Below are 69,820 nucleotides of genomic sequence, written 5' to 3'. Positions count from 1 at the left end.
GGCTGTCGTTGTGCGCCGAGGCTGCGTGTTGTCCCAAAGCGAAAACCGTGCTGGCAATCCCTTTCTAGGAACTCCTCCCACGGCACCCCAGGTTCAGCTCCGGCCGAACGAAAGGTGACCTCAGGCCTCAAGGTGAAGTTCCAGCGTTTCACGTCAGGGGAGCTGGGTGTGCAGGGGTCTCCGATGAGGCCATACTCCACCACGGAGTGCCTTAACCCTGCGACGCTCCTGGGGACACACAGGGTAGGAGCCCATTCACCAGGTTCGCATGGTGACCTCTCTCCGTGCCGGAACGGCGGCCTCCGGCTTCTGAGGAGCCTTCGCGTAAGCAGGCCCCTGGAGACAGCTCTTCACATTCATAGCTAGGGCAGTGTACTCCTCTCTGGGTTGCCCAGGTTGAGTGGCCCAGTCGTCAGAGAGACTGGCGAAAGCAGCGCTGGGTGGACTCCCTTTGCCAGTCAGTCGAACGGCCTCCTTGACTGAAAGAGAACTGCAGTGCCAAAAGACACCGCGCTGACGACTGGCTCCGGGAAGAGACTCGGGACAGCACTCTCACAGAAGCGAAAGCTAGGCCGTGGGCCCAGCCTGAGGAGCAGTACGTACGTTTGCCACACTTCTTTACACAGCTAGGCGTGAGCCAGAGAGCCTTGGTCACTGAGGCCTACTTAAGGTACTGCCATACTTACCCAGTAGATCCCACGCAGAGGTCCCTGTGCCCAAACTGGCCTCCACGGAAGGGCCCTGTTCCTCCCGTTGTGTTTCCTTGAGGTAATGAGAAACCACTGAGGATACCTGTAGGAGCTCAGGTATGAAGCTGGGCGACCCTGGCCAAACCTGATTCCCCTCCGTGCTAGACGAGACAGTGGCGGGTCCTCAGCTGCCTGAAGCACACTCCTCGCGCGCACCTTCTCTTTGCTGCCGGAAGGCCTCACGTAAGAAGTCTGAGTTGACTCGTGACAGAAGAAGTCTGAGTTGACTCGTGTGAGGCCTGCTGCTCTCCGTTCCTTGCTGGGAGCTTCAGCAGGAGCGCTCTGGAGCTCGCCGGCAGGAGAACTGTGAGTCCCCCCCGCCCCACCCCGGCCTCAAGCAAAAGTCCAGATTTCCCCCGTTAGTAACACCTCGGAGTGCCAGAGGGAGCGGAGGGGCATGCGTTAACGGAATGCTTCAACCGTGGAAGGTATTTCACGAGACACTGTGCACTCACGTTCGTTGTAACAACTGTCAAAGGGCACTCACTGTATGCCTTCCAACTCCTCGGCCGCGTTGGAGCCCCAGGAAGTAAATGCGTTCGTTTGACTAAGCTCCGTGAACGTGCAGCGGTGATGGCGAAGCGCTGCCCTGTTCGCTCGAAAGCTCTCGTTCGTGCGGCCTTCACACGGCCTCAAGGTACGCAGTTCTAAACAGCCTTCCATTCCATGCTGGTGTGCCAAGCCCCCCACCCAACCGCAGGGAGGAATTTGGGCTCTTCTGAGAAACACCAGTGTGCACCACACGTGAAACCAGGGCGTCTCCCCCAGGACGTCGCCGACCGGCAGCCGGATGCCAGAGGTGTACTTCCAGCCGGAAAAAGAGGGAAAAGCACAGCTTTCCCGGGGACAATTCTGGACCCTTGGGACCATCCAGAATCACCAAGGCCTCAACTTTGCACGGCCTGGGGAACGCTCTTCCGCCTGTCCAGCAATCCCCACGTCAAAACCTTTCTCAGCAGAGGCAGGCACTCTCTCCCTTGTACTAGATAGCTCGGCAGAGCCTTCCGAGAAACATGCTGCGTCATTCAGCTTGAACGTGGGACGCGGAGGGGAGAGTACGCTTTCTCCCCGCTTGGAGGCGCCTTGCGCTTGGCTTCAAAGCTGCCTTGAACAGCACTAGCGGCCCGACGTCTCTGCACGGCAGGGCTGTCGTTGTGGGCCGAGGCTGCGTGTTCTCCCAAAGCGAAAACCGTGCTGGCAATCCCTTTCTAGGAACTCCTCCCACGGCACCCCAGGTTCAGCTCCGGCCGAACGAAAGGTGACCTCAGGCCTCAAGGTGAAGTTCCAGCGTTTCACGTCAGGGGAGCTGGGTGTGCAGGGGTCTCCGATGAGGCCATACTCCAACACGGAGTGCCTTAACCCTGCGACGCTCCTGGGGACACACAGGGTAGGAGCCCATTCACCAGGTTCGCATGGTGACCTCTCTCCGTGCCGGAACGGCGGCCTCCGGCTTCTGAGGAACCTTAACGTAAGGAGGCCCCTGGAGACAGTTCTTCACATTCATAGCTAGGGCAGTGTACTCCTCTCTGGGTTGCCCAGGTTGAGTGGCCCAGTCGTCAGAGAGACTGGCGAAAGCAGCGCTGGGCGGGCTCCCTTTGCCAGTCAGTCGAACGGCCTCCTTGACTGAAAGAGAACTGCAGTGCCAAAAGACACCGCGCTGACGACTGGCTCCGGGAAGAGACTCGGGACAGCACTCTCACAGAAGCGAAAGCTAGGCCGTGGGCCCAGCCTCAGGAGCAGTACGTACGTTTGCCACACTTCTTTACACAGCTAGGCGTGAGCCAGAGAGCCTTGGTCACTGAGGCCTACCTAAGGTACTGCCATACTTACCCAGTAGGTCCCACGCAGAGGTCCCTGTGCCCAAACTGGCCTCCACGGAAGGGCCCTGTTCCTCCCGTTGTGTTTCCTTGAGGTAATCAGAAACCACTGAGGATACCTGTAGGAGCTCAGGTATGAAGCTGGGCGACCCTGGCCAAACCTGATTCCCCTCCGTGCTAGACGAGACAGTGGCGGGTCCTCAGCTGCCTGAAGCACACTCCTCGCGCGCACCTTCTCTTTGCTGCCGGAAGGCCTCACGTAAGAAGTCTGAGTTGACTCGTGACAGAAGAAGTCTGAGTTGACTCGTGTGAGGCCTGCTGCTCTCCGTTCCTTGCTGGGAGCTTCAGCAGGAGCGCTCTGGAGCTCGCCGGCAGGAGAACTGTGAGTCCCCCCCGCCCCACCCCGGCCTCAAGCAAAAGTCCAGATTTCCCCCGTTAGTAACACCTCGGAGTGCCAGAGGGAGCGGAGGGGCATGCGTTAACGGAATGCTTCAACCGTGGAAGGTATTTCACGAGACACTGTGCACTCACGTTCGTTGTAACAACTGTCAAAGGGCACTCACTGTATGCCTTCCAACTCCTCGGCCGCGTTGGAGCCCCAGGAAGTAAATGCGTTCGTTTGACTAAGCTCCGTGAACGTGCAGCGGTGATGGCGAAGCGCTGCCCTGTTCGCTCGAAAGCTCTCGTTCGTGCGGCCTTCACACGGCCTCAAGGTACGCAGTTCTAAACAGCCTTCCATTCCATGCTGGTGTGCCAAGCCCCCCACCCACCCGCAGGGAGGAATTTGGGCTCTTCTGAGAAACACCAGTGTGCGCCACACGTGAAACCAGGGCGTCTCCCCCAGGCCGTCGCCGACCGGCAGCCGGATGCCAGAGGTGTACTTCCAGCCGGAAAAAGAGGGAAAAGGACAGCTTTCCCGGGGACAATTCTGGACCCTTGGGACCATCCAGAATCACCAAGGCCTCAACTTTGCACGGCCTGGGGAACGCTCTTCCGCCTGTCCAGCAATCCCCACGTCAAAACCTTTCTCAGCAGAGGCAGGCACTCTCTCCCTTGTACTAGATAGCTCGGCAGAGCCTTCCGAGAAACATGCTGCGTCATTCAGCTCGAACGTGGGACGCGGAGGGGAGAGTACGCTTTCTCCCCGTTTGGAGGCGCCTTGCGCTTGGCTTCAAAGCTGCCTTGAACAGCACTAGCGGCCCGACGTCTCTGCACGGCAGGGCTGTCGTTGTGGGCCGAGGCTGCGTGTTGTCCCAAAGCGAAAACCGTGCTGGCAATCCCTTTCTAGGAACTCCTCCCACGGCACCCCAGGTTCAGCTCCGGCCGAACGAAAGGTGACCTCAGGCCTCAAGGTGAAGTTCCAGCGTTTCACGTCAGGGGAGTTGGGTGTGCAGGGGTCTCCGATGAGGCCATACTCCACCACGGAGTGCCTTAACCCTGCGACGCTCCTGGGGACACACAGGGTAGGAGCCAATTCACAAGTTTCGCATGGTGACATCTCTCCGTGCCGGAACGGCGGCCTCCGGCTTCTGAGGAGCCTTCGCGTAAGCAGGCCCCTGGAGACAGCTCTTCACTTTCATAGCTAGGGCAGTGTACTCCTCTCTGGGTTGCCCAGGTTGAGTGGCCCAGTCGTCAGAGAGACTGACGAAAGCAGCGCTGGGCCGACTCCCTTTGCCAGTCAGTCGAACGGCCTCCTTGACTGAAAGAGAACTGCAGTGCCAAAAGACACCGCGCTGACGACTGGCTCCGGGAAGAGACTCGGGACAGCACTCTCACAGAAGCGAAAGCTAGGCCGTGGGCCCAGCCTGAGGAGCAGTACGTACGTTTGCCACACTTCTTTACACAGCTAGGCGTGAGCCAGAGAGCCTTGGTCACTGAGGCCTACCTAAGGTACTGCCATACTTACCCAGTAGATCCCACGCAGAGGTCCCTGTGCCCAAACTGGCCTCCACGGAAGGGCCCTGTTCCTCCCGTTGTGTTTCCTTGAGGTAATCAGAAACCACTGAGGATACCTGTAGGAGCTCAGGTATGAAGCTGGGCGACGCTGGCCAAACCTGATTCCCCTCCGTGCTAGACGAGACAGTGGCGGGTCCTCAGCTGCCTGAAGCACACTCCTCGCGCGCACCTTCTCTTTGCTGCCGGAAGGCCTCACGTAAGAAGTCTGAGTTGACTCGTGACAGAAGAAGTCTGAGTTGACTCGTGTGAGGCCTGCTGCTCTCCGTTCCTTGCTGGGAGCTTCAGCAGGAGCGCTCTGGAGCTCGCTGGCAGGAGAACTGTGAGTCCCCCCCGCCCCACCCCGGCCTCAAGCAAAAGTCCAGATTTCCCCCGTTAGTAACACCTCGGAGTGCCAGAGGGAGCGGAGGGGCATGCGTTAACGGAATGCTTCAACCGTGGAAGGTATTTCACGAGACACTGTGCACTCACGTTCGTTGTAACAACTGTCAAAGGGCACTCACTGTATGCCTTCCAACTCCTCGGCCGCGTTGGAGCCCCAGGAAGTAAATGCGTTCGTTTGACTAAGCTCCGTGAACGTGCAGCGGTGATGGCGAAGCGCTGCCCTGTTCGCTCGAAAGCTCTCGTTCGTGCGGCCTTCACACGGCCTCAAGGTACGCAGTTCTAAACAGCCTTCCATTCCATGCTGGTGTGCCAAGCCCCCCACCCACCCGCAGGGAGGAATTTGGGCTCTTCTGAGAAACACCAGTGTGCGCCACAAGTGAAACCAGGGCGTCTCCCCCAGGACGTCGCCGACCGGCAGCCGGATGCCAGAGGTGTACTTCCAGCCGGAAAAAGAGGGAAAAGCACAGCTTTCCCGGGGACAATTCTGGACCCTTGGGACCATCCAGAATCACCAAGGCCTCAACTTTGCACGGCCTGGGGAACGCTCTTCCGCCTGTCCAGCAATCCCCACGTCAAAACCTTTCTCAGCAGAGGCAGGCACTCTCTCCCTTGTACTAGATAGCTCGGCAGAGCCTTCCGAGAAACATGCTGCGTCATTCAGCTCGAACGTGGGACGCGGAGGGGAGAGTACGCTTTCTCCCCGTTTGGAGGCGCCTTGCGCTTGGCTTCAAAGCTGCCTTGAACAGCACTAGCGGCCCGACGTCTCTGCACGGCAGGGCTGTCGTTGTGGGCCGAGGCTGCGTGTTGTCCCAAAGCGAAAACCGTGCTGGCAATCCCTTTCTAGGAACTCCTCCCACGGCACCCCAGGTTCAGCTCCGGCCGAACGAAAGGTGACCTCAGGCCTCAAGGTGAAGTTCCAGCGTTTCACGTCAGGGGAGCTGGGTGTGCAGGGGTCTCCGATGAGGCCATACTCCACCACGGAGTGCCTTAACCCTGCGACGCTCCTGGGGACACACAGGGTAGGAGCCCATTCACCAGGTTCGCATGGTGACCTCTCTCCGTGCCGGAACGGCGGCCTCCGGCTTCTGAGGAGCCTTCGCGTAAGCAGGCCCCTGGAGACAGCTCTTCACATTCATAGCTAGGGCAGTGTACTCCTCTCTGGGTTGCCCAGGTTGAGTGGCCCAGTCGTCAGAGAGACTGGCGAAAGCAGCGCTGGGTGGACTCCCTTTGCCAGTCAGTCGAACGGCCTCCTTGACTGAAAGAGAACTGCAGTGCCAAAAGACACCGCGCTGACGACTGGCTCCGGGAAGAGACTCGGGACAGCACTCTCACAGAAGCGAAAGCTAGGCCGTGGGCCCAGCCTGAGGAGCAGTACGTACGTTTGCCACACTTCTTTACACAGCTAGGCGTGAGCCAGAGAGCCTTGGTCACTGAGGCCTACCTAAGGTACTGCCATACTTACCCAGTAGGTCCCACGCAGAGGTCCCTGTGCCCAAACTGGCCTCCACGGAAGGGCCCTGTTCCTCCCGTTGTGTTTCCTTGAGGTAATCAGAAACCACTGAGGATACCTGTAGGAGCTCAGGTATGAAGCTGGGCGACGCTGGCCAAACCTGATTCCCCTCCGTGCTAGACGAGACAGTGGCGGGTCCTCAGCTGCCTGAAGCACACTCCTCGCGCGCACCTTCTCTTTGCTGCCGGAAGGCCTCACGTAAGAAGTCTGAGTTGACTCGTGACAGAAGAAGTCTGAGTTGACTCGTGTGAGGCCTGCTGCTCTCCGTTCCTTGCTGGGAGCTTCAGCAGGAGCGCTCTGGAGCTCGCTGGCAGGAGAACTGTGAGTCCCCCCCGCCCCACCCCGGCCTCAAGCAAAAGTCCAGATTTCCCCCGTTAGTAACACCTCGGAGTGCCAGAGGGAGCGGAGGGGCATGCGTTAACGGAATGCTTCAACCGTGGAAGGTATTTCACGAGACACTGTGCACTCACGTTCGTTGTAACAACTGTCAAAGGGCACTCACTGTATGCCTTCCAACTCCTCGGCCGCGTTGGAGCCCCAGGAAGTAAATGCGTTCGTTTGACTAAGCTCCGTGAACGTGCAGCGGTGATGGCGAAGCGCTGCCCTGTTCGCTCGAAAGCTCTCGTTCGTGCGGCCTTCACACGGCCTCAAGGTACGCAGTTCTAAACAGCCTTCCATTCCATGCTGGTGTGCCAAGCCCCCCACCCACCCGCAGGGAGGAATTTGGGCTCTTCTGAGAAATACCAGTGTGCGCCACAAGTGAAACCAGGGCGTCTCCCCCAGGACGTCGCCGACCGGCAGCCGGATGCCAGAGGTGTACTTCCAGCCGGAAAAAGAGGGAAAAGCACAGCTTTCCCGGGGACAATTCTGGACCCTTGGGACCATCCAGAATCACCAAGGCCTCAACTTTGCACGGCCTGGGGAACGCTCTTCCGCCTGTCCAGCAATCCCCACGTCAAAACCTTTCTCAGCAGAGGCAGGCACTCTCTCCCTTGTACTAGATAGCTCGGCAGAGCCTTCCGAGAAACATGCTGCGTCATTCAGCTCGAACGTGGGACGCGGAGGGGAGAGTACGCTTTCTCCCCGTTTGGAGGCGCCTTGCGCTTGGCTTCAAAGCTGCCTTGAACAGCACTAGCGGCCCGACGTCTCTGCACGGCAGGGCTGTCGTTGTGGGCCGAGGCTGCGTGTTGTCCCAAAGCGAAAACCGTGCTGGCAATCCCTTTCTAGGAACTCCTCCCACGGCACCCCAGGTTCAGCTCCGGCCGAACGAAAGGTGACCTCAGGCCTCAAGGTGAAGTTCCAGCGTTTCACGTCAGGGGAGCTGGGTGTGCAGGGGTCTCCGATGAGGCCATACTCCACCACGGAGTGCCTTAACCCTGCGACGCTCCTGGGGACACACAGGGTAGGAGCCCATTCACCAGGTTCGCATGGTGACCTCTCTCCGTGCCGGAACGGCGGCCTCCGGCTTCTGAGGAGCCTTCGCGTAAGCAGGCCCCTGGAGACAGCTCTTCACATTCATAGCTAGGGCAGTGTACTCCTCTCTGGGTTGCCCAGGTTGAGTGGCCCAGTCGTCAGAGAGACTGGCGAAAGCAGCGCTGGGCGGACTCCCTTTGCCAGTCAGTCGAACGGCCTCCTTGACTGAAAGAGAACTGCAGTGCCAAAAGACACCGCGCTGACGACTGGCTCCGGGAAGAGACTCGGGACAGCACTCTCACAGAAGCGAAAGCTAGGCCGTGGGCCCAGCCTGAGGAGCAGTACGTACGTTTGCCACACTTCTTTACACAGCTAGGCGTGAGCCAGAGAGCCTTGGTCACTGAGGCCTACCTAAGGTACTGCCATACTTACCCAGTAGATCCCACGCAGAGGTCCCTGTGCCCAAACTGGCCTCCACGGAAGGGCCCTGTTCCTCCCGTTGTGTTTCCTTGAGGTAATGAGAAACCACTGAGGATACCTGTAGGAGCTCAGGTATGAAGCTGGGCGACCCTGGCCAAACCTGATTCCCCTCCGTGCTAGACGAGACAGTGGCGGGTCCTCAGCTGCCTGAAGCACACTCCTCGCGCGCACCTTCTCTTTGCTGCCGGAAGGCCTCACGTAAGAAGTCTGAGTTGACTCGTGACAGAAGAAGTCTGAGTTGACTCGTGTGAGGCCTGCTGCTCTCCGTTCCTTGCTGGGAGCTTCAGCAGGAGCGCTCTGGAGCTCGCCGGCAGGAGAACTGTGAGTCCCCCCCGCCCCACCCCGGCCTCAAGCAAAAGTCCAGATTTCCCCCGTTAGTAACACCTCGGAGTGCCAGAGGGAGCGGAGGGGCATGCGTTAACGGAATGCTTCAACCGTGGAAGGTATTTCACGAGACACTGTGCACTCACGTTCGTTGTAACAACTGTCAAAGGGCACTCACTGTATGCCTTCCAACTCCTCGGCCGCGTTGGAGCCCCAGGAAGTAAATGCGTTCGTTTGACTAAGCTCCGTGAACGTGCAGCGGTGATGGCGAAGCGCTGCCCTGTTCGCTCGAAAGCTCTCGTTCGTGCGGCCTTCACACGGCCTCAAGGTACGCAGTTCTAAACAGCCTTCCATTCCATGCTGGTGTGCCAAGCCCCCCACCCAACCGCAGGGAGGAATTTGGGCTCTTCTGAGAAACACCAGTGTGCACCACACGTGAAACCAGGGCGTCTCCCCCAGGCCGTCGCCGACCGGCAGCCGGATGCCAGAGGTGTACTTCCAGCCGGAAAAAGAGGGAAAAGGACAGCTTTCCCGGGGACAATTCTGGACCCTTGGGACCATCCAGAATCACCAAGGCCTCAACTTTGCACGGCCTGGGGAACGCTCTTCCGCCTGTCCAGCAATCCCCACGTCAAAACCTTTCTCAGCAGAGGCAGGCACTCTCTCCCTTGTACTAGATAGCTCGGCAGAGCCTTCCGAGAAACATGCTGCGTCATTCAGCTCGAACGTGGGACGCGGAGGGGAGAGTACGCTTTCTCCCCGTTTGGAGGCGCCTTGCGCTTGGCTTCAAAGCTGCCTTGAACAGCACTAGCGGCCCGACGTCTCTGCACGGCAGGGCTGTCGTTGTGGGCCGAGGCTGCGTGTTGTCCCAAAGCGAAAACCGTGCTGGCAATCCCTTTCTAGGAACTCCTCCCACGGCACCCCAGGTTCAGCTCCGGCCGAACGAAAGGTGACCTCAGGCCTCAAGGTGAAGTTCCAGCGTTTCACGTCAGGGGAGTTGGGTGTGCAGGGGTCTCCGATGAGGCCATACTCCACCACGGAGTGCCTTAACCCTGCGACGCTCCTGGGGACACACAGGGTAGGAGCCAATTCACAAGTTTCGCATGGTGACATCTCTCCGTGCCGGAACGGCGGCCTCCGGCTTCTGAGGAGCCTTCGCGTAAGCAGGCCCCTGGAGACAGCTCTTCACTTTCATAGCTAGGGCAGTGTACTCCTCTCTGGGTTGCCCAGGTTGAGTGGCCCAGTCGTCAGAGAGACTGACGAAAGCAGCGCTGGGCCGACTCCCTTTGCCGGTCAGTCGAACGGCCTCCTTGACTGAAAGAGAACTGCAGTGCCAAAAGACACCGCGCTGACGACTGGCTCCGGGAAGAGACTCGGGACAGCACTCTCACAGAAGCGAAAGCTAGGCCGTGGGCCCAGCCTGAGGAGCAGTACGTACGTTTGCCACACTTCTTTACACAGCTAGGCGTGAGCCAGAGAGCCTTGGTCACTGAGGCCTACCTAAGGTACTGCCATACTTACCCAGTAGATCCCACGCAGAGGTCCCTGTGCCCAAACTGGCCTCCACGGAAGGGCCCTGTTCCTCCCGTTGTGTTTCCTTGAGGTAATCAGAAACCACTGAGGATACCTGTAGGAGCTCAGGTATGAAGCTGGGCGACGCTGGCCAAACCTGATTCCCCTCCGTGCTAGACGAGACAGTGGCGGGTCCTCAGCTGCCTGAAGCACACTCCTCGCGCGCACCTTCTCTTTGCTGCCGGAAGGCCTCACGTAAGAAGTCTGAGTTGACTCGTGACAGAAGAAGTCTGAGTTGACTCGTGTGAGGCCTGCTGCTCTCCGTTCCTTGCTGGGAGCTTCAGCAGGAGCGCTCTGGAGCTCGCCGGCAGGAGAACTGTGAGTCCCCCCCGCCCCACCCCGGCCTCAAGCAAAAGTCCAGATTTCCCCCGTTAGTAACACCTCGGAGTGCCAGAGGGAGCGGAGGGGCATGCGTTAACGGAATGCTTCAACCGTGGAAGGTATTTCACGAGACACTGTGCACTCACGTTCGTTGTAACAACTGTCAAAGGGCACTCACTGTATGCCTTCCAACTCCTCGGCCGCGTTGGAGCCCCAGGAAGTAAATGCGTTCGTTTGACTAAGCTCCGTGAACGTGCAGCGGTGATGGCGAAGCGCTGCCCTGTTCGCTCGAAAGCTCTCGTTCGTGCGGCCTTCACACGGCCTCAAGGTATGCAGTTCTAAACAGCCTTCCATTCCATGCTGGTGTGCCAAGCCCCCCACCCAACCGCAGGGAGGAATTTGGGCTCTTCTGAGAAACACCAGTGTGCACCACACGTGAAACCAGGGCGTCTCCCCCAGGCCGTCGCCGACCGGCAGCCGGATGCCAGAGGTGTACTTCCAGCCGGAAAAAGAGGGAAAAGGACAGCTTTCCCGGGGACAATTCTGGACCCTTGGGACCATCCAGAATCACCAAGGCCTCAACTTTGCACGGCCTGGGGAACGCTCTTCCGCCTGTCCAGCAATCCCCACGTCAAAACCTTTCTCAGCAGAGGCAGGCACTCTCTCCCTTGTACTAGATAGCTCGGCAGAGCCTTCCGAGAAACATGCTGCGTCATTCAGCTCGAACGTGGGACGCGGAGGGGAGAGTACGCTTTCTCCCCGTTTGGAGGCGCCTTGCGCTTGGCTTCAAAGCTGCCTTGAACAGCACTAGCGGCCCGACGTCTCTGCACGGCAGGGCTGTCGTTGTGGGCCGAGGCTGCGTGTTGTCCCAAAGCGAAAACCGTGCTGGCAATCCCTTTCTAGGAACTCCTCCCACGGCACCCCAGGTTCAGCTCCGGCCGAACGAAAGGTGACCTCAGGCCTCAAGGTGAAGTTCCAGCGTTTCACGTCAGGGGAGTTGGGTGTGCAGGGGTCTCCGATGAGGCCATACTCCACCACGGAGTGCCTTAACCCTGCGACGCTCCTGGGGACACACAGGGTAGGAGCCAATTCACAAGTTTCGCATGGTGACATCTCTCCGTGCCGGAACGGCGGCCTCCGGCTTCTGAGGAGCCTTCGCGTAAGCAGGCCCCTGGAGACAGCTCTTCACTTTCATAGCTAGGGCAGTGTACTCCTCTCTGGGTTGCCCAGGTTGAGTGGCCCAGTCGTCAGAGAGACTGACGAAAGCAGCGCTGGGCCGACTCCCTTTGCCAGTCAGTCGAACGGCCTCCTTGACTGAAAGAGAACTGCAGTGCCAAAAGACACCGCGCTGACGACTGGCTCCGGGAAGAGACTCGGGACAGCACTCTCACAGAAGCGAAAGCTAGGCCGTGGGCCCAGCCTGAGGAGCAGTACGTACGTTTGCCACACTTCTTTACACAGCTAGGCGTGAGCCAGAGAGCCTTGGTCACTGAGGCCTACCTAAGGTACTGCCATACTTACCCAGTAGATCCCACGCAGAGGTCCCTGTGCCCAAACTGGCCTCCACGGAAGGGCCCTGTTCCTCCCGTTGTGTTTCCTTGAGGTAATCAGAAACCACTGAGGATACCTGTAGGAGCTCAGGTATGAAGCTGGGCGACGCTGGCCAAACCTGATTCCCCTCCGTGCTAGACGAGACAGTGGCGGGTCCTCAGCTGCCTGAAGCACACTCCTCGCGCGCACCTTCTCTTTGCTGCCGGAAGGCCTCACGTAAGAAGTCTGAGTTGACTCGTGACAGAAGAAGTCTGAGTTGACTCGTGTGAGGCCTGCTGCTCTCCGTTCCTTGCTGGGAGCTTCAGCAGGAGCGCTCTGGAGCTCGCTGGCAGGAGAACTGTGAGTCCCCCCCGCCCCACCCCGGCCTCAAGCAAAAGTCCAGATTTCCCCCGTTAGTAACACCTCGGAGTGCCAGAGGGAGCGGAGGGGCATGCGTTAACGGAATGCTTCAACCGTGGAAGGTATTTCACGAGACACTGTGCACTCACGTTCGTTGTAACAACTGTCAAAGGGCACTCACTGTATGCCTTCCAACTCCTCGGCCGCGTTGGAGCCCCAGGAAGTAAATGCGTTCGTTTGACTAAGCTCCGTGAACGTGCAGCGGTGATGGCGAAGCGCTGCCCTGTTCGCTCGAAAGCTCTCGTTCGTGCGGCCTTCACACGGCCTCAAGGTACGCAGTTCTAAACAGCCTTCCATTCCATGCTGGTGTGCCAAGCCCCCCACCCACCCGCAGGGAGGAATTTGGGCTCTTCTGAGAAACACCAGTGTGCGCCACAAGTGAAACCAGGGCGTCTCCCCCAGGACGTCGCCGACCGGCAGCCGGATGCCAGAGGTGTACTTCCAGCCGGAAAAAGAGGGAAAAGCACAGCTTTCCCGGGGACAATTCTGGACCCTTGGGACCATCCAGAATCACCAAGGCCTCAACTTTGCACGGCCTGGGGAACGCTCTTCCGCCTGTCCAGCAATCCCCACGTCAAAACCTTTCTCAGCAGAGGCAGGCACTCTCTCCCTTGTACTAGATAGCTCGGCAGAGCCTTCCGAGAAACATGCTGCGTCATTCAGCTCGAACGTGGGACGCGGAGGGGAGAGTACGCTTTCTCCCCGTTTGGAGGCGCCTTGCGCTTGGCTTCAAAGCTGCCTTGAACAGCACTAGCGGCCCGACGTCTCTGCACGGCAGGGCTGTCGTTGTGGGCCGAGGCTGCGTGTTGTCCCAAAGCGAAAACCGTGCTGGCAATCCCTTTCTAGGAACTCCTCCCACGGCACCCCAGGTTCAGCTCCGGCCGAACGAAAGGTGACCTCAGGCCTCAAGGTGAAGTTCCAGCGTTTCACGTCAGGGGAGCTGGGTGTGCAGGGGTCTCCGATGAGGCCATACTCCACCACGGAGTGCCTTAACCCTGCGACGCTCCTGGGGACACACAGGGTAGGAGCCCATTCACCAGGTTCGCATGGTGACCTCTCTCCGTGCCGGAACGGCGGCCTCCGGCTTCTGAGGAGCCTTCGCGTAAGCAGGCCCCTGGAGACAGCTCTTCACATTCATAGCTAGGGCAGTGTACTCCTCTCTGGGTTGCCCAGGTTGAGTGGCCCAGTCGTCAGAGAGACTGGCGAAAGCAGCGCTGGGTGGACTCCCTTTGCCAGTCAGTCGAACGGCCTCCTTGACTGAAAGAGAACTGCAGTGCCAAAAGACACCGCGCTGACGACTGGCTCCGGGAAGAGACTCGGGACAGCACTCTCACAGAAGCGAAAGCTAGGCCGTGGGCCCAGCCTGAGGAGCAGTACGTACGTTTGCCACACTTCTTTACACAGCTAGGCGTGAGCCAGAGAGCCTTGGTCACTGAGGCCTACCTAAGGTACTGCCATACTTACCCAGTAGGTCCCACGCAGAGGTCCCTGTGCCCAAACTGGCCTCCACGGAAGGGCCCTGTTCCTCCCGTTGTGTTTCCTTGAGGTAATCAGAAACCACTGAGGATACCTGTAGGAGCTCAGGTATGAAGCTGGGCGACGCTGGCCAAACCTGATTCCCCTCCGTGCTAGACGAGACAGTGGCGGGTCCTCAGCTGCCTGAAGCACACTCCTCGCGCGCACCTTCTCTTTGCTGCCGGAAGGCCTCACGTAAGAAGTCTGAGTTGACTCGTGACAGAAGAAGTCTGAGTTGACTCGTGTGAGGCCTGCTGCTCTCCGTTCCTTGCTGGGAGCTTCAGCAGGAGCGCTCTGGAGCTCGCTGGCAGGAGAACTGTGAGTCCCCCCCGCCCCACCCCGGCCTCAAGCAAAAGTCCAGATTTCCCCCGTTAGTAACACCTCGGAGTGCCAGAGGGAGCGGAGGGGCATGCGTTAACGGAATGCTTCAACCGTGGAAGGTATTTCACGAGACACTGTGCACTCACGTTCGTTGTAACAACTGTCAAAGGGCACTCACTGTATGCCTTCCAACTCCTCGGCCGCGTTGGAGCCCCAGGAAGTAAATGCGTTCGTTTGACTAAGCTCCGTGAACGTGCAGCGGTGATGGCGAAGCGCTGCCCTGTTCGCTCGAAAGCTCTCGTTCGTGCGGCCTTCACACGGCCTCAAGGTACGCAGTTCTAAACAGCCTTCCATTCCATGCTGGTGTGCCAAGCCCCCCACCCACCCGCAGGGAGGAATTTGGGCTCTTCTGAGAAACACCAGTGTGCGCCACAAGTGAAACCAGGGCGTCTCCCCCAGGACGTCGCCGACCGGCAGCCGGATGCCAGAGGTGTACTTCCAGCCGGAAAAAGAGGGAAAAGCACAGCTTTCCCGGGGACAATTCTGGACCCTTGGGACCATCCAGAATCACCAAGGCCTCAACTTTGCACGGCCTGGGGAACGCTCTTCCGCCTGTCCAGCAATCCCCACGTCAAAACCTTTCTCAGCAGAGGCAGGCACTCTCTCCCTTGTACTAGATAGCTCGGCAGAGCCTTCCGAGAAACATGCTGCGTCATTCAGCTCGAACGTGGGACGCGGAGGGGAGAGTACGCTTTCTCCCCGTTTGGAGGCGCCTTGCGCTTGGCTTCAAAGCTGCCTTGAACAGCACTAGCGGCCCGACGTCTCTGCACGGCAGGGCTGTCGTTGTGGGCCGAGGCTGCGTGTTGTCCCAAAGCGAAAACCGTGCTGGCAATCCCTTTCTAGGAACTCCTCCCACGGCACCCCAGGTTCAGCTCCGGCCGAACGAAAGGTGACCTCAGGCCTCAAGGTGAAGTTCCAGCGTTTCACGTCAGGGGAGCTGGGTGTGCAGGGGTCTCCGATGAGGCCATACTCCACCACGGAGTGCCTTAACCCTGCGACGCTCCTGGGGACACACAGGGTAGGAGCCCATTCACCAGGTTCGCATGGTGACCTCTCTCCGTGCCGGAACGGCGGCCTCCGGCTTCTGAGGAGCCTTCGCGTAAGCAGGCCCCTGGAGACAGCTCTTCACATTCATAGCTAGGGCAGTGTACTCCTCTCTGGGTTGCCCAGGTTGAGTGGCCCAGTCGTCAGAGAGACTGGCGAAAGCAGCGCTGGGCGGACTCCCTTTGCCAGTCAGTCGAACGGCCTCCTTGACTGAAAGAGAACTGCAGTGCCAAAAGACACCGCGCTGACGACTGGCTCCGGGAAGAGACTCGGGACAGCACTCTCACAGAAGCGAAAGCTAGGCCGTGGGCCCAGCCTGAGGAGCAGTACGTACGTTTGCCACACTTCTTTATACAGCTAGGCGTGAGCCAGAGAGCCTTGGTCACTGAGGCCTACCTAAGGTACTGCCATACTTACCCAGTAGATCCCACGCAGAGGTCCCTGTGCCCAAACTGGCCTCCACGGAAGGGCCCTGTTCCTCCCGTTGTGTTTCCTTGAGGTAATGAGAAACCACTGAGGATACCTGTAGGAGCTCAGGTATGAAGCTGGGCGACCCTGGCCAAACCTGATTCCCCTCCGTGCTAGACGAGACAGTGGCGGGTCCTCAGCTGCCTGAAGCACACTCCTCGCGCGCACCTTCTCTTTGCTGCCGGAAGGCCTCACGTAAGAAGTCTGAGTTGACTCGTGACAGAAGAAGTCTGAGTTGACTCGTGTGAGGCCTGCTGCTCTCCGTTCCTTGCTGGGAGCTTCAGCAGGAGCGCTCTGGAGCTCGCCGGCAGGAGAACTGTGAGTCCCCCCCGCCCCACCCCGGCCTCAAGCAAAAGTCCAGATTTCCCCCGTTAGTAACACCTCGGAGTGCCAGAGGGAGCGGAGGGGCATGCGTTAACGGAATGCTTCAACCGTGGAAGGTATTTCACGAGACACTGTGCACTCACGTTCGTTGTAACAACTGTCAAAGGGCACTCACTGTATGCCTTCCAACTCCTCGGCCGCGTTGGAGCCCCAGGAAGTAAATGCGTTCGTTTGACTAAGCTCCGTGAACGTGCAGCGGTGATGGCGAAGCGCTGCCCTGTTCGCTCGAAAGCTCTCGTTCGTGCGGCCTTCACACGGCCTCAAGGTACGCAGTTCTAAACAGCCTTCCATTCCATGCTGGTGTGCCAAGCCCCCCACCCAACCGCAGGGAGGAATTTGGGCTCTTCTGAGAAACACCAGTGTGCACCACACGTGAAACCAGGGCGTCTCCCCCAGGCCGTCGCCGACCGGCAGCCGGATGCCAGAGGTGTACTTCCAGCCGGAAAAAGAGGGAAAAGGACAGCTTTCCCGGGGACAATTCTGGACCCTTGGGACCATCCAGAATCACCAAGGCCTCAACTTTGCACGGCCTGGGGAACGCTCTTCCGCCTGTCCAGCAATCCCCACGTCAAAACCTTTCTCAGCAGAGGCAGGCACTCTCTCCCTTGTACTAGATAGCTCGGCAGAGCCTTCCGAGAAACATGCTGCGTCATTCAGCTCGAACGTGGGACGCGGAGGGGAGAGTACGCTTTCTCCCCGTTTGGAGGCGCCTTGCGCTTGGCTTCAAAGCTGCCTTGAACAGCACTAGCGGCCCGACGTCTCTGCACGGCAGGGCTGTCGTTGTGGGCCGAGGCTGCGTGTTGTCCCAAAGCGAAAACCGTGCTGGCAATCCCTTTCTAGGAACTCCTCCCACGGCACCCCAGGTTCAGCTCCGGCCGAACGAAAGGTGACCTCAGGCCTCAAGGTGAAGTTCCAGCGTTTCACGTCAGGGGAGTTGGGTGTGCAGGGGTCTCCGATGAGGCCATACTCCACCACGGAGTGCCTTAACCCTGCGACGCTCCTGGGGACACACAGGGTAGGAGCCAATTCACAAGTTTCGCATGGTGACATCTCTCCGTGCCGGAACGGCGGCCTCCGGCTTCTGAGGAGCCTTCGCGTAAGCAGGCCCCTGGAGACAGCTCTTCACTTTCATAGCTAGGGCAGTGTACTCCTCTCTGGGTTGCCCAGGTTGAGTGGCCCAGTCGTCAGAGAGACTGACGAAAGCAGCGCTGGGCCGACTCCCTTTGCCGGTCAGTCGAACGGCCTCCTTGACTGAAAGAGAACTGCAGTGCCAAAAGACACCGCGCTGACGACTGGCTCCGGGAAGAGACTCGGGACAGCACTCTCACAGAAGCGAAAGCTAGGCCGTGGGCCCAGCCTGAGGAGCAGTACGTACGTTTGCCACACTTCTTTACACAGCTAGGCGTGAGCCAGAGAGCCTTGGTCACTGAGGCCTACCTAAGGTACTGCCATACTTACCCAGTAGATCCCACGCAGAGGTCCCTGTGCCCAAACTGGCCTCCACGGAAGGGCCCTGTTCCTCCCGTTGTGTTTCCTTGAGGTAATCAGAAACCACTGAGGATACCTGTAGGAGCTCAGGTATGAAGCTGGGCGACGCTGGCCAAACCTGATTCCCCTCCGTGCTAGACGAGACAGTGGCGGGTCCTCAGCTGCCTGAAGCACACTCCTCGCGCGCACCTTCTCTTTGCTGCCGGAAGGCCTCACGTAAGAAGTCTGAGTTGACTCGTGACAGAAGAAGTCTGAGTTGACTCGTGTGAGGCCTGCTGCTCTCCGTTCCTTGCTGGGAGCTTCAGCAGGAGTGCTCTGGAGCTCGCCGGCAGGAGAACTGTGAGTCCCCCCCGCCCCACCCCGGCCTCAAGCAAAAGTCCAGATTTCCCCCGTTAGTAACACCTCGGAGTGCCAGAGGGAGCGGAGGGGCATGCGTTAACGGAATGCTTCAACCGTGGAAGGTATTTCACGAGACACTGTGCACTCACGTTCGTTGTAACAACTGTCAAAGGGCACTCACTGTATGCCTTCCAACTCCTCGGCCGCGTTGGAGCCCCAGGAAGTAAATGCGTTCGTTTGACTAAGCTCCGTGAACGTGCAGCGGTGATGGCGAAGCGCTGCCCTGTTCGCTCGAAAGCTCTCGTTCGTGCGGCCTTCACACGGCCTCAAGGTACGCAGTTCTAAACAGCCTTCCATTCCATGCTGGTGTGCCAAGCCCCCCACCCAACCGCAGGGAGGAATTTGGGCTCTTCTGAGAAACACCAGTGTGCACCACACGTGAAACCAGGGCGTCTCCCCCAGGCCGTCGCCGACCGGCAGCCGGATGCCAGAGGTGTACTTCCAGCCGGAAAAAGAGGGAAAAGGACAGCTTTCCCGGGGACAATTCTGGACCCTTGGGACCATCCAGAATCACCAAGGCCTCAACTTTGCACGGCCTGGGGAACGCTCTTCCGCCTGTCCAGCAATCCCCACGTCAAAACCTTTCTCAGCAGAGGCAGGCACTCTCTCCCTTGTACTAGATAGCTCGGCAGAGCCTTCCGAGAAACATGCTGCGTCATTCAGCTCGAACGTGGGACGCGGAGGGGAGAGTACGCTTTCTCCCCGTTTGGAGGCGCCTTGCGCTTGGCTTCAAAGCTGCCTTGAACAGCACTAGCGGCCCGACGTCTCTGCACGACAGGGCTGTCGTTGTGGGCCGAGGCTGCGTGTTGTCCCAAAGCGAAAACCGTGCTGGCAATCCCTTTCTAGGAACTCCTCCCACGGCACCCCAGGTTCAGCTCCGGCCGAACGAAAGGTGACCTCAGGCCTCAAGGTGAAGTTCCAGCGTTTCACGTCAGGGGAGTTGGGTGTGCAGGGGTCTCCGATGAGGCCATACTCCACCACGGAGTGCCTTAACCCTGCGACGCTCCTGGGGACACACAGGGTAGGAGCCAATTCACAAGTTTCGCATGGTGACATCTCTCCGTGCCGGAACGGCGGCCTCCGGCTTCTGAGGAGCCTTCGCGTAAGCAGGCCCCTGGAGACAGCTCTTCACTTTCATAGCTAGGGCAGTGTACTCCTCTCTGGGTTGCCCAGGTTGAGTGGCCCAGTCGTCAGAGAGACTGACGAAAGCAGCGCTGGGCCGACTCCCTTTGCCAGTCAGTCGAACGGCCTCCTTGACTGAAAGAGAACTGCAGTGCCAAAAGACACCGCGCTGACGACTGGCTCCGGGAAGAGACTCGGGACAGCACTCTCACAGAAGCGAAAGCTAGGCCGTGGGCCCAGCCTGAGGAGCAGTACGTACGTTTGCCACACTTCTTTACACAGCTAGGCGTGAGCCAGAGAGCCTTGGTCACTGAGGCCTACCTAAGGTACTGCCATACTTACCCAGTAGATCCCACGCAGAGGTCCCTGTGCCCAAACTGGCCTCCACGGAAGGGCCCTGTTCCTCCCGTTGTGTTTCCTTGAGGTAATCAGAAACCACTGAGGATACCTGTAGGAGCTCAGGTATGAAGCTGGGCGACGCTGGCCAAACCTGATTCCCCTCCGTGCTAGACGAGACAGTGGCGGGTCCTCAGCTGCCTGAAGCACACTCCTCGCGCGCACCTTCTCTTTGCTGCCGGAAGGCCTCACGTAAGAAGTCTGAGTTGACTCGTGACAGAAGAAGTCTGAGTTGACTCGTGTGAGGCCTGCTGCTCTCCGTTCCTTGCTGGGAGCTTCAGCAGGAGCGCTCTGGAGCTCGCCGGCAGGAGAACTGTGAGTCCCCCCCGCCCCACCCCGGCCTCAAGCAAAAGTCCAGATTTCCCCCGTTAGTAACACCTCGGAGTGCCAGAGGGAGCGGAGGGGCATGCGTTAACGGAATGCTTCAACCGTGGAAGGTATTTCACGAGACACTGTGCACTCACGTTCGTTGTAACAACTGTCAAAGGGCACTCACTGTATGCCTTCCAACTCCTCGGCCGCGTTGGAGCCCCAGGAAGTAAATGCGTTCGTTTGACTAAGCTCCGTGAACGTGCAGCGGTGATGGCGAAGCGCTGCCCTGTTCGCTCGAAAGCTCTCGTTCGTGCGGCCTTCACACGGCCTCAAGGTACGCAGTTCTAAACAGCCTTCCATTCCATGCTGGTGTGCCAAGCCCCCCACCCACCCGCAGGGAGGAATTTGGGCTCTTCTGAGAAACACCAGTGTGCGCCACAAGTGAAACCAGGGCGTCTCCCCCAGGACGTCGCCGACCGGCAGCCGGATGCCAGAGGTGTACTTCCAGCCGGAAAAAGAGGGAAAAGCACAGCTTTCCCGGGGACAATTCTGGACCCTTGGGACCATCCAGAATCACCAAGGCCTCAACTTTGCACGGCCTGGGGAACGCTCTTCCGCCTGTCCAGCAATCCCCACGTCAAAACCTTTCTCAGCAGAGGCAGGCACTCTCTCCCTTGTACTAGATAGCTCGGCAGAGCCTTCCGAGAAACATGCTGCGTCATTCAGCTCGAACGTGGGACGCGGAGGGGAGAGTACGCTTTCTCCCCGTTTGGAGGCGCCTTGCGCTTGGCTTCAAAGCTGCCTTGAACAGCACTAGCGGCCCGACGTCTCTGCACGGCAGGGCTGTCGTTGTGGGCCGAGGCTGCGTGTTGTCCCAAAGCGAAAACCGTGCTGGCAATCCCTTTCTAGGAACTCCTCCCACGGCACCCCAGGTTCAGCTCCGGCCGAACGAAAGGTGACCTCAGGCCTCAAGGTGAAGTTCCAGCGTTTCACGTCAGGGGAGCTGGGTGTGCAGGGGTCTCCGATGAGGCCATACTCCACCACGGAGTGCCTTAACCCTGCGACGCTCCTGGGGACACACAGGGTAGGAGCCCATTCACCAGGTTCGCATGGTGACCTCTCTCCGTGCCGGAACGGCGGCCTCCGGCTTCTGAGGAGCCTTCGCGTAAGCAGGCCCCTGGAGACAGCTCTTCACTTTCATAGCTAGGGCAGTGTACTCCTCTCTGGGTTGCCCAGGTTGAGTGGCCCAGTCGTCAGAGAGACTGACGAAAGCAGCGCTGGGCCGAATCCCTTTGCCAGTCAGTCGAACGGCCTCCTTGACTGAAAGAGAACTGCAGTGCCAAAAGACACCGCGCTGACGACTGGCTCCGGGAAGAGACTCGGGACAGCACTCTCACAGAAGCGAAAGCTAGGCCGTGGGCCCAGCCTGAGGAGCAGTACGTACGTTTGCCACACTTCTTTACACAGCTAGGCGTGAGCCAGAGAGCCTTGGTCACTGAGGCCTACCTAAGGTACTGCCATACTTACCCAGTAGATCCCACGCAGAGGTCCCTGTGCCCAAACTGGCCTCCACGGAAGGGCCCTGTTCCTCCCGTTGTGTTTCCTTGAGGTAATCAGAAACCACTGAGGATACCTGTAGGAGCTCAGGTATGAAGCTGGGCGACGCTGGCCAAACCTGATTCCCCTCCGTGCTAGACGAGACAGTGGCGGGTCCTCAGCTGCCTGAAGCACACTCCTCGCGCGCACCTTCTCTTTGCTGCCGGAAGGCCTCACGTAAGAAGTCTGAGTTGACTCGTGACAGAAGAAGTCTGAGTTGACTCGTGTGAGGCCTGCTGCTCTCCGTTCCTTGCTGGGAGCTTCAGCAGGAGCGCTCTGGAGCTCGCCGGCAGGAGAACTGTGAGTCCCCCCCGCCCCACCCCGGCCTCAAGCAAAAGTCCAGATTTCCCCCGTTAGTAACACCTCGGAGTGCCAGAGGGAGCGGAGGGGCATGCGTTAACGGAATGCTTCAACCGTGGAAGGTATTTCACGAGACACTGTGCACTCACGTTCGTTGTAACAACTGTCAAAGGGCACTCACTGTATGCCTTCCAACTCCTCGGCCGCGTTGGAGCCCCAGGAAGTAAATGCGTTCGTTTGACTAAGCTCCGTGAACGTGCAGCGGTGATGGCGAAGCGCTGCCCTGTTCGCTCGAAAGCTCTCGTTCGTGCGGCCTTCACACGGCCTCAAGGTACGCAGTTCTAAACAGCCTTCCATTCCATGCTGGTGTGCCAAGCCCCCCACCCACCCGCAGGGAGGAATTTGGGCTCTTCTGAGAAACACCAGTGTGCACCACACGTGAAACCAGGGCGTCTCCCCCAGGCCGTCACCGACCGGCAGCCGGATGCCAGAGGTGTACTTCCAGCCGGAAAAAGAGGGAAAAGGACAGCTTTCCCGGGGACAATTCTGGACCCTTGGGACCATCCAGAATCACCAAGGCCTCAACTTTGCACGGCCTGGGGAACGCTCTTCCGCCTGTCCAGCAATCCCCACGTCAAAACCTTTCTCAGCAGAGGCAGGCACTCTCTCCCTTGTACTAGATAGCTCGGCAGAGCCTTCCGAGAAACATGCTGCGTCATTCAGCTCGAACGTGGGACGCGGAGGGGAGAGTACGCTTTCTCCCCGTTTGGAGGCGCCTTGCGCTTGGCTTCAAAGCTGCCTTGAACAGCACTAGCGGCCCGACGTCTCTGCACGGCAGGGCTGTCGTTGTGGGCCGAGGCTGCGTGTTGTCCCAAAGCGAAAACCGTGCTGGCAATCCCTTTCTAGGAACTCCTCCCACGGCACCCCAGGTTCAGCTCCGGCCGAACGAAAGGTGACCTCAGGCCTCAAGGTGAAGTTCCAGCGTTTCACGTCAGGGGAGTTGGGTGTGCAGGGGTCTCCGATGAGGCCATACTCCACCACGGAGTGCCTTAACCCTGCGACGCTCCTGGGGACACACAGGGTAGGAGCCAATTCACAAGTTTCGCATGGTGACATCTCTCCGTGCCGGAACGGCGGCCTCCGGCTTCTGAGGAGCCTTCGCGTAAGCAGGCCCCTGGAGACAGCTCTTCACTTTCATAGCTAGGGCAGTGTACTCCTCTCTGGGTTGCCCAGGTTGAGTGGCCCAGTCGTCAGAGAGACTGACGAAAGCAGCGCTGGGCCGACTCCCTTTGCCAGTCAGTCGAACGGCCTCCTTGACTGAAAGAGAACTGCAGTGCCAAAAGACACCGCGCTGACGACTGGCTCCGGGAAGAGACTCGGGACAGCACTCTCACAGAAGCGAAAGCTAGGCCGTGGGCCCAGCCTGAGGAGCAGTACGTACGTTTGCCACACTTCTTTACACAGCTAGGCGTGAGCCAGAGAGCCTTGGTCACTGAGGCCTACCTAAGGTACTGCCATACTTACCCAGTAGATCCCACGCAGAGGTCCCTGTGCCCAAACTGGCCTCCACGGAAGGGCCCTGTTCCTCCCGTTGTGTTTCCTTGAGGTAATCAGAAACCACTGAGGATACCTGTAGGAGCTCAGGTATGAAGCTGGGCGACGCTGGCCAAACCTGATTCCCCTCCGTGCTAGACGAGACAGTGGCGGGTCCTCAGCTGCCTGAAGCACACTCCTCGCGCGCACCTTCTCTTTGCTGCCGGAAGGCCTCACGTAAGAAGTCTGAGTTGACTCGTGACAGAAGAAGTCTGGGTTGACTCGTGTGAGGCCTGCTGCTCTCCGTTCCTTGCTGGGAGCTTCAGCAGGAGCGCTCTGGAGCTCGCCGGCAGGAGAACTGTGAGTCCCCCCCGCCCCACCCCGGCCTCAAGCAAAAGTCCAGATTTCCCCCGTTAGTAACACCTCGGAGTGCCAGAGGGAGCGGGGGGCATGCGTTAACGGAATGCTTCAACCGTGGAAGGTATTTCACGAGACACTGTGCACTCACGTTCGTTGTAACAACTGTCAAAGGGCACTCACTGTATGCCTTCCAACTCCTCGGCCGCGTTGGAGCCCCAGGAAGTAAATGCGTTCGTTTGACTAAGCTCCGTGAACGTGCAGCGGTGATGGCGAAGCGCTGCCCTGTTCGCTCGAAAGCTCTCGTTCGTGCGGCCTTCACACGGCCTCAAGGTACGCAGTTCTAAACAGCCTTCCATTCCATGCTGGTGTGCCAAGCCCCCCACCCACCCGCAGGGAGGAATTTGGGCTCTTCTGAGAAACACCAGTGTGCGCCACAAGTGAAACCAGGGCGTCTCCCCCAGGACGTCGCCGACCGGCAGCCGGATGCCAGAGGTGTACTTCCAGCCGGAAAAAGAGGGAAAAGCACAGCTTTCCCGGGGACAATTCTGGACCCTTGGGACCATCCAGAATCACCAAGGCCTCAACTTTGCACGGCCTGGGGAACGCTCTTCCGCCTGTCCAGCAATCCCCACGTCAAAACCTTTCTCAGCAGAGGCAGGCACTCTCTCCCTTGTACTAGATAGCTCGGCAGAGCCTTCCGAGAAACATGCTGCGTCATTCAGCTCGAACGTGGGACGCGGAGGGGAGAGTACGCTTTCTCCCCGTTTGGAGGCGCCTTGCGCTTGGCTTCAAAGCTGCCTTGAACAGCACTAGCGGCCCGACGTCTCTGCACGGCAGGGCTGTCGTTGTGGGCCGAGGCTGCGTGTTGTCCCAAAGCGAAAACCGTGCTGGCAATCCCTTTCTAGGAACTCCTCCCACGGCACCCCAGGTTCAGCTCCGGCCGAACGAAAGGTGACCTCAGGCCTCAAGGTGAAGTTCCAGCGTTTCACGTCAGGGGAGTTGGGTGTGCAGGGGTCTCCGATGAGGCCATACTCCACCACGGAGTGCCTTAACCCTGCGACGCTCCTGGGGACACACAGGGTAGGAGCCCATTCACCAGGTTCGCATGGTGACCTCTCTCCGTGCCGGAACGGCGGCCTCCGGCTTCTGAGGAACCTTCGCGTAAGCAGGCCCCTGGAGACAGCTCTTCACATTCATAGCTAGGGCAGTGTACTCCTCTCTGGGTTGCCCAGGTTGAGTGGCCCAGTCGTCAGAGAGACTGGCGAAAGCAGCGCTGGGCGGACTCCCTTTGCCAGTCAGTCGAACGGCCTCCTTGACTGAAAGAGAACTGCAGTGCCAAAAGACACCGCGCTGACGACTGGCTCCGGGAAGAGACTCGGGACAGCACTCTCACAGAAGCGAAAGCTAGGCCGTGGGCCCAGCCTGAGGAGCAGTACGTACGTTTGCCACACTTCTTTACACAGCTAGGCGTGAGCCAGAGAGCCTTGGTCACTGAGGCCTACCTAAGGTACTGCCATACTTACCCAGTAGATCCCACGCAGAGGTCCCTGTGCCCAAACTGGCCTCCACGGAAGGGCCCTGTTCCTCCCGTTGTGTTTCCTTGAGGTAATCAGAAACCACTGAGGATACCTGTAGGAGCTCAGGTATGAAGCTGGGCGACCCTGGCCAAACCTGATTCCCCTCCGTGCTAGACGAGACAGTGGCGGGTCCTCAGCTGCCTGAAGCACACTCCTCGCGCGCACCTTCTCTTTGCTGCCGGAAGGCCTCACGTAAGAAGTCTGAGTTGACTCGTGACAGAAGAAGTCTGAGTTGACTCGTGTGAGGCCTGCTGCTCTCCGTTCCTTGCTGGGAGCTTCAGCAGGAGCGCTCTGGAGCTCGCCGGCAGGAGAACTGTGAGTCCCCCCCGCCCCACCCCGGCCTCAAGCAAAAGTCCAGATTTCCCCCGTTAGTAACACCTCGGAGTGCCAGAGGGAGCGGAGGGGCATGCGTTAACGGAATGCTTCAACCGTGGAAGGTATTTCACGAGACACTGTGCACTCACGTTCGTTGTAACAACTGTCAAAGGGCACTCACTGTATGCCTTCCAACTCCTCGGCCGCGTTGGAGCCCCAGGAAGTAAATGCGTTCGTTTGACTAAGCTCCGTGAACGTGCAGCGGTGATGGCGAAGCGCTGCCCTGTTCGCTCGAAAGCTCTCGTTCGTGCGGCCTTCACACGGCCTCAAGGTACGCAGTTCTAAACAGCCTTCCATTCCATGCTGGTGTGCCAAGCCCCCCACCCACCCGCAGGGAGGAATTTGGGCTCTTCTGAGAAACACCAGTGTGCGCCACAAGTGAAACCAGGGCGTCTCCCCCAGGACGTCGCCGACCGGCAGCCGGATGCCAGAGGTGTACTTCCAGCCGGAAAAAGAGGGAAAAGCACAGCTTTCCCGGGGACAATTCTGGACCCTTGGGACCATCCAGAATCACCAAGGCCTCAACTTTGCACGGCCTGGGGAACGCTCTTCCGCCTGTCCAGCAATCCCCACGTCAAAACCTTTCTCAGCAGAGGCAGGCACTCTCTCCCTTGTACTAGATAGCTCGGCAGAGCCTTCCGAGAAACATGCTGCGTCATTCAGCTCGAACGTGGGACGCGGAGGGGAGAGTACGCTTTCTCCCCGTTTGGAGGCGCCTTGCGCTTGGCTTCAAAGCTGCCTTGAACAGCACTAGCGGCCCGACGTCTCTGCACGGCAGGGCTGTCGTTGTGGGCCGAGGCTGCGTGTTCTCCCAAAGCGAAAACCGTGCTGGCAATCCCTTTCTAGGAACTCCTCCCACGGCACCCCAGGTTCAGCTCCGGCCGAACGAAAGGTGACCTCAGGCCTCAAGGTGAAGTTCCAGCGTTTCACGTCAGGGGAGTTGGGTGTGCAGGGGTCTCCGATGAGGCCATACTCCACCACGGAGTGCCTTAACCCTGCGACGCTCCTGGGGACACACAGGGTAGGAGCCCATTCACCAGGTTCGCATGGTGACCTCTCTCCGTGCCGGAACGGCGGCCTCCGGCTTCTGAGGAGCCTTCGCGTAAGCAGGCCCCTGGAGACAGCTCTTCACATTCATAGCTAGGGCAGTGTACTCCTCTCTGGGTTGCCCAGGTTGAGTGGCCCAGTCGTCAGAGAGACTGGCGAAAGCAGCGCTGGGCGGACTCCCTTTGCCAGTCAGTCGAACGGCCTCCTTGACTGAAAGAGAATTGCAGTGCCAAAAGACACCGCGCTGACGACTGGCTCCGGGAAGAGACTCGGGACAGCACTCTCACAGAAGCGAAAGCTAGGCCGTGGGCCCAGCCTCAGGAGCAGTACGTACGTTTGCCACACTTCTTTACACAGCTAGGCGTGAGCCAGAGAGCCTTGGTCACTGAGGCCTACCTAAGGTACTGCCATACTTACCCAGTAGGTCCCACGCAGAGGTCCCTGTGCCCAAACTGGCCTCCACGGAAGGGCCCTGTTCCTCCCGTTGTGTTTCCTTGAGGTAATCAGAAACCACTGAGGATACCTGTAGGAGCTCAGGTATGAAGCTGGGCGACGCTGGCCAAACCTGATTCCCCTCCGTGCTAGACGAGACAGTGGCGGGTCCTCAGCTGCCTGAAGCACACTCCTCGCGCGCACCTTCTCTTTGCTGCCGGAAGGCCTCACGTAAGAAGTCTGAGTTGACTCGTGACAGAAGAAGTCTGAGTTGACTCGTGTGAGGCCTGCTGCTCTCCGTTCCTTGCTGGGAGCTTCAGCAGGAGCGCTCTGGAGCTCGCCGGCAGGAGAACTGTGAGTCCCCCCCGCCCCACCCCGGCCTCAAGCAAAAGTCCAGATTTCCCCCGTTAGTAACACCTCGGAGTGCCAGAGGGAGCGGGGGGCATGCGTTAACGGAATGCTTCAACCGTGGAAGGTATTTCACGAGACACTGTGCACTCACGTTCGTTGTAACAACTGTCAAAGGGCACTCACTGTATGCCTTCCAACTCCTCGGCCGCGTTGGAGCCCCAGGAAGTAAATGCGTTCGTTTGACTAAGCTCCGTGAACGTGCAGCGGTGATGGCGAAGCGCTGCCCTGTTCGCTCGAAAGCTCTCGTTCGTGCGGCCTTCACACGGCCTCAAGGTACGCAGTTCTAAACAGCCTTCCATTCCATGCTGGTGTGCCAAGCCCCCCACCCACCCGCAGGGAGGAATTTGGGCTCTTCTGAGAAACACCAGTGTGCGCCACAAGTGAAACCAGGGCGTCTCCCCCAGGACGTCGCCGACCGGCAGCCGGATGCCAGAGGTGTACTTCCAGCCGGAAAAAGAGGGAAAAGCACAGCTTTCCCGGGGACAATTCTGGACCCTTGGGACCATCCAGAATCACCAAGGCCTCAACTTTGCACGGCCTGGGGAACGCTCTTCCGCCTGTCCAGCAATCCCCACGTCAAAACCTTTCTCAGCAGAGGCAGGCACTCTCTCCCTTGTACTAGATAGCTCGGCAGAGCCTTCCGAGAAACATGCTGCGTCATTCAGCTCGAACGTGGGACGCGGAGGGGAGAGTACGCTTTCTCCCCGTTTGGAGGCGCCTTGCGCTTGGCTTCAAAGCTGCCTTGAACAGCACTAGCGGCCCGACGTCTCTGCACGGCAGGGCTGTCGTTGTGGGCCGAGGCTGCGTGTTGTCCCAAAGCGAAAACCGTGCTGTCAATCCCTTTCTAGGAACTCCTCCCACGGCACCCCAGGTTCAGCTCCGGCCGAACGAAAGGTGACCTCAGGCCTCAAGGTGAAGTTCCAGCGTTTCACGTCAGGGGAGCTGGGTGTGCAGGGGTCTCCGATGAGGCCATACTCCACCACGGAGTGCCTTAACCCTGCGACGCTCCTGGGGACACACAGGGTAGGAGCCCATTCACCAGGTTCGCATGATGACCTCTCTCCGTGCCGGAACGGCGGCCTCTGGCTTCTGAGGAACCTTAACGTAAGGAGGCCCCTGGAGACAGTTCTTCACATTCATAGCTAGGGCAGTGTACTCCTCTCTGGGTTGCCCAGGTTGAGTGGCCCAGTCGTCAGAGAGACTGGCGAAAGCAGCGCTGGGCGGGCTCCCTTTGCCAGTCAGTCGAACGGCCTCCTTGACTGAAAGAGAACTGCAGTGCCAAAAGACACCGCGCTGACGACTGGCTCCGGGAAGAGACTCGGGACAGCACTCTCACAGAAGCGAAAGCTAGGCCGTGGGCCCAGCCTGAGGAGCAGTACGTACGTTTGCCACACTTCTTTACACAGCTAGGCGTGAGCCAGAGAGCCTTGGTCACTGAGGCCTACCTAAGGTACTGCCATACTTACCCAGTAGATCCCACGCAGAGGTCCCTGTGCCCAAACTGGCCTCCACGGAAGGGCCCTGTTCCTCCCGTTGTGTTTCCTTGAGGTAATCAGAAACCGCTGAGGATACCTGTAGGAGCTCAGGTATGAAGCTGGGCGACCCTGGCCAAACCTGATTCCCCTCCGTGCTAGACGAGACAGTGGCGGGTCCTCAGCTGCCTGAAGCACACTCCTCGCGCGCACCTTCTCTTTGCTGCCGGAAGGCCTCACGTAAGAAGTCTGAGTTGACTCGTGACAGAAGAAGTCTGAGTTGACTCGTGTGAGGCCTGCTGCTCTCCGTTCCTTGCTGGGAGCTTCAGCAGGAGCGCTCTGGAGCTCGCCGGCAGGAGAACTGTGAGTCCCCCCCGCCCCACCCCGGCCTCAAGCAAAAGTCCAGATTTCCCCCGTTAGTAACACCTCGGAGTGCCAGAGGGAGCGGAGGGGCATGCGTTAACGGAATGCTTCAACCGTGGAAGGTATTTCACGAGACACTGTGCACTCACGTTCGTTGTAACAACTGTCAAAGGGCACTCACTGTATGCCTTCCAACTCCTCGGCCGCGTTGGAGCCCCAGGAAGTAAATGCGTTCGTTTGACTAAGCTCCGTGAACGTGCAGCGGTGATGGCGAAGCGCTGCCCTGTTCGCTCGAAAGCTCTCGTTCGTGCGGCCTTCACACGGCCTCAAGGTACGCAGTTCTAAACAGCCTTCCATTCCATGCTGGTGTGCCAAGCCCCCCACCCACCCGCAGGGAGGAATTTGGGCTCTTCTGAGAAACACCAGTGTGCGCCACAAGTGAAACCAGGGCGTCTCCCCCAGGACGTCGCCGACCGGCAGCCGGATGCCAGAGGTGTACTTCCAGCCGGAAAAAGAGGGAAAAGCACAGCTTTCCCGGGGACAATTCTGGACCCTTGGGACCATCCAGAATCACCAAGGCCTCAACTTTGCACGGCCTGGGGAACGCTCTTCCGCCTGTCCAGCAATCCCCACGTCAAAACCTTTCTCAGCAGAGGCAGGCACTCTCTCCCTTGTACTAGATAGCTCGGCAGAGCCTTCCGAGAAACATGCTGCGTCATTCAGCTCGAACGTGGGACGCGGAGGGGAGAGTACGCTTTCTCCCCGTTTGGAGGCGCCTTGCGCTTGGCTTCAAAGCTGCCTTGAACAGCACTAGCGGCCCGACGTCTCTGCACGGCAGGGCTGTCGTTGTGGGCCGAGGCTGCGTGTTGTCCCAAAGCGAAAACCGTGCTGGCAATCCCTTTCTAGGAACTCCTCCCACGGCACCCCAGGTTCAGCTCCGGCCGAACGAAAGGTGACCTCAGGCCTCAAGGTGAAGTTCCAGCGTTTCACGTCAGGGGAGTTGGGTGTGCAGGGGTCTCCGATGAGGCCATACTCCACCACGGAGTGCCTTAACCCTGCGACGCTCCTGGGGACACACAGGGTAGGAGCCAATTCACAAGTTTCGCATGGTGACATCTCTCCGTGCCGGAACGGCGGCCTCCGGCTTCTGAGGAGCCTTCGCGTAAGCAGGCCCCTGGAGACAGCTCTTCACTTTCATAGCTAGGGCAGTGTACTCCTCTCTGGGTTGCCCAGGTTGAGTGGCCCAGTCGTCAGAGAGACTGACGAAAGCAGCGCTGGGCCGACTCCCTTTGCCAGTCAGTCGAACGGCCTCCTTGACTGAAAGAGAACTGCAGTGCCAAAAGACACCGCGCTGACGACTGGCTCCGGGAAGAGACTCGGGACAGCACTCTCACAGAAGCGAAAGCTAGGCCGTGGGCCCAGCCTGAGGAGCAGTACGTACGTTTGCCACACTTCTTTACACAGCTAGGCGTGAGCCAGAGAGCCTTGGTCACTGAGGCCTACCTAAGGTACTGCCATACTTACCCAGTAGATCCCACGCAGAGGTCCCTGTGCCCAAACTGGCCTCCACGGAAGGGCCCTGTTCCTCCCGTTGTGTTTCCTTGAGGTAATCAGAAACCACTGAGGATACCTGTAGGAGCTCAGGTATGAAGCTGGGCGACGCTGGCCAAACCTGATTCCCCTCCGTGCTAGACGAGACAGTGGCGGGTCCTCAGCTGCCTGAAGCACACTCCTCGCGCGCACCTTCTCTTTGCTGCCGGAAGGCCTCACGTAAGAAGTCTGAGTTGACTCGTGACAGAAGAAGTCTGAGTTGACTCGTGTGAGGCCTGCTGCTCTCCGTTCCTTGCTGGGAGCTTCAGCAGGAGCGCTCTGGAGCTCGCTGGCAGGAGAACTGTGAGTCCCCCCCGCCCCACCCCGGCCTCAAGCAAAAGTCCAGATTTCCCCCGTTAGTAACACCTCGGAGTGCCAGAGGGAGCGGAGGGGCATGCGTTAACGGAATGCTTCAACCGTGGAAGGTATTTCACGAGACACTGTGCACTCACGTTCGTTGTAACAACTGTCAAAGGGCACTCACTGTATGCCTTCCAACTCCTCGGCCGCGTTGGAGCCCCAGGAAGTAAATGCGTTCGTTTGACTAAGCTCCGTGAACGTGCAGCGGTGATGGCGAAGCGCTGCCCTGTTCGCTCGAAAGCTCTCGTTCGTGCGGCCTTCACACGGCCTCAAGGTACGCAGTTCTAAACAGCCTTCCATTCCATGCTGGTGTGCCAAGCCCCCCACCCACCCGCAGGGAGGAATTTGGGCTCTTCTGAGAAACACCAGTGTGCGCCACAAGTGAAACCAGGGCGTCTCCCCCAGGACGTCGCCGACCGGCAGCCGGATGCCAGAGGTGTACTTCCAGCCGGAAAAAGAGGGAAAAGCACAGCTTTCCCGGGGACAATTCTGGACCCTTGGGACCATCCAGAATCACCAAGGCCTCAACTTTGCACGGCCTGGGGAACGCTCTTCCGCCTGTCCAGCAATCCCCACGTCAAAACCTTTCTCAGCAGAGGCAGGCACTCTCTCCCTTGTACTAGATAGCTCGGCAGAGCCTTCCGAGAAACATGCTGCGTCATTCAGCTCGAACGTGGGACGCGGAGGGGAGAGTACGCTTTCTCCCCGTTTGGAGGCGCCTTGCGCTTGGCTTCAAAGCTGCCTTGAACAGCACTAGCGGCCCGACGTCTCTGCACGGCAGGGCTGTCGTTGTGGGCCGAGGCTGCGTGTTCTCCCAAAGCGAAAACCGTGCTGGCAATCCCTTTCTAGGAACTCCTCCCACGGCACCCCAGGTTCAGCTCCGGCCGAACGAAAGGTGACCTCAGGCCTCAAGGTGAAGTTCCAGCGTTTCACGTCAGGGGAGTTGGGTGTGCAGGGGTCTCCGATGAGGCCATACTCCACCACGGAGTGCCTTAACCCTGCGACGCTCCTGGGGACACACAGGGTAGGAGCCCATTCACCAGGTTCGCATGGTGACCTCTCTCCGTGCCGGAACGGCGGCCTCCGGCTTCTGAGGAGCCTTCGCGTAAGCAGGCCCCTGGAGACAGCTCTTCACATTCATAGCTAGGGCAGTGTACTCCTCTCTGGGTTGCCCAGGTTGAGTGGCCCAGTCGTCAGAGAGACTGGCGAAAGCAGCGCTGGGCGGACTCCCTTTGCCAGTCAGTCGAACGGCCTCCTTGACTGAAAGAGAATTGCAGTGCCAAAAGACACCGCGCTGACGACTGGCTCCGGGAAGAGACTCGGGACAGCACTCTCACAGAAGCGAAAGCTAGGCCGTGGGCCCAGCCTCAGGAGCAGTACGTACGTTTGCCACACTTCTTTACACAGCTAGGCGTGAGCCAGAGAGCCTTGGTCACTGAGGCCTACCTAAGGTACTGCCATACTTACCCAGTAGGTCCCACGCGGAGGTCCCTGTGCCCAAACTGGCCTCCACGGAAGGGCCCTGTTCCTCCCGTTGTGTTTCCTTGAGGTAATCAGAAACCACTGAGGATACCTGTAGGAGCTCAGGTATGAAGCTGGGCGACCCTGGCCAAACCTGATTCCCCTCCGTGCTAGACGAGACAGTGGCGGGTCCTCAGCTGCCTGAAGCACACTCCTCGCGCGCACCTTCTCTTTGCTGCCGGAAGGCCTCACGTAAGAAGTCTGAGTTGACTCGTGACAGAAGAAGTCTGAGTTGACTCGTGTGAGGCCTGCTGCTCTCCGTTCCTTGCTGGGAGCTTCAGCAGGAGCGCTCTGGAGCTCGCCGGCAGGAGAATTGTGAGTCCCCCCCGCCCCACCCCGGCCTCTAGCAAAAGTCCAGATTTCCCCCGTTAGTAACACCTCGGAGTGCCAGAGGGAGCGGAGGGGCATGCGTTAACGGAATGCTTCAACCGTGGAAGGTATTTCACGAGACACTGTGCACTCACGTTCGTTGTAACAACTGTCAAAGGGCACTCACTGTATGCCTTCCAACTCCTCGGCCGCGTTGGAGCCCCAGGAAGTAAATGCGTTCGTTTGACTAAGCTCCGTGAACGTGCAGCGGTGATGGCGAAGCGCTGCCCTGTTCGCTCGAAAGCTCTCGTTCGTGCGGCCTTCACACGGCCTCAAGGTACGCAGTTCTAAACAGCCTTCCATTCCATGCTGGTGTGCCAAGCCCCCCACCCACCCGCAGGGAGGAATTTGGGCTCTTCTGAGAAACACCAGTGTGCGCCACAAGTGAAACCAGGGCGTCTCCCCCAGGACGTCGCCGACCGGCAGCCGGATGCCAGAGGTGTACTTCCAGCCGGAAAAAGAGGGAAAAGCACAGCTTTCCCGGGGACAATTCTGGACCCTTGGGACCATCCAGAATCACCAAGGCCTCAACTTTGCACGGCCTGGGGAACGCTCTTCCGCCTGTCCAGCAATCCCCACGTCAAAACCTTTCTCAGCAGAGGCAGGCACTCTCTCCCTTGTACTAGATAGCTCGGCAGAGCCTTCCGAGAAACATGCTGCGTCATTCAGCTCGAACGTGGGACGCGGAGGGGAGAGTACGCTTTCTCCCCGTTTGGAGGCGCCTTGCGCTTGGCTTCAAAGCTGCCTTGAACAGCACTAGCGGCCCGACGTCTCTGCACGGCAGGGCTGTCGTTGTGGGCCGAGGCTGCGTGTTGTCCCAAAGCGAAAACCGTGCTGGCAATCCCTTTCTAGGAACTCCTCCCACGGCACCCCAGGTTCAGCTCCGGCCGAACGAAAGGTGACCTCAGGCCTCAAGGTGAAGTTCCAGCGTTTCACGTCAGGGGAGTTGGGTGTGCAGGGGTCTCCGATGAGGCCATACTCCACCACGGAGTGCCTTAACCCTGCGACGCTCCTGGGGACACACAGGGTAGGAGCCAATTCACAAGTTTCGCATGGTGACATCTCTCCGTGCCGGAACGGCGGCCTCCGGCTTCTGAGGAGCCTTCGCGTAAGCAGGCCCCTGGAGACAGCTCTTCACTTTCATAGCTAGGGCAGTGTACTCCTCTCTGGGTTGCCCAGGTTGAGTGGCCCAGTCGTCAGAGAGACTGACGAAAGCAGCGCTGGGCCGACTCCCTTTGCCAGTCAGTCGAACGGCCTCCTTGACTGAAAGAGAACTGCAGTGCCAAAAGACACCGCGCTGACGACTGGCTCCGGGAAGAGACTCGGGACAGCACTCTCACAGAAGCGAAAGCTAGGCCGTGGGCCCAGCCTGAGGAGCAGTACGTACGTTTGCCACACTTCTTTACACAGCTAGGCGTGAGCCAGAGAGCCTTGGTCACTGAGGCCTACCTAAGGTACTGCCATACTTACCCAGTAGATCCCACGCAGAGGTCCCTGTGCCCAAACTGGCCTCCACGGAAGGGCCCTGTTCCTCCCGTTGTGTTTCCTTGAGGTAATCAGAAACCACTGAGGATACCTGTAGGAGCTCAGGTATGAAGCTGGGCGACGCTGGCCAAACCTGATTCCCCTCCGTGCTAGACGAGACAGTGGCGGGTCCTCAGCTGCCTGAAGCACACTCCTCGCGCGCACCTTCTCTTTGCTGCCGGAAGGCCTCACGTAAGAAGTCTGAGTTGACTCGTGACAGAAGAAGTCTGAGTTGACTCGTGTGAGGCCTGCTGCTCTCCGTTCCTTGCTGGGAGCTTCAGCAGGAGCGCTCTGGAGCTCGCTGGCAGGAGAACTGTGAGTCCCCCCCGCCCCACCCCGGCCTCAAGCAAAAGTCCAGATTTCCCCCGTTAGTAACACCTCGGAGTGCCAGAGGGAGCGGAGGGGCATGCGTTAACGGAATGCTTCAACCGTGGAAGGTATTTCACGAGACACTGTGCACTCACGTTCGTTGTAACAACTGTCAAAGGGCACTCACTGTATGCCTTCCAACTCCTCGGCCGCGTTGGAGCCCCAGGAAGTAAATGCGTTCGTTTGACTAAGCTCCGTGAACGTGCAGCGGTGATGGCGAAGCGCTGCCCTGTTCGCTCGAAAGCTCTCGTTCGTGCGGCCTTCACACGGCCTCAAGGTACGCAGTTCTAAACAGCCTTCCATTCCATGCTGGTGTGCCAAGCCCCCCACCCACCCGCAGGGAGGAATTTGGGCTCTTCTGAGAAACACCAGTGTGCGCCACACGTGAAACCAGGGCGTCTCCCCCAGGACGTCGCCGACCGGCAGCCGGATGCCAGAGGTGTACTTCCAGCCGGAAAAAGAGGGAAAAGCACAGCTTTCCCGGGGACAATTCTGGACCCTTGGGACCATCCAGAATCACCAAGGCCTCAACTTTGCACGGCCTGGGGAACGCTCTTCCGCCTGTCCAGCAATCCCCACGTCAAAACCTTTCTCAGCAGAGGCAGGCACTCTCTCCCTTGTACTAGATAGCTCGGCAGAGCCTTCCGAGAAACATGCTGCGTCATTCAGCTCGAACGTGGGACGCGGAGGGGAGAGTACGCTTTCTCCCCGTTTGGAGGCGCCTTGCGCTTGGCTTCAAAGCTGCCTTGAACAGCACTAGCGGCCCGACGTCTCTGCACGGCAGGGCTGTCGTTGTGGGCCGAGGCTGCGTGTTCTCCCAAAGCGAAAACCGTGCTGGCAATCCCTTTCTAGGAACTCCTCCCACGGCACCCCAGGTTCAGCTCCGGCCGAACGAAAGGTGACCTCAGGCCTCAAGGTGAAGTTCCAGCGTTTCACGTCAGGGGAGTTGGGTGTGCAGGGGTCTCCGATGAGGCCATACTCCACCACGGAGTGCCTTAACCCTGCGACGCTCCTGGGGACACACAGGGTAGGAGCCCATTCACCAGGTTCGCATGGTGACCTCTCTCCGTGCCGGAACGGCGGCCTCCGGCTTCTGAGGAGCCTTCGCGTAAGCAGGCCCCTGGAGACAGCTCTTCACATTCATAGCTAGGGCAGTGTACTCCTCTCTGGGTTGCCCAGGTTGAGTGGCCCAGTCGTCAGAGAGACTGGCGAAAGCAGCGCTGGGCGGACTCCCTTTGCCAGTCAGTCGAACGGCCTCCTTGACTGAAAGAGAATTGCAGTGCCAAAAGACACCGCGCTGACGACTGGCTCCGGGAAGAGACTCGGGACAGCACTCTCACAGAAGCGAAAGCTAGGCCGTGGGCCCAGCCTCAGGAGCAGTACGTACGTTTGCCACACTTCTTTACACAGCTAGGCGTGAGCCAGAGAGCCTTGGTCACTGAGGCCTACCTAAGGTACTGCCATACTTACCCAGTAGGTCCCACGCGGAGGTCCCTGTGCCCAAACTGGCCTCCACGGAAGGGCCCTGTTCCTCCCGTTGTGTTTCCTTGAGGTAATCAGAAACCACTGAGGATACCTGTAGGAGCTCAGGTATGAAGCTGGGCGACCCTGGCCAAACCTGATTCCCCTCCGTGCTAGACGAGACAGTGGCGGGTCCTCAGCTGCCTGAAGCACACTCCTCGCGCGCACCTTCTCTTTGCTGCCGGAAGGCCTCACGTAAGAAGTCTGAGTTGACTCGTGACAGAAGAAGTCTGAGTTGACTCGTGTGAGGCCTGCTGCTCTCCGTTCCTTGCTGGGAGCTTCAGCAGGAGCGCTCTGGAGCTCGCCGGCAGGAGAATTGTGAGTCCCCCCCGCCCCACCCCGGCCTCAAGCAAAAGTCCAGATTTCCCCCGTTAGTAACACCTCGGAGTGCCAGAGGGAGCGGAGGGGCATGCGTTAACGGAATGCTTCAACCGTGGAAGGTATTTCACGAGACACTGTGCACTCACGTTCGTTGTAACAACTGTCAAAGGGCACTCACTGTATGCCTTCCAACTCCTCGGCCGCGTTGGAGCCCCAGGAAGTAAATGCGTTCGTTTGACTAAGCTCCGTGAACGTGCAGCGGTGATGGCGAAGCGCTGCCCTGTTCGCTCGAAAGCTCTCGTTCGTGCGGCCTTCACACGGCCTCAAGGTACGCAGTTCTAAACAGCCTTCCATTCCATGCTGGTGTGCCAAGCCCCCCACCCACCCGCAGGGAGGAATTTGGGCTCTTCTGAGAAACACCAGTGTGCGCCACACGTGAAACCAGGGCGTCTCCCCCAGGCCGTCGCCGACCGGCAGCCGGATGCCAGAGGTGTACTTCCAGCCGGAAAAAGAGGGAAAAGCACAGCTTTCCCGGGGACAATTCTGGACCCTTGGGACCATCCAGAATCACCAAGGCCTCCACTTTGCACGGCCTGGGGAACGCTCTTCCGCCTGTCCAGCAATCCCCACGTCAAAACCTTTCTCAGCAGAGGCAGGCACTCTCTCCCTTGTACTAGATAGCTCGGCAGAGCCTTCCGAGAAACATGCTGCGTCATTCAGCTTGAACGTGGGACGCGGAGGGGAGAGTACGCTTTCTCCCCGCTTGGAGGAGCCTTGCGCTTGGCTTCAAAGCTGCCTTGAACAGCACTAGCGGCCCGACGTCTCTGCACGGCAGGGCTGTCGTTGTGGGCCGAGGCTGCGTGTTCTCCCAAAGCGAAAACCGTGCTGGCAATCCCTTTCTAGGAACTCCTCCCACGGCACCCCAGGTTCAGCTCCGGCCGAACGAAAGGTGACCTCAGGCCTCAAGGTGAAGTTCCAGCGTTTCACGTCAGGGGAGCTGGGTGTGCAGGGGTCTCCGATGAGGCCATACTCCACCACGGAGTGCCTTAACCCTGCGACGCTCCTGGGGACACACAGGGTAGGAGCCCATTCACCAGGTTCGCATGGTGACCTCTCTCCGTGCCGGAACGGCGGCCTCCGGCTTCTGAGGAGCCTTCGCGTAAGCAGGCCCCTGGAGACAGCTCTTCACATTCATAGCTAGGGCAGTGTACTCCTCTCTGGGTTGCCCAGGTTGAGTGGCCCAGTCGTCAGAGAGACTGGCGAAAGCAGCGCTGGGCGGACTCCCTTTGCCAGTCAGTCGAACGGCCTCCTTGACTGAAAGAGAATTGCAGTGCCAAAAGACACCGCGCTGACGACTGGCTCCGGGAAGAGACTCGGGACAGCACTCTCACAGAAGCGAAAGCTAGGCCGTGGGCCCAGCCTCAGGAGCAGTACGTACGTTTGCCACACTTCTTTACACAGCTAGGCGTGAGCCAGAGAGCCTTGGTCACTGAGGCCTACCTAAGGTACTGCCATACTTACCCAGTAGGTCCCACGCGGAGGTCCCTGTGCCCAAACTGGCCTCCACGGAAGGGCCCTGTTCCTCCCGTTGTGTTTCCTTGAGGTAATCAGAAACCACTGAGGATACCTGTAGGAGCTCAGGTATGAAGCTGGGCGACCCTGGCCAAACCTGATTCCCCTCCGTGCTAGACGAGACAGTGGCGGGTCCTCAGCTGCCTGAAGCACACTCCTCGCGCGCACCTTCTCTTTGCTGCCGGAAGGCCTCACGTAAGAAGTCTGAGTTGACTCGTGACAGAAGAAGTCTGAGTTGACTCGTGTGAGGCCTGCTGCTCTCCGTTCCTTGCTGGGAGCTTCAGCAGGAGCGCTCTGGAGCTCGCCGGCAGGAGAATTGTGAGTCCCCCCCGCCCCACCCCGGCCTCAAGCAAAAGTCCAGATTTCCCCCGTTAGTAACACCTCGGAGTGCCAGAGGGAGCGGAGGGGCATGCGTTAACGGAATGCTTCAACCGTGGAAGGTATTTCACGAGACACTGTGCACTCACGTTCGTTGTAACAACTGTCAAAGGGCACTCACTGTATGCCTTCCAACTCCTCGGCCGCGTTGGAGCCCCAGGAAGTAAATGCGTTCGTTTGACTAAGCTCCGTGAACGTGCAGCGGTGATGGCGAAGCGCTGCCCTGTTCGCTCGAAAGCTCTCGTTCGTGCGGCCTTCACACGGCCTCAAGGTACGCAGTTCTAAACAGCCTTCCATTCCATGCTGGTGTGCCAAGCCCCCCACCCACCCGCAGGGAGGAATTTGGGCTCTTCTGAGAAACACCAGTGTGCGCCACACGTGAAACCAGGGCGTCTCCCCCAGGACGTCGCCGACCGGCAGCCGGATGCCAGAGGTGTACTTCCAGCCGGAAAAAGAGGGAAAAGCACAGCTTTCCCGGGGACAATTCTGGACCCTTGGGACCATCCAGAATCACCAAGGCCTCAACTTTGCACGGCCTGGGGAACGCTCTTCCGCCTGTCCAGCAATCCCCACGTCAAAACCTTTCTCAGCAGAGGCAGGCACTCTCTCCCTTGTACTAGATAGCTCGGCAGAGCCTTCCGAGAAACATGCTGCGTCATTCAGCTTGAACGTGGGACGCGGAGGGGAGAGTACGCTTTCTCCCCGCTTGGAGGCGCCTTGCGCTTGGCTTCAAAGCTGCCTTGAACAGCACTAGCGGCCCGACGTCTCTGCACGGCAGGGCTGTCGTTGTGGGCCGAGGCTGCGTGTTCTCCCAAAGCGAAAACCGTGCTGGCAATCCCTTTCTAGGAACTCCTCCCACGGCACCCCAGGTTCAGCTCCGGCCGAACGAAAGGTGACCTCAGGCCTCAAGGTGAAGTTCCAGCGTTTCACGTCAGGGGAGCTGGGTGTGCAGGGGTCTCCGATGAGGCCATACTCCACCACGGAGTGCCTTAACCCTGCGACGCTCCTGGGGACACACAGGGTAGGAGCCCATTCACCAGGTTCGCATGGTGACCTCTCTCCGTGCCGGAACGGCGGCCTCCGGCTTCTGAGGAGCCTTCGCGTAAGCAGGCCCCTGGAGACAGCTCTTCACATTCATAGCTAGGGCAGTGTACTCCTCTCTGGGTTGCCCAGGTTGAGTGGCCCAGTCGTCAGAGAGACTGGCGAAAGCAGCGCTGGGCGGACTCCCTTTGCCAGTCAGTCGAACGGCCTCCTTGACTGAAAGAGAACTGCAGTGCCAAAAGACACCGCGCTGACGACTGGCTCCGGGAAGAGACTCGGGACAGCACTCTCACAGAAGCGAAAGCTAGGCCGTGGGCCCAGCCTGAGGAGCAGTACGTACGTTTGCCACACTTCTTTACACAGCTAGGCGTGAGCCAGAGAGCCTTGGTCACTGAGGCCTACCTAAGGTACTGCCATACTTACCCAGTAGATCCCACGCAGAGGTCCCTGTGCCCAAACTGGCCTCCACGGAAGGGCCCTGTTCCTCCCGTTGTGTTTCCTTGAGGTAATCAGAAACCACTGAGGATACCTGTAGGAGCTCAGGTATGAAGCTGGGCGACCCTGGCCAAACCTGATTCCCCTCCGTGCTAGACGAGACAGTGGCGGGTCCTCAGCTGCCTGAAGCACACTCCTCGCGCGCACCTTCTCTTTGCTGCCGGAAGGCCTCACGTAAGAAGTCTCAGTTGACTCGTGACAGAAGAAGTCTGAGTTGACTCGTGTGAGGCCTGCTGCTCTCCGTTCCTTGCTGGGAGCTTCAGCAGGAGCGCTCTGGAGCTCGCCGGCAGGAGAATTGTGAGTCCCCCCCGCCCCACCCCGGCCTCAAGCAAAAGTCCAGATTTCCCCCGTTAGTAACACCTCGGAGTGCCAGAGGGAGCGGAGGGGCATGCGTTAACGGAATGCTTCAACCGTGGAAGGTATTTCACGAGACACTGTGCACTCACGTTCGTTGTAACAACTGTCAAAGGGCACTCACTGTATGCCTTCCAACTCCTCGGCCGCGTTGGAGCCCCAGGAAGTAAATGCGTTCGTTTGACTAAGCTCCGTGAACGTGCAGCGGTGATGGCGAAGCGCTGCCCTGTTCGCTCGAAAGCTCTCGTTCGTGCGGCCTTCACACGGCCTCAAGGTACGCAGTTCTAAACAGCCTTCCATTCCATGCTGGTGTGCCAAGCCCCCCACCCACCCGCAGGGAGGAATTTGGGCTCTTCTGAGAAACACCAGTGTGCACCACACGTGAAACCAGGGCGTCTCCCCCAGGACGTCGCCGACCGGCAGCCGGATGCCAGAGGTGTACTTCCAGCCGGAAAAAGAGGGAAAAGCACAGCTTTCCCGGGGACAATTCTGGACCCTTGGGACCATCCAGAATCACCAAGGCCTCAACTTTGCACGGCCTGGGGAACGCTCTTCCGCCTGTCCAGCAATCCCCACGTCAAAACCTTTCTCAGCAGAGGCAGGCACTCTCTCCCTTGTACTAGATAGCTCGGCAGAGCCTTCCGAGAAACATGCTGCGTCATTCAGCTGGAACGTGGGACGCGGAGGGGAGAGTACGCTTTCTCCCCGTTTGGAGGCGCCTTGCGCTTGGCTTCAAAGCTGCCTTGAACAGCACTAGCGGCCCGACGTCTCTGCACGGCAGGGCTGTCGTTGTGGGCCGAGGCTGCGTGTTCTCCCAAAGCGAAAACCGTGCTGGCAATCCCTTTCTAGGAACTCCTCCCACGGCACCCCAGGTTCAGCTCCGGCCGAACGAAAGGTGACCTCAGGCCTCAAGGTGAAGTTCCAGCGTTTCACGTCATGGGAGCTGGGTGTGCAGGGGTCTCCGATGAGGCCATACTCCAACACGGAGTGCCTTAACACTGCGACGCTCCTGGGGACACACAGGGTAGGAGCCCATTCACCAGATTCGCATGATGACCTCTCTCCGTGCCGGAACGGCGGCCTCCGGCTTCTGAGGAACCTTAACGTAAGGAGGCCCCTGGAGACAGTTCTTCACATTCATAGCTAGGGCAGTGTACTCCTCTCTGGGTTGCCCAGGTTGAGTGGCCCAGTCGTCAGAGAGACTGGCGAAAGCAGCGCTGGGCGGGCTCCCTTTGCCAGTCAGTCGAACGGCCTCCTTGACTGAAAGAGAACTGCAGTGCCAAAAGACACCGCGCTGACGACTGGCTCCGGGAAGAGACTCGGGACAGCACTCTCACAGAAGCGAAAGCTAGGCCGTGGGCCCATCCTGAGGAGCAGTACGTACGTTTGCCACACTTCTTTACACAGCTAGGCGTGAGCCAGAGAGCCTTGGTCACTGAGGCCTACCTAAGGTACTGCCATACTTACCCAGTAGATCCCACGCAGAGGTCCCTGTGCCCAAACTGGCCTCCACGGAAGGGACCTGTTCCTCCCGTTGTGTTTCCTTGAGGTAATCAGAAACCACTGAGGATACCTGTAGGAGCTCAGGTATGAAGCTGGGCGACCCTGGCCAAACCTGATTCCCCTCCGTGCTAGACGAGACAGTGGCGGGTCCTCAGCTGCCTGAAGCACACTCCTCGCGCGCACCTTCTCTTTGCTGCCGGAAGGCCTCACGTAAGAAGTCTGAGTTGACTCGTGACAGAAGAAGTCTGAGTTGACTCGTGTGAGGCCTGCTGCTCTCCGTTCCTTGCTGGGAGCTTCAGCAGGAGCGCTCTGGAGCTCGCCGGCAGGAGAACTGTGAGTCCCCCCCGCCCCACCCCGGCCTCAAGCAAAAGTCCAGATTTCCCCCGTTAGTAACACCTCGGAGTGCCAGAGGGAGCGGAGGGGCATGCGTTAACGGAATGCTTCAACCGTGGAAGGTATTTCACGAGACACTGTGCACTCACGTTCGTTGTAACAACTGTCAAAGGGCACTCACTGTATGCCTTCCAACTCCTCGGCCGCGTTGGAGCCCCAGGAAGTAAATGCGTTCGTTTGACTAAGCTCCGTGAACGTGCAGCGGTGATGGCGAAGCGCTGCCCTGTTCGCTCGAAAGCTCTCGTTCGTGCGGCCTTCACACGGCCTCAAGGTACGCAGTTCTAAACAGCCTTCCATTCCATGCTGGTGTGCCAAGCCCCCCACCCACCCGCAGGGAGGAATTTGGGCTCTTCTGAGAAACACCAGTGTGCGCCACAAGTGAAACCAGGGCGTCTCCCCCAGGACGTCGCCGACCGGCAGCCGGATGCCAGAGGTGTACTTCCAGCCGGAAAAAGAGGGAAAAGGACAGCTTTCCCGGGGACAATTCTGGACCCTTGGGACCATCCAGAATCACCAAGGCCTCAACTTTGCACGGCCTGGGGAACGCTCTTCCGCCTGTCCAGCAATCCCCACGTCAAAACCTTTCTCAGCAGAGGCAGGCACTCTCTCCCTTGTACTAGATAGCTCGGCAGAGCCTTCCGAGAAACATGCTGCGTCATTCAGCTTGAACGTGGGACGCGGAGGGGAGAGTACGCTTTCTCCCCGTTTGGAGGCGCCTTGCGCTTGGCTTCAAAGCTGCCTTGAACAGCACTAGCGGCCCGACGTCTCTGCACGGCAGGGCTGTCGTTGTGGGCCGAGGCTGCGTGTTCTCCCAAAGCGAAAACCGTGCTGGCAATCCCTTTCTAGGAACTCCTCCCACGGCACCCCAGGTTCAGCTCCGGCCGAACGAAAGGTGACCTCAGGCCTCAAGGTGAAGTTCCAGCGTTTCACGTCATGGGAGCTGGGTGTGCAGGGGTCTCCGATGAGGCCATACTCCACCACGGAGTGCCTTAACCCTGCGACGCTCCTGGGGACACACAGGGTAGGAGCCCATTCACCAGGTTCGCATGGTGACCTCTCTCCGTGCCGGAACGGCGGCGTCCGGCTTCTGAGGAACCTTAGCGTAAGCAGGCCCCTGGAGACAGCTCTTCACATTCATAGCTAGGGCAGTGTACTCCTCTCTGGGTTGCCCAGGTTGAGTGGCCCAGTCGTCAGAGAGACTGGCGAAAGCAGCGCTGGGCGGGCTCCCTTTGCCAGTCAGTCGAACGGCCTCCTTGACTGAAAGAGAACTGCAGTGCCAAAAGACACCGCGCTGACGACTGGCTCCGGGAAGAGACTCGGGACAGCACTCTCACAGAAGCGAAAGCTAGGCCGTGGGCCCAGCCTGAGGAGCAGTACGTACGTTTGCCACACTTCTTTACACAGCTAGGCGTGAGCCAGAGAGCCTTGGTCACTGAGGCCTACCTAAGGTACTGCCATACTTACCCAGTAGATCCCACGCAGAGGTCCCTGTGCCCAAACTGGCCTCCACGGAAGGGCCCTGTTCCTCCCGTTGTGTTTCCTTGAGGTAATCAGAAACCACTGAGGATACCTGTAGGAGCTCAGGTATGAAGCTGGGCGACCCTGGCCAAACCTGATTCCCCTCCGTGCTAGACGAGACAGTGGCGGGTCCTCAGCTGCCTGAAGCACACTCCTCGCGCGCACCTTCTCTTTGCTGCCGGAAGGCCTCACGTAAGAAGTCTGAGTTGACTCGTGACAGAAGAAGTCTGAGTTGACTCGTGTGAGGCCTGCTGCTCTCCGTTCCTTGCTGGGAGCTTCAGCAGGAGCGCTCTGGAGCTCGCCGGCAGGAGAACTGTGAGTCCCCCCCGCCCCACCCCGGCCTCAAGCAGAAGTCCAGATTTCCCCCGTTAGTAACACCTCGGAGTGCCAGAGGGAGCGGAGGGGCATGCGTTAACGGAATGCTTCAACCGTGGAAGGTATTTCACGAGACACTGTGCACTCACGTTCGTTGTAACAACTGTCAAAGGGCACTCACTGTATGCCTTCCAACTCCTCGGCCGCGTTGGAGCCCCAGGAAGTAAATGCGTTCGTTTGACTAAGCTCCGTGAACGTGCAGCGGTGATGGCGAAGCGCTGCCCTGTTCGCTCGAAAGCTCTCGTTCGTGCGGCCTTCACACGGCCTCAAGGTACGCAGTTCTAAACAGCCTTCCATTCCATGCTGGTGTGCCAAGCCCCCCACCCACCCGCAGGGAGGAATTTGGGCTCTTCTGAGAAACACCAGTGTGCGCCACAAGTGAAACCAGGGCGTCTCCCCCAGGACGTCGCCGACCGGCAGCCGGATGCCAGAGGTGTACTTCCAGCCGGAAAAAGAGGGAAAAGCACAGCTTTCCCGGGGACAATTCTGGACCCTTGGGACCATCCAGAATCACCAAGGCCTCAACTTTGCACGGCCTGGGGAACGCTCTTCCGCCTGTCCAGCAATCCCCACGTCAAAACCTTTCTCAGCAGAGGCAGGCACTCTCTCCCTTGTACTAGATAGCTCGGCAGAGCCTTCCGAGAAACATGCTGCGTCATTCAGCTTGAACGTGGGACGCGGAGGGGAGAGTACGCTTTCTCCCCGCTTGGAGGCGCCTTGCGCTTGGCTTCAAAGCTGCCTTGAACAGCACTAGCGGCCCGACGTCTCTGCACGGCAGGGCTGTCGTTGTGGGCCGAGGCTGCGTGTTCTCCCAAAGCGAAAACCGTGCTGGCAATCCCTTTCTAGGAACTCCTCCCACGGCACCCCAGGTTCAGCTCCGGCCGAACGAAAGGTGACCTCAGGCCTCAAGGTGAAGTTCCAGCGTTTCACGTCAGGGGAGTTGGGTGTGCAGGGGTCTCCGATGAGGCCATACTCCACCACGGAGTGCCTTAACCCTGCGACGCTCCTGGGGACACACAGGGTAGGAGCCCATTCACCAGGTTCGCATGGTGACCTCTCTCCGTGCCGGAACGGCGGCGTCCGGCTTCTGAGGAGCCTTCGCGTAAGCAGGCCCCTGGAGACAGCTCTTCACATTCATAGCTAGGGCAGTGTACTCCTCTCTGGGTTGCCCAGGTTGAGTGGCCCAGTCGTCAGAGAGACTGGCGAAAGCAGCGCTGGGCGGGCTCCCTTTGCCAGTCAGTCGAACGGCCTCCTTGACTGAAAGAGAACTGCAGTGCCAAAAGACACCGCGCTGACGACTGGCTCCGGGAAGAGACTCGGGACAGCACTCTCACAGAAGCGAAAGCTAGGCCGTGGGCCCAGCCTGAGGAGCAGTACGTACGTTTGCCACACTTCTTTACACAGCTAGGCGTGAGCCAGAGAGCCTTGGTCACTGAGGCCTACCTAAGGTACTGCCATACTTACCCAGTAGATCCCACGCAGAGGTCCCTGTGCCCAAACTGGCCTCCACGGAAGGGCCCTGTTCCTCCCGTTGTGTTTCCTTGAGGTAATCAGAAACCACTGAGGATACCTGTAGGAGCTCAGGTATGAAGCTGGGCGACCCTGGCCAAACCTGATTCCCCTCCGTGCTAGACGAGACAGTGGCGGGTCCTCAGCTGCCTGAAGCACACTCCTCGCGCGCACCTTCTCTTTGCTGCCGGAAGGCCTCACGTAAGAAGTCTGAGTTGACTCGTGACAGAAGAAGTCTGAGTTGACTCGTGTGAGGCCTGCTGCTCTCCGTTCCTTGCTGGGAGCTTCAGCAGGAGCGCTCTGGAGCTCGCCGGCAGGAGAACTGTGAGTCCCCCCCGCCCCACCCCGGCCTCAAGCAGAAGTCCAGATTTCCCCCGTTAGTAACACCTCGGAGTGCCAGAGGGAGCGGAGGGGCATGCGTTAACGGAATGCTTCAACCGTGGAAGGTATTTCACGAGACACTGTGCACTCACGTTCGTTGTAACAACTGTCAAAGGGCACTCACTGTATGCCTTCCAACTCCTCGGCCGCGTTGGAGCCCCAGGAAGTAAATGCGTTCGTTTGACTAAGCTCCGTGAACGTGCAGCGGTGATGGCGAAGCGCTGCCCTGTTCGCTCGAAAGCTCTCGTTCGTGCGGCCTTCACACGGCCTCAAGGTACGCAGTTCTAAACAGCCTTCCATTCCATGCTGGTGTGCCAAGCCCCCCACCCACCCGCAGGGAGGAATTTGGGCTCTTCTGAGAAACACCAGTGTGCGCCACAAGTGAAACCAGGGCGTCTCCCCCAGGACGTCGCCGACCGGCAGCCGGATGCCAGAGGTGTACTTCCAGCCGGAAAAAGAGGGAAAAGCACAGCTTTCCCGGGGACAATTCTGGACCCTTGGGACCATCCAGAATCACCAAGGCCTCAACTTTGCACGGCCTGGGGAACGCTCTTCCGCCTGTCCAGCAATCCCCACGTCAAAACCTTTCTCAGCAGAGGCAGGCACTCTCTCCCTTGTACTAGATAGCTCGGCAGAGCCTTCCGAGAAACATGCTGCGTCATTCAGCTCGAACGTGGGACGCGGAGGGGAGAGTACGCTTTCTCCCCGTTTGGAGGCGCCTTGCGCTTGGCTTCAAAGCTGCCTTGAACAGCACTAGCGGCCCGACGTCTCTGCACGGCAGGGCTGTCGTTGTGGGCCGAGGCTGCGTGTTGTCCCAAAGCGAAAACCGTGCTGGCAATCCCTTTCTAGGAACTCCTCCCACGGCACCCCAGGTTCAGCTCCGGCCGAACGAAAGGTGACCTCAGGCCTCAAGGTGAAGTTCCAGCGTTTCACGTCAGGGGAGTTGGGTGTGCAGGGGTCTCCGATGAGGCCATACTCCACCACGGAGTGCCTTAACCCTGCGACGCTCCTGGGGACACACAGGGTAGGAGCCCATTCACCAGGTTCGCATGGTGACCTCTCTCCGTGCCGGAACGGCGGCCTCCGGCTTCTGAGGAGCCTTCGCGTAAGCAGGCCCCTGGAGACAGCTCTTCACATTCATAGCTAGGGCAGTGTACTCCTCTCTGGGTTGCCCAGGTTGAGTGGCCCAGTCGTCAGAGAGACTGGCGAAAGCAGCGCTGGGCGGACTCCCTTTGCCAGTCAGTCGAACGGCCTCCTTGACTGAAAGAGAACTGCAGTGCCAAAAGACACCGCGCTGACGACTGGCTCCGGGAAGAGACTCGGGACAGCACTCTCACAGAAGCGAAAGCTAGGCCGTGGGCCCAGCCTCAGGAGCAGTACGTACGTTTGCCACACTTCTTTACACAGCTAGGCGTGAGCCAGAGAGCCTTGGTCACTGAGGCCTACCTAAGGTACTGCCATACTTACCCAGTAGATCCCACGCAGAGGTCCCTGTGCCCAAACTGGCCTCCACGGAAGGGCCCTGTTCCTCCCGTTGTGTTTCCTTGAGGTAATCAGAAACCACTGAGGATACCTGTAGGAGCTCAGGTATGAAGCTGGGCGACCCTGGCCAAACCTGATTCCCCTCCGTGCTAGACGAGACAGTGGCGGGTCCTCAGCTGCCTGAAGCACACTCCTCGCGCGCACCTTCTCTTTGCTGCCGGAAGGCCTCACGTAAGAAGTCTCAGTTGACTCGTGACAGAAGATGTCTGGGTTGACTCGTGTGAGGCCTGCTGCTCTCCGTTCCTTGCTGGGAGCTTCAGCAGGAGCGCTCTGGAGCTCGCCGGCAGGAGAACTGTGAGTCCCCCCCGCCCCACCCCGGCCTCAAGCAAAAGTCCAGATTTCCCCCGTTAGTAACACCTCGGAGTGCCAGAGGGAGCGGAGGGGCATGCGTTAACGGAATGCTTCAACCGTGGAAGGTATTTCACGAGACACTGTGCACTCACGTTCGTTGTAACAACTGTCAAAGGGCACTCACTGTATGCCTTCCAACTCCTCGGCCGCGTTGGAGCCCCAGGAAGTAAATGCGTTCGTTTGACTAAGCTCCGTGAACGTGCAGCGGTGATGGCGAAGCGCTGCCCTGTTCGCTCGAAAGCTCTCGTTCGTGCGGCCTTCACACGGCCTCAAGGTACGCAGTTCTAAACAGCCTTCCATTCCATGCTGGTGTGCCAAGCCCCCCACCCACCCGCAGGGAGGAATTTGGGCTCTTCTGAGAAACACCAGTGTGCGCCACAAGTGAAACCAGGGCGTCTCCCCCAGGACGTCGCCGACCGGCAGCCGGATGCCAGAGGTGTACTTCCAGCCGGAAAAAGAGGGAAAAGCACAGCTTTCCCGGGGACAATTCTGGACCCTTGGGACCATCCAGAATCACCAAGGCCTCAACTTTGCACGGCCTGGGGAACGCTCTTCCGCCTGTCCAGCAATCCCCACGTCAAAACCTTTCTCAGCAGAGGCAGGCACTCTCTCCCTTGTACTAGATAGCTCGGCAGAGCCTTCCGAGAAACATGCTGCGTCATTCAGCTTGAACGTGGGACGCGGAGGGGAGAGTACGCTTTCTCCCCGCTTGGAGGCGCCTTGCGCTTGGCTTCAAAGCTGCCTTGAACAGCACTAGCGGCCCGACGTCTCTGCACGGCAGGGCTGTCGTTATGGGCCGAGGCTGCGTGTTGTCCCAAAGCGAAAACCGTGCTGGCAATCCCTTTCTAGGAACTCCTCCCACGGCACCCCAGGTTCAGCTCCGGCCGAACGAAAGGTGACCTCAGGCCTCAAGGTGAAGTTCCAGCGTTTCACGTCAGGGGAGTTGGGTGTGCAGGGGTCTCCGATGAGGCCATACTCCACCACGGAGTGCCTTAACCCTGCGACGCTCCTGGGGACACACAGGGTAGGAGCCCATTCACCAGGTTCGCATGGTGACCTCTCTCCGTGCCGGAACGGCGGCCTCCGGCTTCTGAGGAGCCTTCGCGTAAGCAGGCCCCTGGAGACAGCTCTTCACATTCATAGCTAGGGCAGTGTACTCCTCTCTGGGTTGCCCAGGTTGAGTGGCCCAGTCGTCAGAGAGACTGGCGAAAGCAGCGCTGGGCGGACTCCCTTTGCCAGTCAGTCGAACGGCCTCCTTGACTGAAAGAGAACTGCAGTGCCAAAAGACACCGCGCTGACGACTGGCTCCGGGAAGAGACTCGGGACAGCACTCTCACAGAAGCGAAAGCTAGGCCGTGGGCCCAGCCTGAGGAGCAGTACGTACGTTTGCCACACTTCTTTACACAGCTAGGCGTGAGCCAGAGAGCCTTGGTCACTGAGGCCTACCTAAGGTACTGCCATACTTACCCAGTAGATCCCACGCAGAGGTCCCTGTGCCCAAACTGGCCTCCACGGAAGGGCCCTGTTCCTCCCGTTGTGTTTCCTTGAGGTAATCAGAAACCACTGAGGATACCTGTAGGAGCTCAGGTATGAAGCTGGGCGACCCTGGCCAAACCTGATTCCCCTCCGTGCTAGACGAGACAGTGGCGGGTCCTCAGCTGCCTGAAGCACACTCCTCGCGCGCACCTTCTCTTTGCTGCCGGAAGGCCTCACGTAAGAAGTCTGAGTTGACTCGTGACAGAAGAAGTCTGAGTTGACTCGTGTGAGGCCTGCTGCTCTCCGTTCCTTGCTGGGAGCTTCAGCAGGAGCGCTCTGGAGCTCGCCGGCAGGAGAACTGTGAGTCCCCCCCGCCCCACCCCGGCCTCAAGCAGAAGTCCAGATTTCCCCCGTTAGTAACACCTCGGAGTGCCAGAGGGAGCGGAGGGGCATGCGTTAACGGAATGCTTCAACCGTGGAAGGTATTTCACGAGACACTGTGCACTCACGTTCGTTGTAACAACTGTCAAAGGGCACTCACTGTATGCCTTCCAACTCCTCGGCCGCGTTGGAGCCCCAGGAAGTAAATGCGTTCGTTTGACTAAGCTCCGTGAACGTGCAGCGGTGATGGCGAAGCGCTGCCCTGTTCGCTCGAAAGCTCTCGTTCGTGCGGCCTTCACACGGCCTCAAGGTACGCAGTTCTAAACAGCCTTCCATTCCATGCTGGTGTGCCAAGCCCCCCACCCACCCGCAGGGAGGAATTTGGGCTCTTCTGAGAAACACCAGTGTGCGCCACAAGTGAAACCAGGGCGTCTCCCCCAGGACGTCGCCGACCGGCAGCCGGATGCCAGAGGTGTACTTCCAGCCGGAAAAAGAGGGAAAAGCACAGCTTTCCCGGGGACAATTCTGGACCCTTGGGACCATCCAGAATCACCAAGGCCTCAACTTTGCACGGCCTGGGGAACGCTCTTCCGCCTGTCCAGCAATCCCCACGTCAAAACCTTTCTCAGCAGAGGCAGGCACTCTCTCCCTTGTACTAGATAGCTCGGCAGAGCCTTCCGAGAAACATGCTGCGTCATTCAGCTTGAACGTGGGACGCGGAGGGGAGAGTACGCTTTCTCCCCGCTTGGAGGCGCCTTGCGCTTGGCTTCAAAGCTGCCTTGAACAGCACTAGCGGCCCGACGTCTCTGCACGGCAGGGCTGTCGTTGTGGGCCGAGGCTGCGTGTTCTCCCAAAGCGAAAACCGTGCTGGCAATCCCTTTCTAGGAACTCCTCCCACGGCACCCCAGGTTCAGCTCCGGCCGAACGAAAGGTGACCTCAGGCCTCAAGGTGAAGTTCCAGCGTTTCACGTCAGGGGAGCTGGGTGTGCAGGGGTCTCCGATGAGGCCATACTCCAACACGGAGTGCCTTAACCCTGCGACGCTCCTGGGGACACACAGGGTAGGAGCCCATTCACCAGGTTCGCATGGTGACCTCTCTCCGTGCCGGAACGGCGGCCTCTGGCTTCTGAGGAACCTTAACGTAAGGAGGCCCCTGGAGACAGTTCTTCACATTCATAGCTAGGGCAGTGTACTCCTCTCTGGGTTGCCCAGGTTGAGTGGCCCAGTCGTCAGAGAGACTGGCGAAAGCAGCGCTGGGCGGGCTCCCTTTGCCAGTCAGTCGAACGGCCTCCTTGACTGAAAGAGAACTGCAGTGCCAAAAGACACCGCGCTGACGACTGGCTCCGGGAAGAGACTCGGGACAGCACTCTCACAGAAGCGAAAGCTAGGCCGTGGGCCCAGCCTGAGGAGCAGTACGTACGTTTGCCACACTTCTTTACACAGCTAGGCGTGAGCCAGAGAGCCTTGGTCACTGAGGCCTACCTAAGGTACTGCCATACTTACCCAGTAGATCCCACGCAGAGGTCCCTGTGCCCAAACTGGCCTCCACGGAAGGGCCCTGTTCCTCCCGTTGTGTTTCCTTGAGGTAATCAGAAACCGCTGAGGATACCTGTAGGAGCTCAGGTATGAAGCTGGGCGACCCTGGCCAAACCTGATTCCCCTCCGTGCTAGACGAGACAGTGGCGGGTCCTCAGCTGCCTGAAGCACACTCCTCGCGCGCACCTTCTCTTTGCTGCCGGAAGGCCTCACGTAAGAAGTCTGAGTTGACTCGTGACAGAAGAAGTCTGAGTTGACTCGTGTGAGGCCTGCTGCTCTCCGTTCCTTGCTGGGAGCTTCAGCAGGAGCGCTCTGGAGCTCGCCGGCAGGAGAACTGTGAGTCCCCCCCGCCCCACCCCGGCCTCAAGCAAAAGTCCAGATTTCCCCCGTTAGTAACACCTCGGAGTGCCAGAGGGAGCGGAGGGGCATGCGTTAACGGAATGCTTCAACCGTGGAAGGTATTTCACGAGACACTGTGCACTCACGTTCGTTGTAACAACTGTCAAAGGGCACTCACTGTATGCCTTCCAACTCCTCGGCCGCGTTGGAGCCCCAGGAAGTAAATGCGTTCGTTTGACTAAGCTCCGTGAACGTGCAGCGGTGATGGCGAAGCGCTGCCCTGTTCGCTCGAAAGCTCTCGTTCGTGCGGCCTTCACACGGCCTCAAGGTACACAGTTCTAAACAGCCTTCCATTCCATGCTGGTGTGCCAAGCCCCCCACCCACCCGCAGGGAGGAATTTGGGCTCTTCTGAGAAACACCAGTGTGCGCCACACGTGAAACCAGGGCGCCTCCCCCAGGCCGTCGCCGACCGGCAGCCAGATGCCAGAGGTGTACTTCCAGCCGGAAAAAGAGGGAAAAGGACAGCTTTCCCGGGGACAATTCTGGACCCTTGGGACCATCCAGAATCACCAAGGCCTCAACTTTGCACGGCCTGGGGAACGCTCTTCCGCCTGTCCAGCAATCCCCACGTCAAAACCTTTCTCAGCAGAGGCAGGCACTCTCTCCCTTGTACTAGATAGCTCGGCAGAGCCTTCCGAGAAACATGCTGCGTCATTCAGCTCGAACGTGGGACGCGGAGGGGAGAGTACGCTTTCTCCCCGTTTGGAGGCGCCTTGCGCTTGGCTTCAAAGCTGCCTTGAACAGCACTAGCGGCCCGACGTCTCTGCACGGCAGGGCTGTCGTTGTGGGCCGAGGCTGCGTGTTCTCCCAAAGCGAAAACCGTGCTGGCAATCCCTTTCTAGGAACTCCTCCCACGGCACCCCAGGTTCAGCTCCGGCCGAACGAAAGGTGACCTCAGGCCTCAAGGTGAAGTTCCAGCGTTTCACGTCAGGGGAGTTGGGTGTGCAGGGGTCTCCGATGAGGCCATACTCCACCACGGAGTGCCTTAACCCTGCGACGCTCCTGGGGACACACAGGGTAGGAGCCCATTCACCAGGTTCGCATGGTGACCTCTCTCCGTGCCGGAACGGCGGCCTCCGGCTTCTGAGGAGCCTTCGCGTAAGCAGGCCCCTGGAGACAGCTCTTCACATTCATAGCTAGGGCAGTGTACTCCTCTCTGGGTTGCCCAGGTTGAGTGGCCCAGTCGTCAGAGAGACTGGCGAAAGCAGCGCTGGGCGGACTCCCTTTGCCAGTCAGTCGAACGGCCTCCTTGACTGAAAGAGAACTGCAGTGCCAAAAGACACCGCGCTGACGACTGGCTCCGGGAAGAGACTCGGGACAGCACTCTCACAGAAGCGAAAGCTAGGCCGTGGGCCCAGCCTGAGGAGCAGTACGTACGTTTGCCACACTTCTTTACACAGCTAGGCGTGAGCCAGAGAGCCTTGGTCACTGAGGCCTACCTAAGGTACTGCCATACTTACCCAGTAGGTCCCACGCAGAGGTCCCTGTGCCCAAACTGGCCTCCACGGAAGGGCCCTGTTCCTCCCGTTGTGTTTCCTTGAGGTAATCAGAAACCACTGAGGATACCTGTAGGAGCTCAGGTATGAAGCTGGGCGACCCTGGCCAAACCTGATTCCCCTCCGTGCTAGACGAGACAGTGGCGGGTCCTCAGCTGCCTGAAGCACACTCCTCGCGCGCACCTTCTCTTTGCTGCCGGAAGGCCTCACGTAAGAAGTCTGAGTTGACTCGTGACAGAAGAAGTCTGAGTTGACTCGTGTGAGGCCTGCTGCTCTCCGTTCCTTGCTGGGAGCTTCAGCAGGAGCGCTCTGGAGCTCGCCGGCAGGAGAACTGTGAGTCCCCCCCGCCCCACCCCGGCCTCAAGCAGAAGTCCATATTTCCCCCGTTAGTAACACCTCGGAGTGCCAGAGGGAGCGGAGGGGCATGCGTTAACGGAATGCTTCAACCGTGGAAGGTATTTCACGAGACACTGTGCACTCACGTTCGTTGTAACAACTGTCAAAGGGCACTCACTGTATGCCTTCCAACTCCTCGGCCGCGTTGGAGCCCCAGGAAGTAAATGCGTTCGTTTGACTAAGCTCCGTGAACGTGCAGCGGTGATGGCGAAGCGCTGCCCTGTTCGCTCGAAAGCTCTCGTTCGTGCGGCCTTCACACGGCCTCAAGGTACGCAGTTCTAAACAGCCTTCCATTCCATGCTGGTGTGCCAAGCCCCCCACCCACCCGCAGGGAGGAATTTGGGCTCTTCTGAGAAACACCAGTGTGCGCCACAAGTGAAACCAGGGCGTCTCCCCCAGGCCGTCGCCGACCGGCAGCCGGATGCCAGAGGTGTACTTCCAGCCGGAAAAAGAGGGAAAAGCACAGCTTTCCCGGGGACAATTCTGGACCCTTGGGACCATCCAGAATCACCAAGGCCTCAACTTTGCACGGCCTGGGGAACGCTCTTCCGCCTGTCCAGCAATCCCCACGTCAAAACCTTTCTCAGCAGAGGCAGGCACTCTCTCCCTTGTACTAGATAGCTCGGCAGAGCCTTCCGAGAAACATGCTGCGTCATTCAGCTTGAACGTGGGACGCGGAGGGGAGAGTACGCTTTCTCCCCGCTTGGAGGCGCCTTGCGCTTGGCTTCAAAGCTGCCTTGAACAGCACTAGCGGCCCGACGTCTCTGCACGGCAGGGCTGTCGTTGTGGGCCGAGGCTGCGTGTTCTCCCAAAGCGAAAACCGTGCTGGCAATCCCTTTCTAGGAACTCCTCCCACGGCACCCCAGGTTCAGCTCCGGCCGAACGAAAGGTGACCTCAGGCCTCAAGGTGAAGTTCCAGCGTTTCACGTCAGGGGAGCTGGGTGTGCAGGGGTCTCCGATGAGGCCATACTCCACCACGGAGTGCCTTAACCCTGCGACGCTCCTGGGGACACACAGGGTAGGAGCCCATTCACCAGGTTCGCATGGTGACCTCTCTCCGTGCCGGAACGGCGGCCTCCGGCTTCTGAGGAGCCTTCGCGTAAGCAGGCCCCTGGAGACAGCTCTTCACATTCATAGCTAGGGCAGTGTACTCCTCTCTGGGTTGCCCAGGTTGAGTGGCCCAGTCGTCAGAGAGACTGGCGAAAGCAGCGCTGGGCGGACTCCCTTTGCCAGTCAGTCGAACGGCCTCCTTGACTGAAAGAGAATTGCAGTGCCAAAAGACAACGCGCTGACGACTGGCTCCGGGAAGAGACTCGGGACAGCACTCTCACAGAAGCGAAAGCTAGGCCGTGGGCCCAGCCTGAGGAGCAGTACGTACGTTTGCCACACTTCTTTACACAGCTAGGCGTGAGCCAGAGAGCCTTGGTCACTGAGGCCTACCTAAGGTACTGCCATACTTACCCAGTAGATCCCACGCAGAGGTCCCTGTGCCCAAACTGGCCTCCACGGAAGGGCCCTGTTCCTCCCGTTGTGTTTCCTTGAGGTAATCAGAAACCACTGAGGATACCTGTAGGAGCTCAGGTATGAAGCTGGGCGACGCTGGCCAAACCTGATTCCCCTCCGTGCTAGACGAGACAGTGGCGGGTCCTCAGCTGCCTGAAGCACACTCGTCGCGCGCACCTTCTCTTTGCTGCCGGAAGGCCTCACGTAAGAAGTCTGAGTTGACTCGTGACAGAAGAAGTCTGAGTTGACTCGTGTGAGGCCTGCTGCTCTCCGTTCCTTGCTGGGAGCTTCAGCAGGAGCGCTCTGGAGCTCGCCGGCAGGAGAACTGTGAGTCCCCCCCGCCCCACCCCGGCCTCAAGCAAAAGTCCAGATTTCCCCCGTTAGTAACACCTCGGAGTGCCAGAGGGAGCGGAGGGGCATGCGTTAACGGAATGCTTCAACCGTGGAAGGTATTTCACGAGACACTGTGCACTCACGTTCGTTGTAACAACTGTCAAAGGGCACTCACTGTATGCCTTCCAACTCCTCGGCCGCGTTGGAGCCCCAGGAAGTAAATGCGTTCGTTTGACTAAGCTCCGTGAACGTGCAGCGGTGATGGCGAAGCGCTGCCCTGTTCGCTCGAAAGCTCTCGTTCGTGCGGCCTTCACACGGCCTCAAGGTACGCAGTTCTAAACAGCCTTCCATTCCATGCTGGTGTGCCAAGCCCCCCACCCACCCGCAGGGAGGAATTTGGGCTCTTCTGAGAAACACCAGTGTGCGCCACAAGTGAAACCAGGGCGTCTCCCCCAGGACGTCGCCGACCGGCAGCCGGATGCCAGAGGTGTACTTCCAGCCGGAAAAAGAGGGAAAAGCACAGCTTTCCCGGGGACAATTCTGGACCCTTGGGACCATCCAGAATCACCAAGGCCTCAACTTTGCACGGCCTGGGGAACGCTCTTCCGCCTGTCCAGCAATCCCCACGTCAAAACCTTTCTCAGCAGAGGCAGGCACTCTCTCCCTTGTACTAGATAGCTCGGCAGAGCCTTCCGAGAAACATGCTGCGTCATTCAGCTTGAACGTGGGACGCGGAGGGGAGAGTACGCTTTCTCCCCGCTTGGAGGCGCCTTGCGCTTGGCTTCAAAGCTGCCTTGAACAGCACTAGCGGCCCGACGTCTCTGCACGGCAGGGCTGTCGTTGTGGGCCGAGGCTGCGTGTTCTCCCAAAGCGAAAACCGTGCTGGCAATCCCTTTCTAGGAACTCCTCCCACGGCACCCCAGGTTCAGCTCCGGCCGAACGAAAGGTGACCTCAGGCCTCAAGGTGAAGTTCCAGCGTTTCACGTCAGGGGAGTTGGGTGTGCAGGGGTCTCCGATGAGGCCATACTCCAACACGGAGTGCCTTAACCCTGCGACGCTCCTGGGGACACACAGGGTAGGAGCCCATTCACCAGGTTCGCATGATGACCTCTCTCCGTGCCGGAACGGCGGCCTCCGGCTTCTGAGGAACCTTAACGTAAGGAGGCCCCTGGAGACAGTTCTTCACATTCATAGCTAGGGCAGTGTACTCCTCTCTGGGTTGCCCAGGTTGAGTGGCCCAGTCGTCAGAGAGACTGGCGAAAGCAGCGCTGGGCGGGCTCCCTTTGCCAGTCAGTCGAACGGCCTCCTTGACTGAAAGAGAACTGCAGTGCCAAAAGACACCGCGCTGACGACTGGCTCCGGGAAGAGACTCGGGACAGCACTCTCACAGAAGCGAAAGCTAGGCCGTGGGCCCATCCTGAGGAGCAGTACGTACGTTTGCCACACTTCTTTACACAGCTAGGCGTGAGCCAGAGAGCCTTGGTCACTGAGGCCTACCTAAGGTACTGCCATACTTACCCAGTAGATCCCACGCAGAGGTCCCTGTGCCCAAACTGGCCTCCACGGAAGGGACCTGTTCCTCCCGTTGTGTTTCCTTGAGGTAATCAGAAACCACTGAGGATACCTGTAGGAGCTCAGGTATGAAGCTGGGCGACCCTGGCCAAACCTGATTCCCCTCCGTGGTAGACGAGACAGTGGCGGGTCCTCAGCTGCCTGAAGCACACTCCTCGCGCGCACCTTCTCTTTGCTGCCGGAAGGCCTCACGTAAGAAGTCTGAGTTGACTCGTGACAGAAGAAGTCTGAGTTGACTCGTGTGAGGCCTGCTGCTCTCCGTTCCTTGCTGGGAGCTTCAGCAGGAGCGCTCTGGAGCTCGCCGGCAGGAGAACTGTGAGTCCCCCCCGCCCCACCCCGGCCTCAAGCAAAAGTCCAGATTTCCCCCGTTAGTAACACCTCGGAGTGCCAGAGGGAGCGGAGGGGCATGCGTTAACGGAATGCTTCAACCGTGGAAGGTATTTCACGAGACACTGTGCACTCACGTTCGTTGTAACAACTGTCAAAGGGCACTCACTGTATGCCTTCCAACTCCTCGGCCGCGTTGGAGCCCCAGGAAGTAAATGCGTTCGTTTGACTAAGCTCCGTGAACGTGCAGCGGTGATGGCGAAGCGCTGCCCTGTTCGCTCGAAAGCTCTCGTTCGTGCGGCCTTCACACGGCCTCAAGGTACGCAGTTCTAAACAGCCTTCCATTCCATGCTGGTGTGCCAAGCCCCCCACCCACCCGCAGGGAGGAATTTGGGCTCTTCTGAGAAACACCAGTGTGCGCCACAAGTGAAACCAGGGCGTCTCCCCCAGGACGTCGCCGACCGGCAGCCGGATGCCAGAGGTGTACTTCCAGCCGGAAAAAGAGGGAAAAGCACAGCTTTCCCGGGGACAATTCTGGACCCTTGGGACCATCCAGAATCACCAAGGCCTCAACTTTGCACGGCCTGGGGAACGCTCTTCCGCCTGTCCAGCAATCCCCACGTCAAAACCTTTCTCAGCAGAGGCAGGCACTCTCTCCCTTGTACTAGATAGCTCGGCAGAGCCTTCCGAGAAACATGCTGCGTCATTCAGCTTGAACGTGGGACGCGGAGGGGAGAGTACGCTTTCTCCCCGCTTGGAGGCGCCTTGCGCTTGGCTTCAAAGCTGCCTTGAACAGCACTAGCGGCCCGACGTCTCTGCACGGCAGGGCTGTCGTTGTGGGCCGAGGCTGCGTGTTCTCCCAAAGCGAAAACCGTGCTGGCAATCCCTTTCTAGGAACTCCTCCCACGGCACCCCAGGTTCAGCTCCGGCCGAACGAAAGGTGACCTCAGGCCTCAAGGTGAAGTTCCAGCGTTTCACGTCAGGGGAGCTGGGTGTGCAGGGGTCTCCGATGAGGCCATACTCCAACACGGAGTGCCTTAACCCTGCGACGCTCCTGGGGACACACAGGGTAGGAGCCCATTCACCAGGTTCGCATGATGACCTCTCTCCGTGCCGGAACGGCGGCCTCCGGCTTCTGAGGAACCTTAACGTAAGCAGGCCCCTGGAGACAGCTCTTCACATTCATAGCTAGGGCAGTGTACTCCTCTCTGGGTTGCCCAGGTTGAGTGGCCCAGTCGTCAGAGAGACTGGCGAAAGCAGCGCTGGGCGGGCTCCCTTTGCCAGTCAGTCGAACGGCCTCCTTGACTGAAAGAGAACTGCAGTGCCAAAAGACACCGCGCTGACGACTGGCTCCGGGAAGAGACTCGGGACAGCACTCTCACAGAAGCGAAAGCTAGGCCGTGGGCCCAGCCTGAGGAGCAGTACGTACGTTTGCCACACTTCTTTACACAGCTAGGCGTGAGCCAGAGAGCCTTGGTCACTGAGGCCTACCTAAGGTACTGCCATACTTACCCAGTAGATCCCACGCAGAGGTCCCTGTGCCCAAACTGGCCTCCACGGAAGGGCCCTGTTCCTCCCGTTGTGTTTCCTTGAGGTAATCAGAAACCACTGAGGATACCTGTAGGAGCTCAGGTATGAAGCTGGGCGACCCTGGCCAAACCTGATTCCCCTCCGTGCTAGACGAGACAGTGGCGGGTCCTCAGCTGCCTGAAGCACACTCCTCGCGCGCACCTTCTCTTTGCTGCCGGAAGGCCTCACGTAAGAAGTCTGAGTTGACTCGTGACAGAAGAAGTCTGAGTTGACTCGTGTGAGGCCTGCTGCTCTCCGTTCCTTGCTGGGAGCTTCAGCAGGAGCGCTCTGGAGCTCGCCGGCAGGAGAACTGTGAGTCCCCCCCGCCCCACCCCGGCCTCAAGCAAAAGTCCAGATTTCCCCCGTTAGTAACACCTCGGAGTGCCAGAGGGAGCGGAGGGGCATGCGTTAACGGAATGCTTCAACCGTGGAAGGTATTTCACGAGACACTGTGCACTCACGTTCGTTGTAACAACTGTCAAAGGGCACTCACTGTATGCCTTCCAACTCCTCGGCCGCGTTGGAGCCCCAGGAAGTAAATGCGTTCGTTTGACTAAGCTCCGTGAACGTGCAGCGGTGATGGCGAAGCGCTGCCCTGTTCGCTCGAAAGCTCTCGTTCGTGCGGCCTTCACACGGCCTCAAGGTACGCAGTTCTAAACAGCCTTCCATTCCATGCTGGTGTGCCAAGCCCCCCACCCACCCGCAGGGAGGAATTTGGGCTCTTCTGAGAAACACCAGTGTGCGCCACAAGTGAAACCAGGGCGTCTCCCCCAGGACGTCGCCGACCGGCAGCCGGATGCCAGAGGTGTACTTCCAGCCGGAAAAAGAGGGAAAAGCACAGCTTTCCCGGGGACAATTCTGGACCCTTGGGACCATCCAGAATCACCAAGGCCTCAACTTTGCACGGCCTGGGGAACGCTCTTCCGCCTGTCCAGCAATCCCCACGTCAAAACCTTTCTCAGCAGAGGCAGGCACTCTCTCCCTTGTACTAGATAGCTCGGCAGAGCCTTCCGAGAAACATGCTGCGTCATTCAGCTTGAACGTGGGACGCGGAGGGGAGAGTACGCTTTCTCCCCGTTTGGAGGCGCCTTGCGCTTGGCTTCAAAGCTGCCTTGAACAGCACTAGCGGCCCGACGTCTCTGCACGGCAGGGCTGTCGTTGTGGGCCGAGGCTGCGTGTTCTCCCAAAGCGAAAACCGTGCTGGCAATCCCTTTCTAGGAACTCCTCCCACGGCACCCCAGGTACAGCTCCGGCCGAACGAAAGGTGACCTCAGGCCTCAAGGTGAAGTTCCAGCGTTTCACGTCAGGGGAGCTGGGTGTGCAGGGGTCTCCGATGAGGCCATACTCCAACACGGAGTGCCTTAACCCTGCGACGCTCCTGGGGACACACAGGGTAGGAGCCCATTCACCAGGTTCGCATGATGACCTCTCTCCGTGCCGGAACGGCGGCCTCCGGCTTCTGAGGAACCTTAACGTAAGGAGGCCCCTGGAGACAGTTCTTCACATTCATAGCTAGGGCAGTGTACTCCTCTCTGGGTTGCCCAGGTTGAGTGGCCCAGTCGTCAGAGAGACTGGCGAAAGCAGCGCTGGGCGGGCTCCCTTTGCCAGTCAGTCGAACGGCCTCCTTGACTGAAAGAGAACTGCAGTGCCAAAAGACACCGCGCTGACGACTGGCTCCGGGAAGAGACTCGGGACAGCACTCTCACAGAAGCGAAAGCTAGGCCGTGGGCCCAGCCTGAGGAGCAGTACGTACGTTTGCCACACTTCTTTACACAGCTAGGCGTGAGCCAGAGAGCCTTGGTCACTGAGGCCTACCTAAGGTACTGCCATACTTACCCAGTAGATCCCACGCAGAGGTCCCTGTGCCCAAACTGGCCTCCACGGAAGGGCCCTGTTCCTCCCGTTGTGTTTCCTTGAGGTAATCAGAAACCACTGAGGATACCTGTAGGAGCTCAGGTATGAAGCTGGGCGACCCTGGCCAAACCTGATTCCCCTCCGTGCTAGACGAGACAGTGGCGGGTCCTCAGCTGCCTGAAGCACACTCCTCGCGCGCACCTTCTCTTTGCTGCCGGAAGGCCTCACGTAAGAAGTCTGAGTTGACTCGTGACAGAAGAAGTCTGAGTTGACTCGTGTGAGGCCTGCTGCTCTCCGTTCCTTGCTGGGAGCTTCAGCAGGAGCGCTCTGGAGCTCGCCGGCAGGAGAACTGTGAGTCCCCCCCGCCCCACCCCGGCCTCAAGCAAAAGTCCAGATTTCCCCCGTTAGTAACACCTCGGAGTGCCAGAGGGAGCGGAGGGGCATGCGTTAACGGAATGCTTCAACCGTGGAAGGTATTTCACGAGACACTGTGCACTCACGTTCGTTGTAACAACTGTCAAAGGGCACTCACTGTATGCCTTCCAACTCCTCGGCCGCGTTGGAGCCCCAGGAAGTAAATGCGTTCGTTTGACTAAGCTCCGTGAACGTGCAGCGGTGATGGCGAAGCGCTGCCCTGTTCGCTCGAAAGCTCTCGTTCGTGCGGCCTTCACACGGCCTCAAGGTACGCAGTTCTAAACAGCCTTCCATTCCATGCTGGTGTGCCAAGCCCCCCACCCACCCGCAGGGAGGAATTTGGGCTCTTCTGAGAAACACCAGTGTGCGCCACAAGTGAAACCAGGGCGTCTCCCCCAGGACGTCGCCGACCGGCAGCCGGATGCCAGAGGTGTACTTCCAGCCGGAAAAAGAGGGAAAAGCACAGCTTTCCCGGGGACAATTCTGGACCCTTGGGACCATCCAGAATCACCAAGGCCTCAACTTTGCACGGCCTGGGGAACGCTCTTCCGCCTGTCCAGCAATCCCCACGTCAAAACCTTTCTCAGCAGAGGCAGGCACTCTCTCCCTTGTACTAGATAGCTCGGCAGAGCCTTCCGAGAAACATGCTGCGTCATTCAGCTTGAACGTGGGACGCGGAGGGGAGAGTACGCTTTCTCCCCGTTTGGAGGCGCCTTGCGCTTGGCTTCAAAGCTGCCTTGAACAGCACTAGCGGCCCGACGTCTCTGCACGGCAGGGCTGTCGTTGTGGGCCGAGGCTGCGTGTTCTCCCAAAGCGAAAACCGTGCTGGCAATCCCTTTCTAGGAACTCCTCCCACGGCACCCCAGGTACAGCTCCGGCCGAACGAAAGGTGACCTCAGGCCTCAAGGTGAAGTTCCAGCGTTTCACGTCAGGGGAGCTGGGTGTGCAGGGGTCTCCGATGAGGCCATACTCCAACACGGAGTGCCTTAACCCTGCGACGCTCCTGGGGACACACAGGGTAGGAGCCCATTCACCAGGTTCGCATGATGACCTCTCTCCGTGCCGGAACGGCGGCCTCCGGCTTCTGAGGAACCTTAACGTAAGGAGGCCCCTGGAGACAGTTCTTCACATTCATAGCTAGGGCAGTGTACTCCTCTCTGGGTTGCCCAGGTTGAGTGGCCCAGTCGTCAGAGAGACTGGCGAAAGCAGCGCTGGGCGGGCTCCCTTTGCCAGTCAGTCGAACGGCCTCCTTGACTGAAAGAGAACTGCAGTGCCAAAAGACACCGCGCTGACGACTGGCTCCGGGAAGAGACTCGGGACAGCACTCTCACAGAAGCGAAAGCTAGGCCGTGGGCCCAGCCTGAGGAGCAGTACGTACGTTTGCCACACTTCTTTACACAGCTAGGCGTGAGCCAGAGAGCCTTGGTCACTGAGGCCTACCTAAGGTACTGCCATACTTACCCAGTAGATCCCACGCAGAGGTCCCTGTGCCCAAACTGGCCTCCACGGAAGGGCCCTGTTCCTCCCGTTGTGTTTCCTTGAGGTAATCAGAAACCACTGAGGATACCTGTAGGAGCTCAGGTATGAAGCTGGGCGACCCTGGCCAAACCTGATTCCCCTCCGTGCTAGACGAGACAGTGGCGGGTCCTCAGCTGCCTGAAGCACACTTCTCGCGCGCACCTTCTCTTTGCTGCCGGAAGGCCTCACGTAAGAAGTCTGAGTTGACTCGTGACAGAAGAAGTCTGAGTTGACTCGTGTGAGGCCTGCTGCTCTCCGTTCCTTGCTGGGAGCTTCAGCAGGAGCGCTCTGGAGCTCGCCGGCAGGAGAACTGTGAGTCCCCCCCGCCCCACCCCGGCCTCAAGCAAAAGTCCAGATTTCCCCCGTTAGTAACACCTCGGAGTGCCAGAGGGAGCGGAGGGGCATGCGTTAACGGAATGCTTCAACCGTGGAAGGTATTTCACGAGACACTGTGCACTCACGTTCGTTGTAACAACTGTCAAAGGGCACTCACTGTATGCCTTCCAACTCCTCGGCCGCGTTGGAGCCCCAGGAAGTAAATGCGTTCGTTTGACTAAGCTCCGTGAACGTGCAGCGGTGATGGCGAAGCGCTGCCCTGTTCGCTCGAAAGCTCTCGTTCGTGCGGCCTTCACACGGCCTCAAGGTACGCAGTTCTAAACAGCCTTCCATTCCATGCTGGTGTGCCAAGCCCCCCACCCACCCGCAGGGAGGAATTTGGGCTCTTCTGAGAAACACCAGTGTGCGCCACAAGTGAAACCAGGGCGTCTCCCCCAGGACGTCGCCGACCGGCAGCCGGATGCCAGAGGTGTACTTCCAGCCGGAAAAAGAGGGAAAAGCACAGCTTTCCCGGGGACAATTCTGGACCCTTGGGACCATCCAGAATCACCAAGGCCTCAACTTTGCACGGCCTGGGGAACGCTCTTCCGCCTGTCCAGCAATCCCCACGTCAAAACCTTTCTCAGCAGAGGCAGGCACTCTCTCCCTTGTACTAGATAGCTCGGCAGAGCCTTCCGAGAAACATGCTGCGTCATTCAGCTTGAACGTGGGACGCGGAGGGGAGAGTACGCTTTCTCCCCGCTTGGAGGGGCCTTGCGCTTGGCTTCAAAGCTGCCTTGAACAGCACTAGCGGCCCGACGTCTCTGCACGGCAGGGCTGTCGTTGTGGGCCGAGGCTGCGTGTTCTCCCACAGCGAAAACCGTGCTGGCAATCCCTTTCTAGGAACTCCTCCCACGGCACCCCAGGTTCAGCTCCGGCCGAACGAAAGGTGACCTCAGGCCTCAAGGTGAAGTTCCAGCGTTTCACGTCAGGGGAGCTGGGTGTGCAGGGGTCTCCGATGAGGCCATACTCCACCACGGAGTGCCTTAACCCTGCGACGCTCCTGGGGACACACAGGGTAGGAGCCCATTCACCAGGTTCGCATGATGACCTCTCTCCGTGCCGGAACGGCGGCCTCTGGCTTCTGAGGAACCTTAGCGTAAGCAGGCCCCTGGAGACAGCTCTTCACATTCATAGCTAGGGCAGTGTACTCCTCTCTGGGTTGCCCAGGTTGAGTGGCCCAGTCGTCAGAGAGACTGGCGAAAGCAGCGCTGGGCGGGCTCCCTTTGCCAGTCAGTCGAACGGCCTCCTTGACTGAAAGAGAACTGCAGTGCCAAAAGACACCGCGCTGACGACTGGCTCCGGGAAGAGACTCGGGACAGCACTCTCACAGAAGCGAAAGCTAGGCCGTGGGCCCAGCCTGAGGAGCAGTACGTACGTTTGCCACACTTCTTTACACAGCTAGGCGTGAGCCAGAGAGCCTTGGTCACTGAGGCCTACCTAAGGTACTGCCATACTTACCCAGTAGATCCCACGCAGAGGTCCCTGTGCCCAAACTGGCCTCCACGGAAGGGCCCTGTTCCTCCCGTTGTGTTTCCTTGAGGTAATCAGAAACCACTGAGGATACCTGTAGGAGCTCAGGTATGAAGCTGGGCGACCCTGGCCAAACCTGATTCCCCTCCGTGCTAGACGAGACAGTGGCGGGTCCTCAGCTGCCTGAAGCACACTCCTCGCGCGCACCTTCTCTTTGCTGCCGGAAGGCCTCACGTAAGAAGTCTGAGTTGACTCGTGACAGAAGAAGTCTGAGTTGACTCGTGTGAGGCCTGCTGCTCTCCGTTCCTTGCTGGGAGCTTCAGCAGGAGCGCTCTGGAGCTCGCCGGCAGGAGAACTGTGAGTCCCCCCCGCCCCACCCCGGCCTCAAGCAAAAGTCCAGATTTCCCCCGTTAGTAACACCTCGGAGTGCCAGAGGGAGCGGAGGGGCATGCGTTAACGGAATGCTTCAACCGTGGAAGGTATTTCACGAGACACTGTGCACTCACGTTCGTTGTAACAACTGTCAAAGGGCACTCACTGTATGCCTTCCAACTCCTCGGCCGCGTTGGAGCCCCAGGAAGTAAATGCGTTCGTTTGACTAAGCTCCGTGAACGTGCAGCGGTGATGGCGAAGCGCTGCCCTGTTCGCTCGAAAGCTCTCGTTCGTGCGGCCTTCACACGGCCTCAAGGTACGCAGTTCTAAACAGCCTTCCATTCCAGGCTGGTGTGCCAAGCCCCCCACCCACCCGCAGGGAGGAATTTGGGCTCTTCTGAGAAACACCAGTGTGCGCCACAAGTGAAACCAGGGCGTCTCCCCCAGGACGTCGCCGACCGGCAGCCGGATGCCAGAGGTGTACTTCCAGCCGGAAAAAGAGGGAAAAGCACAGCTTTCCCGGGGACAATTCTGGACCCTTGGGACCATCCAGAATCACCAAGGCCTCAACTTTGCACGGCCTGGGGAACGCTCTTCCGCCTGTCCAGCAATCCCCACGTCAAAACCTTTCTCAGCAGAGGCAGGCACTCTCTCCCTTGTACTAGATAGCTCGGCAGAGCCTTCCGAGAAACATGCTGCGTCATTCAGCTTGAACGTGGGACGCGGAGGGGAGAGTACGCTTTCTCCCCGCTTGGAGGCGCCTTGCGCTTGGCTTCAAAGCTGCCTTGAACAGCACTAGCGGCCCGACGTCTCTGCACGGCAGGGCTGTCGTTGTGGGCCGAGGCTGCGTGTTCTCCCACAGCGAAAACCGTGCTGGCAATCCCTTTCTAGGAACTCCTCCCACGGCACCCCAGGTTCAGCTCCGGCCGAACGAAAGGTGACCTCAGGCCTCAAGGTGAAGTTCCAGCGTTTCACGTCAGGGGAGTTGGGTGTGCAGGGGTCTCCGATGAGGCCATACTCCAACACGGAGTGCCTTAACCCTGCGACGCTCCTGGGGACACACAGGGTAGGAGCCCATTCACCAGTTTCGCATGGTGATCTCTCTCCGTGCCGGAACGGTGGCCTCTGGCTTCTGAGGAGCCTTCGCGTAAGCAGGCCCCTGGAGACAGCTCTTCACATTCATAGCTAGGGCAGTGTACTCCTCTCTGGGTTGCCCAGGTTGAGTGGCCCAGTCGTCAGAGAGACTGGCGAAAGCAGCGCTGGGCGGACTCCCTTTGCCAGTCAGTCGAACGGCCTCCTTGACTGAAAGAGAACTGCAGTGCCAAAAGACACGGCGCTGACGACTGGCTCCGGGAAGAGACTCGGGACAGCACTCTCACAGAAGCGAAAGCTAGGCCGTGGGCCCAGCCTGAGGAGCAGTACGTACGTTTGCCACACTTCTTTACACAGCTAGGCGTGAGCCAGAGAGCCTTGGTCACTGAGGCCTACCTAAGGTACTGCCATACTTACCCAGTAGATCCCACGCAGAGGTCCCTGTGCCCAAACTGGCCTCCACGGAAGGGCCCTGTTCCTCCCGTTGTGTTTCCTTGAGGTAATCAGAAACCACTGAGGATACCTGTAGGAGCTCAGGTATGAAGCTGGGCGACCCTGGCCAAACCTGATTCCCCTCCGTGCTAGACGAGACAGTGGCGGGTCCTCAGCTGCCTGAAGCACACTCCTCGCGCGCACCTTCTCTTTGCTGCCGGAAGGCCTCACGTAAGAAGTCTGAGTTGACTCGTGACAGAAGAAGTCTGAGTTGACTAGTGTGAGGCCTGCTGCTCTCCGTTCCTTGCTGGGAGCTTCAGCAGGAGCGCTCTGGAGCTCGCTGGCAGGAGAACTGTGAGTCCCCCCCGCCCCACCCCGGCCTCAAGCAAAAGTCCAGATTTCCCCCGTTAGTAACACCTCGGAGTGCCAGAGGGAGCGGAGGGGCATGCGTTAACGGAATGCTTCAACCGTGGAAGGTATTTCACGAGACACTGTGCACTCACGTTCGTTGTAACAACTGTCAAAGGGCACTCACAGTATGCCTTCCAACTCCTCGGCCGCGTTGGAGCCCCAGGAAGTAAATGCGTTCGTTTGACTAAGCTCCGTGAACGTGCAGCGGTGATGGCGAAGCGCTGCCCTGTTCGCTCGAAAGCTCTCGTTCGTGCGGCCTTCACACGGCCTCAAGGTACGCAGTTCTAAACAGCCTTCCATTCCATGCTGGTGTGCCAAGCCCCCCACCCACCCGCAGGGAGGAATTTGGGCTCTTCTGAGAAACACCAGTGTGCGCCACAAGTGAAACCAGGGCGTCTCCCCCAGGACGTCGCCGACCGGCAGCTGGATGCCAGAGGTGTACTTCCAGCTGGAAAAAGAGGGAAAAGCACAGCTTTCCGGGGACAATTCTGGACCCTTGGGACCATCCAGAATCACCAAGGCCTCAACTTTGCACGGCCTGGGGAACGCTCTTCCGCCTGTCCAGCAATCCCCACGTCAAAACCTTTCTCAGCAGAGGCAGGCACTCTCTCCCTTGTACTAGATAGCTCGGCAGAGCCTTCCGAGAAACATGCTGCGTCATTCAGCTTGAACGTGGGACGCGGAGGGGAGAGTACGCTTTCTCCCCGTTTGGAGGCGCCTTGCGCTTGGCTTCAAAGCTGCCTTGAACAGCACTAGCGGCCCGACGTCTCTGCACGGCAGGGCTGTCGTTGTGGGCCGAGGCTGCGTGTTCTCCCTCAGCGAAAACCGTGCTGGCAATCCCTTTCTAGGAACTCCTCCCACGGCACCCCAGGTTCAGCTCCGGCCGAACGAAAGGTGACCTCAGGCCTCAAGGTGAAGTTCCAGCGTTTCACGTCAGGGGAGCTGGGTGTGCAGGGGTCTCCGATGAGGCCATACTCCACCACGGAGTGCCTTAACCCTGCGACGCTCCTGGGGACACACAGGGTAGGAGCCCATTCACCAGGTTCGCATGATGACCTCTCTCCGTGCCGGAACGGCGGCCTCTGGCTTCTGAGGAACCTTAGCGTAAGCAGGCCCCTGGAGACAGCTCTTCACATTCATAGCTAGGGCAGTGTACTCCTCTCTGGGTTGCCCAGGTTGAGTGGCCCAGTCGTCAGAGAGACTGGCGAAAGCAGCGCTGGGCGGACTCCCTTTGCCAGTCAGTCGAACGGCCTCCTTGACTGAAAGAGAACTGCAGTGCCAAAAGACACCGCGCTGACGACTGGCTCCGGGAAGAGACTCGGGACAGCACTCTCACAGAAGCGAAAGCTAGGCCGTGGGGCCAGCCTGAGGAGCAGTACGTACGTTTGCCACACTTCTTTACACAGCTAGGCGTGAGCCAGAGAGCCTTGGTCACTGAGGCCTACCTAAGGTACTGCCATACTTACCCAGTAGATCCCACGCAGAGGTCCCTGTGCCCCAAAGGGCCTCCACGGAAGGGCCCTGTTCCTCCCGTTGTGTTTCCTTGAGGTAATCAGAAACCACTGAGGATACCTGTAGGAGCTCAGGTATGAAGCTGGGCGACCCTGGCCAAACCTGATTCCCCTCCGTGGTAGACGAGACAGTGGCGGGTCCTCAGCTGCCTGAAGCACACTCCTCGCGCGCACCTTCTCTTTGCTGCCGGAAGGCCTCACGTAAGAAGTCTGAGTTGACTCGTGACAGAAGAAGTCTGAGTTGACTCGTGTGAGGCCTGCTGCTCTCCGTTCCTTGCTGGGAGCTTCAGCAGGAGCGCTCTGGAGCTCGCCGGCAGGAGAACTGTGAGTCCCCCCCGCCCCACCCCGGCCTCAAGCAAAAGTCCAGATTTCCCCCGTTAGTAACACCTCGGAGTGCCAGAGGGAGCGGAGGGGCATGCGTTAACGGAATGCTTCAACCGTGGAAGGTATTTCACGAGACACTGTGCACTCACGTTCGTTGTAACAACTGTCAAAGGGCACTCACTGTATGCCTTCCAACTCCTCGGCCGCGTTGGAGCCCCAGGAAGTAAATGCGTTCGTTTGACTAAGCTCCGTGAACGTGCAGCGGTGATGGCGAAGCGCTGCCCTGTTCGCTCGAAAGCTCTCGTTCGTGCGGCCTTCACACGGCCTCAAGGTACGCAGTTCTAAACAGCCTTCCATTCCATGCTGGTGTGCCAAGCCCCCCACCCACCCGCAGGGAGGAATTTGGGCTCTTCTGAGAAACACCAGTGTGCGCCACAAGTGAAACCAGGGCGTCTCCCCCAGGACGTCGCCGACCGGCAGCCGGATGCCAGAGGTGTACTTCCAGCCGGAAAAAGAGGGAAAAGCACAGCTTTCCCGGGGACAATTCTGGACCCTTGGGACCATCCAGAATCACCAAGGCCTCAACTTTGCACGGCCTGGGGAACGCTCTTCCGCCTGTC

Source organism: Pseudorca crassidens, chromosome 20 (genome assembly GCF_039906515.1).
Source record: "Pseudorca crassidens isolate mPseCra1 chromosome 20, mPseCra1.hap1, whole genome shotgun sequence".
NCBI classification, from domain to species: Eukaryota; Metazoa; Chordata; class Mammalia; order Artiodactyla; family Delphinidae; genus Pseudorca; species Pseudorca crassidens.
Note: the sequence above shows the minus strand (reverse complement) of the source record.